The 72,089-nt window shown below is 41.2% G+C and overlaps 1 long non-coding RNA gene across 3 annotated transcripts; it reads left to right on the plus strand.

The window, feature by feature from the left end:
* The first annotated feature begins 740 nt into the window (after nt 1-740).
* LOC110488457 lies at nt 741-41,923 on the plus strand. 3 transcript variants are annotated; one of them, XR_005041374.1, is made up of 7 exons: nt 741-877; nt 1,814-1,911; nt 2,193-2,296; nt 2,564-2,659; nt 14,639-14,696; nt 36,913-37,001; nt 41,864-41,923. It is a non-coding gene; the product is annotated as an uncharacterized LOC110488457 (long non-coding RNA). The 3 variants fall into 3 exon arrangements; XR_005041373.1 differs by lacking the exon at nt 741-877 and having other exon boundaries at nt 903-1,911; XR_005041372.1 differs by lacking the exons at nt 741-877; nt 1,814-1,911; nt 2,193-2,296; nt 2,564-2,659 and adding an exon at nt 4,090-4,561.
* Nucleotides 41,924-72,089: the final 30,166 nt, after the last annotated feature.

Here is a 72,089-nt window from a genome sequence, read left to right on the forward strand (position 1 = left end):
ACCGGTACATACTGCTGTAATGATATGCTATGTGCTTCGTAAGGACAGCGTAGCTAACAAATTGTCAGCCAATATAACGCTAAGGTCATTTATTTGAAAACGTCATTACTTTATTTCATTGACTAGCAAGCTACCGCGAGAACACGCTCTGCGGCTTGAGCACGCTTTTGGTGCACTGTCGATAGCGCGCTGGACTTCGGGATAGAAGGTTGAGTGTTCGAAACCTGCTCCCTGCTTGTTTCATTTGAAGTCGTGCACAATTATCAGTTTCTTATTTGGTTTATATTGCCCATTCATTGTCAGTTAGAGACAGTAGTGCATAGGGACCCAAAAGCATAATCAGTGCTCTAACTACCACTTGGCCGTTAAGGTAAATCTGGTCTGTGGTAGGACGTTTTTTTTCTCACACCTAGCTCGGCTATAAGACTATTCTTTAGTAAAGGTTGAATAGTCTATTGTTCAGCTATTAGCCCCCCTCCCCAACTTTTAACAAATGGATGTCTTTTTGACGAGAGAAAAACTTTTTTTATTGTCAAGTCAAAAATCATTTTTCTGAAAGCAATTTTTTTTTTCTTTCAATCAAAAATAATTGTTCTGAAAGCAAATACGAGGCATTAAATTAAAACAAAAAATGTTTTGCAATCAAATATTTTGTAAGAGAGCGCAAAACATTTTATTCACCCAAAAATATTTCGAGAACAAAACATGTATTTGAAAACAGAACTTAATTTCGCTATCAACCACCCTCCATTTTGGCCATTTTTTGAGTGTCAGTTTGGCTACAACAAATACTGTTCAGCCTTTCTTTCCCACACAAAGGAAGTCATAGCGGACACCCACGAAGAAAGACTTGTTTGATGATGTAAGCAGCACACAGGTAAGCAGCACTGGGCGTTCTTCCGTCCAACTTTTACATAGCTAGTAGTTCGCTCCTACGATTCAGTGTCGGTTCATAACATTGTACTATATTACATAGATACATACATACCGTAGAGTGATAAATAATGCCATTATTATTACTATTATTATCATGCTAACCAAAAGCATTTAGCTACGAACGACTGTTCTCGCCATTTTCAGTTGAATTGATCTAACTTTCTTTCATGGCAACTCATAAGCAGACCATGTCGTATTTGTTTCATAGTCGATATATAATCATATTTCATGTCAGTGTAACGGTTAGCTTTGTTTACAGAAGGATGAAAGAACACTATGTCTGTCAGGGAATGCTAATCTGATATGTGAGATGAAGAGTTAGAACAGAAAGTCAGCGCCATTAAGGCAAGGATGCCCCCATGCGGGCTTTAGAATGGTCAAAGGACGTCTCAGAGTAACGGGTCATCGTGTAGGGAGTCTTTGCAGCGGGTATCATTGCCAGAATGATCCAGCTGTTCCTGCTCCCCTGTCTCTCGTCCACATGAATATACATTGATAAAGTACTAAGCTGTATAATGTCTCCATCAAATCTAAGAAGTTATTTTAACATTTTTAATTCTTATTCCTAGACACGTTTTCAATGATGTATGAAATTGGAGTTGTTCTTCATCAACTGGTAATACGTAAATAATGAAGCAGGTTAATAGGTTAAACATTTCACTTTTATTTCCAATGCTTTTTTCCAAGATACAACAGGTAAGTATATTATTTTGTATACAAACTGCATATTTCCCATCACCTAATGAACAACCACAATACCAGTCTGGTGTTAAGCTTTCTGTGCTGTATTGGCGTATCCTGAAAATGACATCTGCTTTAGATTGAACGGCCATATCTCAGTTATCTACAAAAAATAAGCTATTGTCTTTACTTTCAGAGTGCGGGCTGATCAAGGGGTGGAAAATGTAGATATTGCATTGTCCGAGGAACAGGCCGTGGAAGCTATATTGCTGGCAAAAGTGTCCATAACCAGAGGTAAACATTTTATTTCACCTTTATTTAGCCAGGTACTAGTTGAGAACAAGTTCTCATTTACAACTGCAAACCTGGCCAAGATAAAGCAAAGCAGTGCGACACAAACAACAACACAGAGTTACACATGGAATAAACAAACATACAGTCAATAACAATAGAAAAAGTCTATATACAGTGTGTGCAAATGAGGTAAGTTAAGGGAGGTAAGGCACTGTTCTGTGTTCTTTTTCTCTCTTCCTCTGCCTGTCTTGTTGTACATGGAACCTGTCTCACATGCACAGTTTTGGAGGAAGAAGGATACCTTGACCTGTCGAATTCTATCCACTTCTTCTGTGTGGGATATGTGTTCCTATCTCGTCTGCGGGCAGATCTGCAGCATTTCACAGTGAGTTGGAATAATCACCCTTTAAGTACAGAGGCGAACCTGACACCTCACCAGCTGTGGCATATCGGAATGCTCCAAACACCTGTGCACATTTTAGTTTTTGCCTTAGCACTACACAGCTGATTCAAATGATCAAGTCATCATCAAGCTTCAAGTGGTATTCATGTCTTTAGCCTCTTAGTGTGGACACCAGGTGAGACCACACACACTGCTATACCAGCAGAGGGCAGCCTTGTTCATTTTATGTCGACATGTTTCTTTCCCCAGCGACCATTCCTATACATGAAGTGTGGTGCAGTGGCCTCAGGGAGAAGATAGCCTACACCTACAGTAGATGGAGATGTTTACCGACCACCGACAAAGGTACCCTATATAAACAAACTGACCTTAGATCAATGCTTTCAGGCAACTTAGCTGGTGTAGTGACATTTTACATCACTAGATGAGAGATGGGGTTTGCATCCAAAATGGCACCCTATTCCCCATAAATGATATGATGTACTACTATTGATCAAAGCTATAGTTAAAAGTAGTGCACTATAGGAATAGGGTGCCATTTGGGATGCAAATAGGGAGTGAAAGGACTTGTGGTGCCAGATGTCGCTCAGACGCTGTGAGCCCACAAACATAAATTTGAAATGGAAAAGCCTCATGCTTTGTCAGTATGGCATAAACTGGTTTGGATTTTCTAGGTCATAGAAAAGGTTTTGCAATAGGACAATGCACATTGTTAAATGGGTAGCACATCATGAAGTGCTACTAATTTAGTAATAGTATGGTAACAAGTTATTCATAATACATTATTTTTCCCAGATACCCCTTCATTTCATTGTAATTATATTATTATTTCAGAGTAGTACACAATGCATGGTAAATATAATGCAGGAAAATTGCTCCAAAATAAAAGTTATTGTCACTGTCTGTGCTGTTAAGGGAACTCTTTAATATGTGTTCATGTTTATAGCGTTAAGATATTGCAGCTTTTCATGAAAAAGTCCTGAGGTCCCTGAAGTTTGCTGCTATGGTTTTTTATGTTTTTATGTTTTCCTCCATCATAATAGGATCATGTTTCTTCTTTATTTGCCATTGCCTCAGACTTACGAGTGTACCAAACATGAAATAGCATTTGAAGACCGAAAGCATTAAGTAACACATATGATAAGTCAGACACGCACACGCACGCACACACACACACACACACACACACACACACACACACACACATACATACACACACACAGCCACCCTCAGCTCTGAATCAGACCTTCTAAGCATCTTCCCTTCCCCCTCTCTACATCTCTCCCCTTTTTTGTCCCCCTCTCCTTTTCCCTCCCTCCCTCCCTCCCTCCCTCTCACTCGCTCGCTTTTAGCCTGCAAGCACTATTTCAATCCTCTGTCTAGGAGAGAGCGAGACAGGCAGAGACAGAGAGAGCAAGCACGAGAAAGAGAAAGAGGGAAAGGGGAGGGTATGGCGGGATTTAGGGTTCAAGTGCATGTGTAGAAAATGGCCTGAATAAAACAGAGAGAGAGCAGAAAGTAAGCAAGGAAAATGGAAGGCAAAAAGAGGCAGGACACAAAGCTGAAAGAAAATGTATTAACCCTGGAATGAGGGTAAAAATGCAAGTCCAAAAATCGAACACTGGGAGAGTGAGAAAGAAAATATTCCAGCAGCCCCCTCCCCTTCCCTCTCTCCCCAACGACACACTCCTCTTCCTCTATCCCTCCCTCCTGGATATTTAATGAACCCCCAGTCGTGCTAGCTTTCCCTTCTCTCCTCCCACCTTTTTACACATAGGCACACACATGCACACACACCCGGGCTGACTCCTTCCCTCACGCGCGTCTACTATCCACTTTCGCCTGAGACCGCAGCAAACCCAGGGCTTTGTTTTTTTTGTTCTTTTTTATTTGCTTGCTTTGGGTTTTTCCCTCATGTACAGAGAGACTAGACCCACTTCACCCTTACTCTGCAGAGAGAGTGCCCCTGAAAACATAGGCCCTGGATTGTTCATGCATCAGACTGCATGCTATCAATTGATTTGTGCATTTACGCCTCCCTATTATTTTTGCTCTTTCTAAAAAAAAATATTGCTCGCTAACTTTCATTTTGTATTCAGTCCACTTCGAACAAATTTCTTCACATACCCATTCTGGAAGAGGGGACGAAGAAAAGAAGAGAACGCTTGCGGAATGCACAGATGAAAGGGGACAGCAAAAATAAAGAGTGAGAAAATGGAGAGCATGTTCTGTGGGAGAGCAAGAGAGGTAGGAGAGAGAATACCGGCATTACCAAGAAACATTTTAGGGCGAGAACAGAAGGGGGACCCGTAGGGGGAGAGAAGAAGGGAGGGATGTCTGGATAGGACTCTTCAAAATTGCAGGAAAAGGAGGGAAAAAGAGAGAAAGAGACAGAACTGGATTTATCTCCTAAACCTGTGCTGGTAGTTCACTTTTATATTTTTGCGCTTTGACTTGTCCAAATGTTTTATAATTCCTTCCATCTCCCTCTTGCCTCTGTGTGTCTGTTCGTATCCTTTTCCTCTTCATACACTCATCCTTTATTGCTTTCTTTCTCCTAGATTCTCCTTTCTCCCGCCCTCCTCACGCCTTGCTCTATTTTTCAACTTTTTACTTTTTGCTTGAAAAATATGTTACCTAAGATCCTAATCCCCCATCCTATCCCCTCTCTCGCTCTCGCACTCCCTCTCTCTCTTACTCTCCCCCCTCTGCTGTTCTCTTATGTGGGTTCATATCTCATATGCTATCCTCGGTGCCTCTCCCTGTAGAATTACCCTTGGTCACATTTAGATTAGGATTTTGGAGGGGGCTGCATTCAGAGCATCCAGTTCTGAGGGCCCAGTCACTCTTATGTGACCCCCTGTGCATGCGTGGGGTTGGGCCAATCACGTTTCATGTTATATATCAATGTGTGTATCGAAAATATGTGTGTTATAATTCAACTTTAAGAGAGACATGAAGGGCATGGCAGCATGGCTGGTGAGAACCAGGTTGTATTATTTTAGCATTACAATATATGGCGATGGTATTGGAAGTTAGAAGTATAGGGTCGCCATTTCTCTCTTTCCGTTATACGCTCATCTTTTTCCCCTTTCCGGTCCCATCTTCCATCCATTCATCTGGGTACCCCTTGATCTGTCTGTCCTCCTGTAACTAAAGACAATATCCACAAATCATCATGTGGTCTGATGTCATCAATCTGAGTAAATGAACTGCTGGTTCCAAAACACTGAAAGTGATAGAAATGTTTTTTTTAAGTTTGTTCGATTATCTTTCCTGCATGTTTTGGGATGACTTGTTTGATGTGGGGATATTTACTGGTAAAGAGAGAGGCTTGGTATGTGCAGTGCTTCAGACCCATCCCTTTTTCCACATTTTGTTACGTTACAGCCTTATTCTAAAATTGTTTTTTTTATTTAAATCTCATCAATCTACACACAATACCCCATAATTTTTGCAAATGTATAAACCAAAATATTAAATTTACATAAGCATTCAGACATTTTACTCAGTACTTTGTGAAGCACCTTTGGCCTTTTGGCAAACTCCAAGCGGGTTGTCATGTGCCTTTTACTGAGGAGTGGCTTCAATCTGGCCACTTTACCATAAAGGCCTGATTCAATGACGAGTGCTGCAGATATGGTTGTCCTTCTGGAAGGTTCTCCCATCTTGGGGCGGCAGGGAGCCTAGTGGTTAGAGCGTTGGACTAGTAACCGAAAGGTTGCAAGATCGAATCCCCGAGCTGACAAGGTAAAAATCGGTCGTTCTGCCCCTGAACAAGGCAGTTAACCCACTGTTCCTAGGCCTTCATTGAAAATAAGAATTTGTTCTTAACTGACTTGCCTAGTTAAATAGAGGTAAAATAAAATACATCTCCACAGAGTAACTATGGAGCTCTGTCAGAGTGACCAAAGGGCCTTCTCCCACTATTGCTCAGTTTGGCCTGGCGGCCAGCTCTAGGAAGAGTCTTGGTGCTTCCAAACTTCTTCCATTTAAGAATGATGTGTTCTTGGGGACCATCAATGCTGCAAAACATGTTGGTACTAACAGATACTTCCCCAGATCTGTGACTCGACACAATCCTGTCTCGGAGCTCTACAGACAATTCCTTCGACCTCATGGCTTGATTTTTGCTCTGACATGCACTGACAACTGTGGGACCTTATATAGACAGGTGCGTGCCTTTCCAAATCATGTCCAATCAATTGAATTTACCACAGGTGGACTCCAATCAAGTTGTATCTCAAGGATGATCAATGGAAACAGGATGGACCTGAGCTCAATTTCGAGTCTCATAGCATAGGGTCTGAATACTTATGTAAATAAGGTATTTCTGTTTTTATTTCTAAGAAATTTGCTAAAATTTCTAAAAGCCTGTTTTCACTTTGTCATTATGGGGTATTATGTGTAGATGGCTCAGGATTTTGATTTATTTAATCCATTTTAGAATAAGGCTGTAACTTAACAAAATGTGGAAAAAGGAAAGAGGTCTGAATACTTTCCGAAGGCACTGAGCTTTTGTTTATTTCCTGAATATAGGACAGACACTTCAAAACCGTATTCCTTATGATTTATTTTTTTACTGTGTTTTTTTGCTATTTATTTATGCACTATTCAATTTGTTTCTATGGGCTATAGCAGTAAAGGCCAAATTCAATATTTTCTTCAATATTTTCTCAACGTCTTAGAGTCTCAAGAAATAAACGGTTTATCGCCCAAGCCTAAGCATTATGTTGTTTATATTAATGTAATGACTTGTGAGGCACTGGCGAATCACACTACGTATGTGATTGTTATGTTATTGTTGCTAGATAAAGGCCCAAATCTACGCTACCTCAGCTGCTAATCTGTCCATATGTACGGTATTGTGTGTCCAGTATTGTATGTCCAGTACCAGTATGTAAACCCACCATCTCTCCATCTCCATGATCAGCCACATATATTTCTCCCTCTTCCTTTCTCTCTTCCCTCCCCTGTGTTATCTGCCTCCCTACTCTGTGGTTGATTTATATAGGTACTAACTATCTCCCTGCTTTCTCTGTATCTCAATCCGTGCGTTTGTGCATGGTGTGCATCTATGGCTGAGATTGTGCTACGGTATCTATAGTTGCGACTGGTGTACATACATATTTGCAGGGGCCCCTGTGTGTGCGTGTGTGTGTGTCTATCTGTTGTGTTCGATTGCGAGTATGCCTGTACGTAGTGGCGGCTGTGGCGGTCATGAAATTCTGTTAGCCAGTGATTGTCAGGCAAATAACTGCTGGTCTCACGGTAATTTACCATTAATTAACATAAACACGTTTATCATCTCCTGCTTTCCACTCATAGCCTTCAAGCCACTGATGCAGGCCTTTGGAACATGTAGGTCTAATAAATCTATTTAATATGGCCTACAACATCACAATAAACCCATTATTTATTTTAGACAGTTCTAAAGAAACGTGATATGAAGAAAATGTAGTCTATTTCAGAAGAACAGAATAGCATACTGTGATGTTGATCCCTGATCTGGCTATGTCATATGGCTGTGGGCTACACTAGTTAATTTAGCAGACAACATTTGCTTAGAATTCCGTGGCATTATTTGATATTATTTTATTGTATGAATAATACAATTGAACATAGCTGAATAAAATAGAAATGACATTTTTTCCAAATGATTTCCGAGGACTATTCTGTGTTGAGTGGTTAACAAAGAAATAGGTCCTCCAATTTGCTTAATTTAGAGATATTTATGCAACTTTAGTTGTGATACAAACGTTGGGCTACAGTGCCTTGCGAAAGTATTCGGCCCCCTTGAACTTTGCGACCTTTTGCCACATTTCAGGCTTCAAACATAAAGATATAAAACTGTATTTTTTTGTGAAGAATCAACAACAAGTGGGACACAATCATGAAGTGGAACGACATTTATTGGATATTTCAAACTTTTTTAACAAATCAAAAACTGAAAAACTGGGCGTGCAAAATTATTCAGCCCCCTTAAGTTAATACTTTGTAGCGCCACCTTTTGCTGCGATTACAGCTGTAAGTCGATTGGGGTATGTCTCTATCAGTTTTGCACATCGAGAGACTGAAATTCTTTCCCATTCCTCCTTGCAAAACAGCTCGAGCTCAGTGAGGTTGGATGGAGAGCATTTGTGAACAGCAGTTTTCAGTTCTTTCCACAGATTCTCGATTGGATTCAGGTCTGGACTTTGACTTGGCCATTCTAACACCTGGATATGTTTATTTTTGAACCATTCCATTGTAGATTTTGCTTTATGTTTTGGATCATTGTCTTGTTGGAAGACAAATCTCCGTCCCAGTCTCAGGTCTTTTGCAGACTCCATCAGGTTTTCTTCCAGAATGGTCCTGTATTTGGCTCCATCCATCTTCCCATCAACTTTAACCATTTTCCCTGTCCCTGCTGAAGAAAATCAGGCCCAAACCATGATGCTGCCACCACCATGTTTGACAGTGGGGATGGTGTGTTCAGCTGTGTTGCTTTTACGCCAAACATAACGTTTTGCATTGTTGCCAAAAAGTTCAATTTTTGTTTCATCTGACCAGAGCACCTTCTTCCACATGTTTGGTGTGTCTCCCAGGTGGCTTGTGGCAAACTTTAACCGACACTTTTTATGGATATCTTTAAGAAATGGCTTTCTTGCCACTCTTCCATAAAGGCCAGATTTGTGCAATATACGACTGATTGTTGTCCTATGGACAGAGTCTCCCACCTCAGCTGTAGATCTCTGCAGTTCATCCAGAGTGATCATGGGCCTCTTGGCTGCATCTCTGATCAGTCTTCTCCTTGTATGAGCTGAAAGTTTAGAGGGACGGCCAGGTCTTGGTAGATTTGCAGTGGTCTGATACTCCTTCCATTTCAATATTATCGCTTGCACAGTGCTCCTTGGGATGTTTAAAGCTTGGGAAATCTTTCTGTATCCAAATCCGGCTTTAAACTTCTTCACAACAGTATCTCGGACCTGCCTGGTGTGTTCCTTGTTCTTCATGATGCTCTCTGCGCTTTTAACGGACCTCTGAGACTATCACAGTGCAGGTGCATTTATACGGAGACTTGATTACACACAGGTTGATTGTATTTATCATCATTAGTCATTTAGGTCAACATTGGATCATTCAGAGATCCTCACTGAACTTCTGGAGAGAGTTTGCTGCACTGAAAGTAAAGGGGCTGAATAATTTTGCACGCCCAATTTTTCAGTTATTGATTTGTTAAATAGGTTTGAAATATCCAATAAATGTCGTTCCACTTCATGATTGTGTCCCACTTGTTGTTGATTCTTCACAAAAAAATACAGTTTTATATCTTTATGTTTGAAGCCTGAAATGTGGCAAAAGGTCGCAAAGTTCAAGGGGGCCGAATACTTTCGCAAGGCACTGTATATGTTTAGATTTTTTATACTTTCTAAGGGTGCGTGATTCACTGTAATGATGTTTTGAAAACAGTTGCATGAAAGGCACGAGCTCTGCTTTGTTTCTTGTGCAGGCTGCACACACTTCATCAGTCTCTCATTCACAATTTGACAAGCACTTAATAATATTCTCACCAGGCCTCAAATTTCCTAGTTGCATCCACCTTGTGTGGCCATAATTCCCCCTAAAAAATCTATTGCCTTTTGCGACCAAAGTGGCCATTGTGTCCTTGGGCTGAATATAATAATTGTAATTCCCTTATCCCAGCAGCTTTGCTCTGAAGCAGCTCTCACTCACATGGCTCTAAGAAATCTCAATGCTTATTCATTATGGAATTCCGAGGCTCATATTGAAGATGTTAGAAATGTCCACATTTACTTTTCGTCAGCCAACAAGATGAGTAGGCCTAACAAACAGAAAACACACTAGCCTATGTCAATCTACTACACTTTATAGTACAAAAGTTGACCTATTCTATTGGTCAACTTGTCCTTCTGTGCGAGAAATAAATATTCCAAACATACTCTGGGACAGTTGTGGTATACAATAGATCCCAAATGAATACAACCACTCGCATCGAAAACACGTTTAAAAGCAATGAGGCTGATGCAACAGATCAGAACGTTTAGCTTAAGATGTTGATAAACTATTAGGCTATTTCTTCACATTATAAGCACAGCAATGCGCACACGGCAGTAGGCTATAAGCGCAAATGTTCCCAAATGCAATCAATTAGCGGGAAAACACTGTTCTCAAAAGTGACCACAAATGTGATTATGCATAAAGGTACATTTTTATGGTGAAAATGATCTTCCCCAAACTTGAAACTCACTCACCACCTATGTATGCCAGTTAGGCTCTACACCATTTGTAAAGCAGAATAATGTGCTTAATATTAAGAAGTTATTTGGCCACCTTATCAAAAAATATAGGCCTATGGGCTAGGCTACATGAGGTGTACGACTATGATTTGAAAAAGTTGCAAAAAAAGGGGTGTGCTGTTTATGCCTTTCTGCACACACTGGACATCATTCACACGTGATAGGCTAATATTGTCACCCATCTGACTGTTCTTAATTTAATCTTGTCTTTACATATAGCCTACTAAATAATATACTGTATGTGTGAAATTAGTTTTGATTTAGAATGTACCATTATCATGCACCTGTCTCGTAACAGGGGCATGGGAACAATTATACATGTCATCTACACACTTCATTTGTGAATGGAGGACGATTTCCCATGATTAAATTTCATGCCAGCCAAGTATGCTGTACTCCTGTTGTAAAGCGAAGCAATGAGCTTAATATTAGGAAAGTTGAGAAATAAATATAGGCCTAGCCTATAGAAAGCTGACGGGATCCTCTTCTTTTTAATAGAGGCCCTCAACTTTGTTTTCTCAAGCAATTGCATAGCCTAAAGAAATGTTGCGCAACATGAGCTCATGGGCTCTCATGGAATGTTTGATTTGATTTTCAATTACATTTTCATTGATGTCAGAGTGATTAGAGGGACACTAGAGTGCTGAGTACCTGGCAGTTAGCAAGTTTGGTTGGTTACAAATGACCATCCGCAGCATCAGAACAGCCCTACTGTAAATAAGCTCTCAAACGCCTTGGATTGAATTGAGCTGAACAGTGCGCTGAATGCTGGACTATATTCCCAACATTTTACGGTAGACCCCGTTTTCGAACATTGTTGCACAGTACTGTGTCATGAGCTGTGTGTATGGAGTGACCTTATTACAGGCAGTTTGAGAGTTTATTTACCAGTTTGACTGGCTTTGTTACTTTTGTTAAATAGTAATCAGCCGCTATGCGTCAAGGACACCTGTGCACCCTTTTTATACTCTGCCTTTACTTTATCTTTGTTATAGACTCAGTAGTAACTGTAAGTTCTCATTTATGTTTTTATACAAACTGCTTGAGGGATATCATGTAGTAAATGTGTGCTAGAGGTGTCACTACAGACCCAGGTTCGATCATGGGCTGTACCACAACTGGCAGTGATCGGGAGTCCCGTAGGGTGGCACACAATTAGCCCAGCGTCGTCCGTGTTTGGGGAAGGTTTGGCCGGGGTAGGCCATCATTGTAAAATAAGAGTTTGTTCTTAACAGACTTGCCTAGTTCATTAAAATCACACATCATCTTATTATGCTGAAATGGAGAATTTGAACAAATATAGTACACTGAATGAATATGGCACCCCCCCAGCAGTTCATGTGATATTTCCAACATGTTCTGGGAATACATACAAGCCCATAGCTAGGCTTAGTCTCAAATGGAACCCTATTATAGTGCACTACTTTTGACCAGATTTATATGGGGGCTCTGGTCAAAAGTAGTGCACTATATAGGGAATAAGTATCCCATCGATGTGTAACATTGTTTTAGCATCTAAAGGTTCCTCTCTTCAGGTTCAATTCTTCTGTCTGGGAGTCTGTTGTGTTGCTCATTCATAAAACATGATATTCAACCACATACATTAACTGGATCAATGCAGACCTCAGGACTTCGAAGGCAGGCAGGCTGTGTGTGTGGATGGGGTTGAATCATTGAGATATATAGGGGTTGAATGTTAATTTTCACCCACAGAAATCTGTTGATATATCATACACTGGTCATTGATGATATATACTGTACATACCCCAACCACAAGCCATCGATTACAAACAACATCCCCACTGAGCTAAAGGGTAGAGCTGCCGCTTTCAAGGAGCGGGACTGTAACCCGGAAGCTTACAAGAAATCCCGCTATGCCCTCCGATGAACCATCAAACAGGCAAAGCGTCAATACAGGACTAAGATTGAATCGTGTCTGAAGCTCGTCGGATGTGGCAGGGCTTGCAATATTACAGACTACAAAGGGAAGCACAGCCGCAAGCTGCCCAGTGACACGAGCCTACCAGACGAGCTAAATTACTTCTATGCTCGCGTCGAGGCAAGTAACACTGAAACAAACATGCAAATAATGTTCTTCCCCAAAAACATAGCAAAACAACAATCTAGGTGTCATCTAAAATAACCAATTTTTTATTTATTTTTTAATATATATATTTTTTAAATTATTTTTAATTGTTTTACCCTGTTTTCTCCCCAATTTCGTGGTATCCAATTGTTTAGTAGCTACTATCTTGTCTCATCGCTACAACCACTGTGCCACCCGGGAGGCCTCAATAACCCTATTTTTAAGACAGTTCTTATTTGATTAATGGTGGCCAGACCCATCTATGTGAAGCTAGCCACAATAAGGATTAGCCACAATAGTGGACTTTGCGGTTAGCCTTCAAAATAAAAATGGCATAATTCTACTATTTGTATTCATTTGCATTACTGTCAATGACATACTGTTATTTTGAAGGCAAACTGCAAATTCCACTATTGTGCCTAATGCTTATTGTGGCTAGCTTCACAACACAACCCGGGGCGATCGAGCCTCACTAGCCAGATGAAGCTAGCTGGCTGCTTATAACTTTAGCTTTGGGCAACAGGGTTAAGTAGCTGGCTAGCTATTTATTTTCATGAACTGAAGTTCAATTTCAATAGGCGACCAACAAGTGGCAACCTAGCTAATACCTACTCACATGGATTCCTAAATCATTGCTAAGAATAATGAAAATGACTGCAGGTTCTACTGGTCATTGTTTTCAGGCTGGTTGTATTGGTGCTAGCTAGGTACCAAGCTAAAGCTAGCTACCCCAGAAGTTGTGGTCTTACAAATTATGCTTTATTACCAACGCGGTATTGTAAACACATCGTTAGTGGCCGGTGTTTGCTTGTTTGCAGAATTCTTTTGTAAAGCTTTGACAGTGCTACTGTATCTTTTTTGACACGCAAAGACCCAAACGGCGTTCCATAGTATGTACAGTGGGGCAAAAAAGTATTTATTTTCCACCATCATTTGCAAATAAATTCATAAAAAATCCTACAATGTGATTTTCTTTCTCATTTTGTCTGTCATAGTTGAAGTATACCTATGATGAAAATTACAGGCCTCTCTCATCTTTTTAAGTGGGAGAACTTGAACAATTGGTGGCTGACTAAATACTTTTTTGCCCCACTGTATGTCGTGAAGCTAATAGCAGTGACACTATTATTGTGTAACTCCGGTAAGGCAACATCTGAAAAACAGCGCACTTGGTAGTGTGTACCGGTGCTCGACCAGTCGGCGAAAGCCAACATCACCCACGACAGAGAACGATTGATTGTCAAGGGTAATGAATTCCATTATCTTGCCTTTAATGGATTTCGCCTTTGAGTTGTCTCGCTGTTGTTACTCTTTCAAATTACATTGTGGGCTAGTTTAGGAATGCTGTGTTGCAGGTATAGCGCCAAATTTTACATGGCGTCATTACGTCATGTACCTACGTCATGTACCTTCTGTCATATAGGTTTTGCACATCGGGCGTTAAATTAGACATCGGCTGATACCGATGTTGGAATTTGTAGCTAATATCGGCGGATTCCGATATGTTCACAAATATATCGTGCATCCCTAGTTATTTTACTGCTGCAGTTTAATTATTTGTTACTTTATTTTCTATTTTTTACTTAACACTCTTTTTATTAACTTCTTAAAGCATTAAAGCATTGTTGGTTAAGGGCTTGTAAGTAAGCATTTCACTGTAAGGTTGTATTTGGCACGTGACAAATAACATTTGATTTGATTTGAAGTGGACATTCATATATAACATAGACATACTGGGAACAGACAGGTGGATGTACTGTAAAAGCAACAGGCAGCCTTACAGACAAGCAAAGACAAATATAGAGAAGACAGAGGCTACCTTTCTTCAGGTGTAAAAGCATACATCATTAGAACGGGACGTTTTTAAAATAAAAAAAAGACATTACAAAAAATGGTGAACCTTAACCTATAGTCAGGATGTTTGTTTCTCTTTTTCAGATCTGACCTACGCACCCAACATAGCCACTCCCATTCCATATAGCCCAAGACCTGAAAGGTAAGGAGATATTTTAATTTTCAATGAAAATTAACCAACACAAATCATCCATCATACTTCACTTATCCTTCAGGGAAGTCATGTGAATGTGAATAGAAGTGCCCTATCGGTCAAGTTTTTCCTCAAACATCCAGCAGTGAGGAAGATCACTTGGTCAGCCATTTTGAGTTCTGAACCGATCGACCCATTGATTTACCTTTAGAACAATTGAATTAAGGTTGTTCTCCCACAAAAGCTTAATAGCAAAATAATATGATCTACAGTGATTAGAGGTCGACCGATTATGATTTTTCAACACCGATACCTATTATTGGAGGACAAAAAAAGCTGATGCCGATTAATCGGACGATTTTTACAATGTATTTGTAATAATGACAATTACAACAATACTGAATGAACACTTATTTTAACTTAATATAATCCATCAATAAAATCAATTTAGCCTCAAATAAATAATGAAACATGTTCAATTTGGTTTAAATAATGCAAAAACAAAGTGTTGGAGAAGAAAGTAAAAGTGCAATATGTGCCATGTAAGAAAGCTAACGTTTAAGTTCCTTGCTCAGAACATGAGAACATATGAAAGCTGGTGGTTCCTTTTAACATGAGTCTTCAATATTCCCAGGTAGGAAGTTTTAGGTTGTAGTTATTATAGGAATTATAGGACTATTTCTCTCTATACCATTTGTATTTCATATACCTTTGACTATTGGACGTTCTTATAGGCACTTTAGTTTTGCCAGTGTAACAGTATAGCTTTCGTACCTCTCCTCGCTCCTACCTGGGCTCGAACCAGGAACACAACGACAACAGCCACCCTCGAAGCAGCGTTACCCATGCAGAGCAAGGGGAACAACTACTCCAAGTCTCAGAGCCAGTGACGTTTGAAACACTATTAGCGCGCACCCCGCTAACTAGCTAGCCATTTCACATCACATTGTTACACCAGCCTAATCTCGGGAGTTGATATTCTTGAAGTCATAAACAGCAGAGCTGCTGGCAAAACGCACAAAAGTGCTGTTTGAATGAATGCTTACGAGCCTGCTGGTGCCTACCATTGCTCAGTCAGACTGCTCTATCAAATCATAGACTTAATTATAACATAATAACACACAGAAATGCGAGCCTTAGGTCATTAATATGGTTGAATCTGGAAACTATCATCACTAAAACAAGACGTCTATTTTTTCAGTGAAATACGGAACCGTTCCGTATTTTATCTAATGGGTTGCATCCATCAGTCTAAATATTCATGTTACATTGCACAACCTTCAATGTTATGTCATCATAAAATTCTGGCAAATTAGTTTGCAATGAACCAAGCGGCCCAAACTGTTGCATATACCCTGACTCTGCGTGCAATGAACGCAAGAGAAGTGACACAATTTCACCTGGTTAATATTGCCTGCTAACCTGGATTTCTTTTAGCTAAATATGCAGGTTTAAAAATATATACTTCTGTGTATTGATTTTAAGAAAGGCATTGTCCTTTTTTGCGAATGCGCACTGCATCGATTATATGCAACGCAGGACACGCTAGATAAACTAGTAATATCATCAACCATGTGTAGTTATAACTAGTGATTATGATTGATTAAGTTTAATGCTAGCTAGCAACTTACCTTGGCTTCTTACTGCATTCGCGTAACAGGCGGGCTCCTCGTGAGGCATGTGGTTAGAGTGTTGGACTAGTTAACCGTAAGGTTGCAAGATTGAATCCCTAAACAAGGCAGTTAACCCACCGTTCCTAGACCGTCATTGAAAATAAGAATGTGTTCTTAACTGACTTGCCTAGTTAAATAAATATTAAATAAAGGTGTAAAAAAAAATATACAAAAATGACAGATTTCCGATTGTTATGAAAACTTGAAATCGTCCCTAATTAATCGGCCATTCCGAGTAATTGGTCAACCTCTAACAGTGATAGGTATTTCATGTCACATTTGAGCTTTGTACAATGGGGGTTGCCAGTTTGGTCTTTGACACAATGTATCTCTTACTGAGTTACAAGTGGTGAGTTTGCCAGTTGGTCATGTCCTGGTATTGTAAGTAGTTAATTACTAGGGAATCAGGGAGACACAGAGGGGTATAAAGAAGAGCTTGTGGCTTTGAGAAGCTTCACATTACATTTGTGTCTTTGTGTTGATGTAACCCCCCGTCCCCACCAGGAGAATAAGAGCTACATTCTGCCTCAGCGACACAATAGAGTCCTTCATATCCAGATGTTGTCACAATGTGTTTTTGTAGCGCCATACAGTGCCTTCGGAAATTATTCAGACCCCTTGACTTTGTCCACATTTTGTTACGTTACAGCCTTATTCTAAAATTGATTCAATATATAAAAATCCTCAGCAATCTACACACAATACCCCATAATGACAAAGTGAAAACAGGGTTTTAGAAATTTGTCCTAATTAAAAAAATAAATAGAAAAAAATACCTTGTTTACGTAAGTATTAAGACGTTTTGCTATGAGACACGAAATTAAGCTCTGGTGCATCCTGTTTCCATTGATCATCCTTGAGATGTTTTTATAACTTGATTTGAGTCCACCTGTGAATAATTAAATTGATTTGATATTATTTGGAAAGGCACACACTTGTTTATATAAGGTCCCGGTGTTGTCAGTGCATGTCAGAGCAAAAACCAAGCCATGAGGTCGAAAGAATTGCCCGAAGAGCTCCGAGACAGGATTGTGTCGAGGCACAGATCTGGGGAGGGGTACCAAAAAAATCTCTGCAGCATTGAAGGTCCCCAAGAGCACAGTGGTCTCCATTATTCTTAAATGGAAGAAGTTTGGAACCACCAAGACTCTTCCTAGAGCTGGCTGCCCAGCCAATCTGAGCAATATTTAACATCTGCTAAATATGTCTATGTGACCAATACAATTTGATTTGAAGTTCTACAGCAGCAAGGACTGGGAGACTAGTCAGGATAGAGGGAAAGATGAACGGAGCAAAGTACAGAGTGATCCTTGATGAAAACATGCTCCAGTGCGCTCAGAAGATTCACCTTCCAACAGGACAACGACCCTAAGCACACAACCAAGACAACACAGGAGTGGCTTTGGGACAAGCCTCTGAATGTCCTAGAGTGGCCCAGTCAGAGCTCAGACTTGAACCCAATCAAAGATCTCTGGAGAGACCTGAAAATATCTTTGCAGCGACGCTCCCCATCCAACCTGACAAAGCTTGAGAGGATCTGCAGAGAGGAATGGGAGAAACTTCCCAAATACAGGTGTGCCAAGCTTGTAGCGTCATACCCAAGATGATTCGAGGCTGTAATCACTGCCAAAGCGGCTTCAACAAAGTACTGAGGTAAGGGTCTAAATACTTATGTAAATGCGATACTACAAGTTTTTTATTTGTAATACATTTGGTAAAATTTCGAAAAACCTGTTTTTGCTTTGTCATTATGGGGTATTATGTGCAGGTTGATGAGGGAAAAAATATATTTAATCCATTTTAGAATAAGGCTTTAACAAAATGTGGAAAAAGTCAAGGGGTCTGAATACTTTCTGAATGCACTGGATCAACCTCTCACTCATTCTTCCTGCTTCGCTGTTTTACTTTCTGCTGAGAGTTAGAGAGGCCAGACTGACAGATCTTTGAAGTTCTATCACTGCATAACCCCAAACCGACTGCACGCGTGTATACATTTATTTTGTCCCCCCACACCAAACGCGATCACGACACGCATGTTAAAATATCAAAACAAACTCTCAACCAATTACATTAATTTGGGGACAGGTCGAAAAGCATTAAACATTTATGGCAATTAAGCTAGCTTGCTTGCACCTGCTAGCTAATTTGTCGTATTTAGCTAGCTTGCTGTTGCTAGCTAATTTGTCCTGGGATATAAACATTGAGTTGTTATTTTACCTGAAATGCACAAGGTCCTCTACTCCGTCAATTAATCCACACATGAAACGGTCAACCGAATCGTTTCTATTCATCTCTCCTCCTTCCAGGCCTTTTCTTCTCTGGACTTTATATTGCGATTGGCAACTTTCATGAATAAGGTGCATTATCGCCACCGACCTCGTTCATCTTTCAGTCACCCACGTGGCTATAACCAATGAGGAGATGGCACGTGGGTACCTGCTTCTATAAACCAATGACGAGATGGGAGAGGATGGATTTGCAGCGCTATCTGCGTCACAAATAGAACTGACTAATATTTTAGTGCCTGGCAATACAGACGCTCATTGGCGCAATAATTGAATAATACAGATTTCTACATTTATTTTGCAGTGCACAGTGGTGTAGTCAGGGTATAAGGTATGTGTCACACACACACACACACACACACACACACACACACACACACACACACACACACACACACACACACACACACACACACACAACTATACTTGTGTGGACTTTTTATCCTAAACCTAACCCTTACCTTAAACCTTATATCTAACCCTAAACCTAACGCCTAAGCCTAAAATAGCCCTTTTAGAAGTAAGAACCGGCAATCAAGGATCTCTCATTTTTGTGAGGACTCCACACACATACACACACACAGTCAGCCGGCCAAGTATCCCTTTCACCGGTCTAACAGAGAGAAATTGCCAAAGGTGGAAATTATAGTGTAGGCTCAAGGAGGTCGAATTAAGCAGTCCTGATGGTTACAGGACTGTTGAGCTCTTTGCTACAGACAGGTTTGTGTCAGTGGATGTGTCCCAAATGGCACCATAATCCCAATTTAATTCTTAGTACAAATTTAGACAAATTAAAAAGACCTAGCTAGCTAAAAGACAAAGTCAACCAGTTCCTTTCAAAATTGACATGTTCTTAGTGCATAGAAAGGGGTCTGGGAATATGGCTTAATATAAACAGTGTAGTTATTCCCTCCGCAAGGCAATCAAACAAGCAAAATGCCGGTACAGGGACAAGGTGGAGTCGTAATTCAACAGCTCAGACACGAGACGTATGTGGGTCTACAGGAAATCACGGACTACATAAACAGCCACGTCACGGATACCGACGTCACGCTTCCGGACAAACTAAACACATTCTTTGCCAGCTTTGAGGATAATACAGTGCCACCATTGCTGCTCGCTAACAAAGACTTCATCCCCCCCTCTTCTTCTTAGTGGCTGACGTGAGTAAAACATTTAAACTTGTTAACCATTGCAAGGCTGCTGGCCCAGATGGCATCCCTAGCCGCGTCCCCAGAGCATGCACAGACCAGCTGGCTGGTGTGTTTACGGACATATTTAATCGCTCCCTATCCCAGTCTGTTGTCCCATATGCTTAAAGATGGCTAACATTGTCCCTGTACCCAAGAAGGCAAAGATAACTGAACTAAATGACTACTGCCCCGTAGCACTCACTTCTTTCATCCTGAAGTGCTTTGAGAGGCTAGTCAAGGATCATATCACCGCCACCCTAGACCCACCCGTATGCATACCGCCCCAACAGGTACACAGATAACTCAATCGCCATCACACTGCACACTGCCCTATCCCATCTGGGCAAATAGAATACCTATGTAAGAAGGCTGTTCATTGACTACTGCTCAGCATTCAACACCATAGTGCCCTCCAAGCTCATCATCAAGCTGGTGGCCTTGGGTCTCAACCCCTCCCTGTGCAACTGGGTCCTGGACTTTCTGATGGGCCGCCCCCAGGTGGTGAAGGTAGGAAACAACATATGCACTTCACTGACTCTCAACACTGGGGCCCCACAAGGGTGTGTGCTCAGCCCCCAACTCAATCAAGTTTGCAGACGAAACAACATCAGTACCAACAACAGCGAGACAGCCTACAGAGAGGATGTGAGGGCACTCGGAGTGTGGTGTCAGGAAAACAACCTCTCACTCAACGTCAACAAAACAAAGGAGATGATTGTGGACTTCAGGAAACCGCAGAGGGAGCACCCCTCTATCCACATCGAAGGGATCAGATCACCGAGAAGGTGGAAAGTTTTAAGTTCCTAGGCGTACACTTCACAGACAAGCTGAAATGGTCCACCCACACAGACAGTGTGGTGAAGAAGGCATAACAGCGCCTCTTCAACCTCAGGAGGCTGAAGAAATTTGGCCTGTCACCCAAAACCCAGACAAACTTTTACAGATGCACAATCGAGAGCATCCTGTCGGGCTGTATCACAGCCTGGTACGGCAACTGCACAGCCCTCAACCGCAAGGCTGGTGCTGGGTGGTGCGGTCTGCACAACGCATCACCGGGGGGCCCGAGCCACTGCTTGTTCACACTGCTATCATTCAGAAGGCGAGGTCAGTACAGGTGCATCAAAGCTGGGACCGAGAGATTGTGAAACAGCTTCTATCTCAAGGTCATTAGACTGCTAAACAGCAATCACGAACTCAGAGAGGCTTGCTGCCTACATTGAGACCCAATCACTAGTCACTTTAAACAATGGCACTTTAAATAATGCCACTTTAATAATGTTTACATATCTTACATTACTCATATCACATGCATATACTCTATTGAGACCCAATCACTGGACACTTCAATAAATGGATCACTAGTCACTTTAAACAATGCCGCTTTAAATAATGCCACTTTAATAATGTTTACATTACTCATACCACATGTACAGTATATACTATATTTCATACCATCTACTGCACCTTACCTATGCCGCTTGGCCATAGCTCATCCATATACGTATATGTACATATTCTCATTCACCCCTTTAGATTTGTGTGTATTAGGTAGTTGTTTGGGGAATTGTTAGATTACTTGTTAGATATTACTGCACTGTTGGAACTAGAAGCACAAGCATTTCGCTACACTCACATTAACATCTGCTAACCATGTGTATGTGACCAATAAAATTTGACTTGAATTGAGATAAATTAAAAAGCCCTAGCTAGCTAAAATACAAAGTCAACCAGTTCCTCTAACAATTGCAGTTCATTTTCTGAAATCGTGTTTGGACCTGGTCAAAAGTTGTATTTTTCCACTGGCCAGCGCTATTGTAAAATGAACGCTCGTTGGTGATTTCGACCGCCGCTCTGCTATTTTCTAATACTTGCACCAGGGTTGGTAATTTACTTATATTACATGAGCTCACTTGCGCTAAAATGGGAACGGTGGTACAATATCTGGTGTGTGCTTAAAAACGTGTGCCAAAGTTCCAATTTCAGGCAGCGTTGGTGGGGATATTTAAGACCAACCAAAAGCTGATCTTATTGGTAACGCGGTAAGTTATGGCATTGATTTTGACAGTGGAAGCGCAGCCTATCCAACCGTGATGCATAGTGCCCATATGCGCATGGTACAAGAGAGATGTGCTTTTTGTGCCCCCAAACTTCATGTTTAGAAACACAAAAAACAAATGTTTGTTCCCATTTAATTTAATTTGATTAAAAACCAAGCATAGCCTCCCCTCCTCTCAATTATTTTATTTTGTCCTGCCCAATACATTCGCCAAGTAGTCAAAACTATCAATAAAAATCCCTTCCTATAGGCAGAAACTCAAACAGGAAGTACCCATGCTAAGGTCTATTCAACGCTGGTCTGACCAATCGGAATCCATGCTTCCAGATTGTTTTGATGAGGCGGACTAGGATATGTTCCAGGTTGCGTCTGATAATAACTTTGACGTATACACTGGCACGGTGACTGAATTCATCAGGAAGTGTATAAGGGATGTTGTTCCCACTGTGACTATTAAAATCTATCCAAACCAATAACCGTGGATAGATGGCAGCATTCACGCAAAACTGAAAGCGCGAACCACCGCATTTAACCATGGCAAGGTGACTGACAAAGTGAATTTGAAATTCAGCTGCTCAGACATGAGACGTATGTGGCAGGGACTCCAGATATTCACATATTACAAAGGGAAAACCAGCCACATCGCGGACACCAACGTCTTGCTCCCGGACAAGCTAAACACCTTCTTCGGCCACTTTGATGATTACATAGTACCACCAACGCCGGCTGGTCCCGAGGACTATGGGCTCTCCTTCTCCATCGTTGAAGTGAGTAAGGCATTTAAGCGTGTTAACCCTCGCAGGGCTGCCGGCACAGATGGCATCCCTAGCCTCGTCCTCAGAGCATGCGCAGACCAGCTGGCTCGAGTATTTACAGACATATTCAATCTTTCCCTTTCCCAGTCTGCTGTCCCCACTTACTTCAAGATGTCCACCATTGTTCCTGTACGCCAGAAAGCAAAAGTAACTGAACTAAATGACTATCAACCCATAGCGCTCACTTCTGTCAGCATGAAGTGCTTTGAGAGGCTAGTTAAGGATCATATCACCTCCACCTTGCCTGACACCCTAGACCTACTGTAATTTGCATACTGCCCCAATATATCCATAGACGATGCAATCGCCATCACACTGCACACTGCCCTATCCCATCTGGACAAGAGGAATACCTATGTAAGAATGCTGTTCACTGACTACAGCTCAGCCTTCAACATCATAGTACCCTCCAAGCTCATCAATAAGCTTGGGGCCCTGGGTCTGAACCCCACCCTGTGCAACTTGGTCCTGGACTTCCTGACGGGCCTCCTCCAGGTGACGAAGGTAGGAAACATCACCTCCACTACTCTGATCCTCAACACAGGGGCCCCAAGAGTTTAATCAGGGACTACAGGAGACAGCAGAGGCAGCACGTCCAATCCATATCAACAGGGCCACAGTGGAAAAGGTGAAAAGCTTCAAGTTCCTCTGCGTAAACATCACTGGCAATCTGAAATGGTCCACCCACACAGACAGCGTGGTGAAGAAGGTAAAACAGCGCATCTTCAACCTCAGGAGGCTGAAGAAATTTGGCTTGGCCCCTTAGACACTCACAAACTTGTACAAATGCACCATTGAGAGCATCCTGTCGGGCTGTATCACCACCTGGTACGGAAACTGCACCGGCCGCAACTGCAGGGCTCTCCAGAGTGTGGTGAGGTCTGACCAACGCATCACCGGGGTCACACTGCCTGCCCTCCAGGACCTACAGCACCCAAAAAGATAATCAAGGACATCAACCACCTTGTTCACCTCGCTATCATCCAGAAGGTGAGGTCAGTACAGGTGCGTCAAAGCTGGGACTAAAGAGACTGGAAAACAGCTTCTATCTCAAGGCCATCAGACTGTTAAATAGCCATCACTAGCCGGCATCCACCCAGGACCCTGCCCTGAACTTAGTCACTGTCACTAGCCGGCTACATCCGGTTTCTCAAACCTGCACCTTAGATGCTGCTACCCTATGTACAGTGCCTTGCGAAAGTATTCGGCCCCCTTGAACTTTGCGACCTTTTGCCACATTTCAGGCTTCAAACATAAAGATATAAAACTGTATTTTTTTGTGAAGAATCAACAACAAGTGGGACACAATCATGAAGTGGAACGACATTTATTGGATATTTCAAACTTTTTTAACAAATCAAAAACTGAAAAATTGGGCGTGCAAAATTATTCAGCCCCTTTACTTTCAGTGCAGCAAACTCTCTCCAGAAGTTCAGTGAGGATCTCTGAATGATCCAATGTTGACCTAAATGACTAATGATGATAAATACAATCCACCTGTGTGTAATCAAGTCTCCGTATAAATGCACCTGCACTGTGATAGTCTCAGAGGTCCGTTAAAAGCGCAGAGAGCATCATGAAGAACAAGGAACACACCAGGCAGGTCCGAGATACTGTTGTGAAGAAGTTTAAAGCCGGATTTGGATACAAAAAGATTTCCCAAGCTTTAAACATCCCAAGGAGCACTGTGCAAGCGATAATATTGAAATGGAAGGAGTATCAGACCACTGCAAATCTACCAAGACCTGGCCGTCCCTCTAAACTTTCAGCTCATACAAGGAGAAGACTGATCAGAGATGCAGCCAAGAGGCCCATGATCACTCTGGATGAACTGCAGAGATCTACAGCTGAGGTGGGAGACTCTGTCCATAGGACAACAATCAGTCAGTCGTATATTGCACAAATCTGGCCTTTATGGAAGAGTAGCAAGAAGATAGCCATTTCTTAAAGATATCCATAAAAAGTGTCGGTTAAAGTTTGCCACAAGCCACCTGGGAGACACACCAAACATGTGGAAGAAGGTGCTCTGGTCAGATGAAACCAAAATTGAACTTTTTGGCAACAATGCAAAACGTTATGTTTGGCGTAAAAGCAACACAGCTGAACACACCATCCCCACTGTCAAACATGGTGGTGGCAGCATCATGGTTTGGGCCTGCTTTTCTTCAGCAGGGACAGGGAAGATGGTTAAAATTCATGGGAAGATGGATGGAGCCAAATACAGGACCATTCTGGAAGAAAACCTGATGGAGTCTGCAAAAGACCTGAGACTGGGACGGAGATTTGTCTTCCAACAAGACAATGATCCAAAACATAAAGCAAAATCTACAATGGAATGGTTCAAAAATAAACATATCCAGGTGTTAGAATGGCCAAGTCAAAGTCCAGACCTGAATCCAATCGAGAATCTGTAGAAAGAACTGAAAACTGCTGTTCACAAATGCTCTCCATCCAACCTCACTGAGCTCGAGCTGTTTTGCAAGGAGGAATGGGAAAAAATGTCAGTCTCTCGATGTGCAAAACTGATAGAGACATACCCCAAGCGACTTGCAGCTGTAATCGCAGCAAAAGGTGGCGCTACAAAGTATTAACTTAAGGGGGCTGAATAATTTTGCACGCCCAATTTTTCAGTTTTTGATTTGTTAAAAAAGTTTGAAATATCCAATAAATGTCGTTCCACTTCATGATTGTGTCCCACTTGTTGTTGATTCTTCACAAAAAAATACAGTTTTATATCTTTATGTTTGAAGCCTGAAATGTGGCAAAAGGTCGCAAAGTTCAAGGGGGCCGAATACTTTCGCAAGGCACTGTATATAGACATGGAATCATAGTAACTTTATAAATGGAACACTTGTCATTTTAATAATGTTTACGACTGTTTTATTAATTTCATATGTTTATACTGTATTCTAGTCAATGCCATCCTATTCAACTATTGCTGTATATATAATATGCTATCCTACGTATCCTACAGATATACTAAATATTCTATCCACATACTGTACTGTCCATAATGTCTATAATGTCTATACATCCCATCACACTATTTGTATTTGTATTTAATATGGATCCTCATTAGCTGCTGCCAAAGCGGCTGCAACTCTTCCTGGGGTCCAGCAAAATTAAGGCAGTTTATACAATTTTAAAAACATTACAATACGTTCACAGATTTCACAACACACTGTGTGCCCTCAGGCCCCTACTCCACCACTACCACATATCTACAGTCCTAAATCTGTGTGTATGTAATTAGGGTTGTGTGTGTGTATGTGCCAATGTTTGTGTTGCTTCAAAGTCCCCACTGTTCCATAAGGTGTTTTTTAATCAGTTTTTAAAATCAAATTCTACTGCTTGCGTCAGTTACTTGATGTGGAATAGAGTTCCATGTAGTCATGGCTCTATGTAGTACTGTGCCTCCCATAGTTTGTTCTGGACTTGGGGACTGTGAAGAGACCTCTTGTGGCATGTCTTGTGGGGTATGCATGGGTGTCCGAGCTATGTGCCAGTAGTTTAGACAGACAGCTCGGTGCATTCAACATGTCAATACCTCTCATAAATAAAAGTAATGATGAAGACAATCTCTCCTCCACTTTCAATCAGGGGAGATGGACATCTCTGTGTACATCCAAGGGCCAGCCGTGCGTCCCTGTTCTGAGCCAATTGCAATTTTCCTAAGTCCTTTTTTGTGATGCGACAAAACTAGGACCTGTGGGACCTGCCTTGTTGATAGTGTTGTTAAGAAGGCAGAGTATTGCTTTATTATGAACAGACTTCTCCCCATCTTAGCTACTACTGCATCAATATGTTTTGACCATGACAGTTACTCTAAGCAGTTTAGTCACCTCAAATTGCTCAATTTACACATTATGTATTACAAGATTTAGTTGAGGTTTAGTGAGTGTTTTGTTCGAAATACAATGCTTTTAGTTTTAGAAATATTTAGGAAATATTTATTCCTTGACACCTACTCTGAAACTAACTGCAGCTCTTTGTTGAGTGTTGCAGTCATTTCAGTCGTTGTAGTAGTTCATGCGTATAGTGTTGATTCATCCGCATACACAGACACTCTGGCTTTATTCAAAGTCAGTGGTGTGTCATTAGTACAAATTTAAGAAAGCAAGGGGCCTAAACAGCTACTCTGGGGAATTCCTGATTCTAACGGAATTATACTTGATAGGCTTACATTAAAGAACACCCTCTGTGTTATGTTAGACAAGTAACTCTTTATCCACATAAAAGCAGGGGGTTTAAAGCCATAACACATACGTTTTTCCAGCAGTAGACTATTATTGATAATGTCAAAAGCTGCACTGAAGTCAAACAAGACAGCCCCCACAATGATTTTATTATCAATTTCTCTCAGCCAATCATCAGTCATTTGTGTAAGATGTGGCAAATAGGAGTGGCAATATCGTCTGCTATTATCCTCAGTAAACTTCTATCCAGATTGCCAGACTCTGGTGGCTTGTTATTGTTGATAGACAACAACAACAAAAAATTCACCTCTTCCACACGGACTTTACAGAATTCAGAAGTACAATTCTTGTTTTTCATAATTTGGTTCGATATACTTGGATGTGTAGTGTCAGCGTTTGTTGCTGGCATGTCATATACATTACCAGTCAAAAGTTTGGACACACCTACTCATTCAAGGGTTTTTCTTTATTTTTTACTATTTTCTACATTGTAGAATAATAGTGAAGACATCAACACTATGAAATAGCACATATGGAATCATGTAGTAACCAAAAAGTGTTAAACAAATCAAAATATATTTTAGATTTAAGATTCTTCAAAGTAGCCACCTTTTGCCTTGATGACAGCGTTGCACACTCTTGGCATTCTCTCAACCAGCTTCACCTGGAATGCTTTTCCAACAGTCTTGAAGGAGTTCCCACGTATGCTGAGCACTTGTTTACTGCTTTTCCTTCACTCTGCGGTCCAACTCATCCCAAACTATCTCAGTTGGGTTGAGGTCAGGTGATTGTGGAGGCCAGGTCATCTGATGCAGCACTCCATCACTCTTTTTCTTGGTCAAATAGCCCTTTCACAGTCTGGAGATGTGTTGGGTCATTGTCATGTAGAAAAACAAATGATAGTCCCACTAAGCGCAAATCAGATGGGATTGCGAATCGCTGCAGAATGCTGTGGTAGCCATGCTGGTTAAGTGTGATTTGAATTCTAAATAAATCACAGACCGTGTCACCAGCAAAGCACCCCCACACCATCACACCTCCTCCATGATTAGTTATGTCCAAACATTTGACTGGTGCTGTATGTTTATACTGCGGACTCCAACTTTGCTTGTCCTAATATTTATATATTTCTTAATTCTTTTACTTTTAGATCTTTGTGTATGGTTGTGAATTGTTAGATATTATTGCACTGCTGGAGCTAGGAACACAAGCATTTTGCTACACCCGCAATAACATCTGCTAAACATGTGTATGCAACAAATACAATTGGATTTGATATGATTTTAAAAGGTTTGGCTCTTAAGACCGCTTTGAAATAAATCATAATCACCAAAGCTACCTTGCAAGATCAAGTTTGGGAGCAGCAAAAATGTAAATTTCTGTATATTATTTTAGCCAGCTCCTGTTATTATTTTGGGTGTGTGTAAAACCCCCTCCATGTAGGCTACATGTCAATATACCTGTCATGGAATGTGAGATGAGCTGATGGAGGTGACCCTAATTAGAAATATGTTATTTTCCTGTAACATTTGCTTGTTATCCTTTTCATGTGATTAAAAAACAAGCCCTCAGTAAGCTACCCTCACCCTAGGCCTGCTAAACTCAGCAAAAAAATAAAGTCCCCTTTTCAGAACCCTGTCTTTAAAATACAATTTGTTAAAATCCAAATAACTTCACAGATCTTCATTGTAAAGGGTTTTAACACTGTTTCCCATGCTTCCCAGGTTTAATGAACCATAAACAGTTAATGAACATGCACCTGTGGAACAGTCGCTAAGAAACTAACAGCTTACAGACGGTAGGCAATTAAGGTCACAGTTATGAAAACGTAGGACACTAAAGAGGCCTTTCTACTGACTCTGAAAAACACAGAAAGAAAGATGCCCAGGGTCCCATCTGTGTGAATGTACCTTAGGCATGCTCAGACTGTCCACAATAGGCTGAGAGAGGCTGGACTGAGGGCCTACGCCTGTTGTAAGGCAGGTCCTCACCAGACATCACCGGCAACAACCCTACAGCATGACAATGCCACCAGCCATACTGCTTGTTCTGTGCATGATTTCCTGCAAGACAGGAATGTCAGTGTTCTGCCATGGCCAGCGAAGAGCCCGGATCTCAATCCCATTGAGCACGTCTGGGACCTGTTTGGATTGGAGGGTCAGGGCTAGGGCCATTCCCCCCAGACATGTCAGGGAACTTGCAGGTGCCTTGGTGGAAGAGTGGGGTAACATCTCACAGCAAGACCCACCCCTTTGTTCAGGGACACATTATTCAATTTCTGTTAGTCACATGTCTGTGGAACTTGTTCAGTTTATGTCTCAGTTGTTGAATCTTGTTATGTTCATACAAATATTTACACGTTAAGTTTGCTGAAAATAAACGCGGTTGACATTGAGAGGACGTTTCTTTTTTTTGCTGAGTTTATAACGAAAGCTGTTTCAACAGCAATGCGTTGGTTGTGTTTCTTATGGCCATTTATTATCCAAGCAGCCTATCCATAAACTGTTTCTAAATGGTCTACTCTTGAGGCATCTGCTGTCATGCGTTTGCATTTTTTACAATTCACATATGCCTACCTGCAATGCAAACTCCATTCAGCTTGTATCCCTCCCATTTTCAAATTATACCTCGTCTGGTTACCAAACATATTCAAATTATTCAGTCCTATAGGCCTTGGCTATGTCTTGCTAATTGATAATTTACATCACACATAAAAATACTTGGCTCCAGTAAATTGTATTGTATTTGAGGAGAAGTGCGATTCGTACAGACATGTAGGCCTATACTCATTGAACCCAATTAGATTTTTTTTTAAATTGAATATCCGAAACATACAATATACTTGCAGTGAAGCCGCTCAACAGCTACACCATACCAGTCATCCAACAGCCTCCCATTCAAAGCGACACACAGAAGCATCCAGGGTCAATGCCCTGCTCAAGGGCACATTGACAGATCTCCCACCAGGCCAAAAAACATGAACCCAATCCTCCAAGATCCCTCGCACAGTTCCCAAATAGTTGTCCCTCAAACATTCGAGACCCCTCCCACAGTCTCCCTCAAGAAGAAAAATAAATATTTCAATCAATTCCATTCCCCACCCCCAAGAACCCCCCCCACTGCACCAACAACCAGGAAAATTTCAACAATGTTGACTGTGAACACTCCAAACATATTGAGCAAACTGTAGTATCAATCCACAGTGGAGTAGGATGAGAATATTGTGTCCCCAACCGAATTGGAGATGACACCGCAAAGATTGTCAATAACCTACAAAACTTGAGACAACAGCATGCTGTATTAAGCCACAAAACGTGTTGATTGACCAGCGAGGGGCCAAGCCCTCGTCACACCTCCCATTGATTTATTTATCAAAACACAGGCCTTTTGCGCCACCGCCAGCTACTGCGTCCATAATTGTGGTTGTGAAAATAGAAAAAAATATTTGACACATCCCCAAACCTATAGCTCTACCTCCAGTACTAAGATTTACCATTGCATTAGGTTTGTTAAAATAGAGCCGTAAGTACACTCCATGGCCAAGAGTATGTGGACTCGCATTCAAATTTGTGGATTCTGCTATTTCAGCCACACCCATTGCTAACAGGTCTACAAAATAGAGCACACAGCCATGCAATCTCCATAGACAAACATTGGCAGTAGAATGGTGTGTACTGAAGAGCTCAGTGACTTTCAGCGTGCCATCGACATGCCACCTTTCCAACAAGTCAGTTCATCAAATTTCTGCCCTGCTAGACCTGCCCAGTCAACTGTAAGTGCTGTTATTGGGAAGTGGAAACGTTGGTTCGGCCGCGAAGTGGTAAACCACACAGAACGGGAGCGCCGAGTAGTGAAGCACGTAGCGCTTAAAAATCACCTGTCCTCGGCTGCAACACTTACTACCAAGTTCCAAACTGCCTCTGGAAGCAACGTCAGCACAATAATTGTTCGTAGGGAGCTTCATGAAATGGGTTTTCATGGCCAAACTGCCGCACACAAGCCTAAGATCTGGGGCCGTTTTTCATGGTTCGAGCTAGGCCCCTTAGTTCCAGTGAAGGGAAATCTTAACGCTACAGCATACAATGACATTCTAGACGATTCTGTGCTTTCAGCTTTGTGGCAATAGTTTGGGTAAGACCCTGCACAGAGCCCTGACCTTAACCCCATCGGGATGAATTGGAACGCCGACTGCGAGCCAGGCCTAATCGCCCAACAGTGCCCGACCTCACTAATGCTCTTGGGGCTAAATGTAAGCAAGTCCCCGCAGAAATGTTCCAACATCTAGTGGAAAGCCTTCCCAGAAGGAGTGGAGGCTGTTATAGCAGCAAAGGAGGTTCAACTATCAGGTATGAAGGTAAGACCCAGATGCAGACCATGTTGAATAAACAATAGTTTAATGTTCCAACAGGGACAGGCAACACACAGGTCAAGGCAGGCAGGGATCAGAAATCCAGAGGTGGGGCAACAGTATCAGGTGGCAAGCAGCCTCAGTGTCAGGGTAAGGTAGAGGTCGGTAAATCCAGAGGGGGGCAAAGGTACAGGTCGGCAGGCGGGCGGGCTCAGAGTCAGGACAGACAAGGGTCAAAACCAGGAGGGAGATTTGTATGCGGAAGCTTTTCTAATTCAAATGTGTCTCAAGTGCTGAGGAACCTTGAGTGAGATGGAGAGCAGGTACAATACCACTCAGTAGCCAGGTGTTTGTTTTCCCCACTTCTTTCACATCAAAGAAGTCTCATCTAGTCTAGACTCCTAAATGTCCCTCGAAACTTTGATCTCGCCACTGAGCGATGAGGCGTTGAAGAAACCCCAAGTAATCCTATTTTCACTTTTGTGATGTGTGAAGACATTGGCTGAAAAATTTTAATATTTGTCACGATAGAAAGAAAATCCCAGTCTGAAAAGAAAATTGATAGTATGAATATATATATATAATGTAGATACATATGATTTACTATATATGCTTATTTTTTTTAAAGACACATGTGCTTTAGGCTGTGGGGTGACAGGTTGAGGGTCAGAGTTCACTTGGCCCTCAGCTGCAGCATGTCTGCCTCTATCAGACAGCCAGATGTCAATGACTGGGGTTCAGCAGTCAAGGGTAGGTGACACACAGTCATACCCTGCTCCCCCTCCAGACCATGGCTTCACCCCAGTTGGCACCATATTCCCTTTATAGTGCACTACTCATACAGCTCTGGTCAAAAGTAGTGCAATATGTAGGGAATAGAGTCCCTTTTGGGATGTTGCCCGTCTCTTAATTGCTAGAATGCCACTTGGTGCTTGGTCAGTTTGCAAAGTAATGCTTTCATGATGGTAGAACTATAACAACAAGAAAGAGGAGAAACAATAAGGAAGAGAAGAGAAGGAGATGCATGTCCAATTCCCTCTCATATCTCAGTCCTGGGATCTCAAGTCTGAGTCACTGCTTTAACAGAATATCAATAACAATGTAGGAAGGTTGAGTTAGTCTCCAGTATCTCTCTACTCTCCTCTCTCTAATCTCCTTGGCCCTCTTTCTTCACTGTCATTGACTTCTAGAGTCTAAGCACTCATGTTGTGCTGTAGAGATGACTGGTTTCTACCTAGTGTACAGTTAGCCAGTGCACTAGTACTAACAGGCAATCCCCTGTCCAACCCACCACCTCCATCTTCGTCCCCCTCCTCCCTTTTCTCTCTCTCACCTTCTCCTTCCTTCACTCTCTCTCACTTGGCTTCATATTGATCTGAATTCATTTGTTTCTTATTGATCCGACACTACCCTCTGGCGCATTAAACAAGCACACACACACCCACTCACATAGGACATACGTGAACTTCATATATGCATACATGTTGTGAAGACAGGTCTCAATTGGAATTGTATTGAAAGGCAATACCACTTTCCGTGCATAAACAGGCACTCTGCACTATTCCAGTAAATATGTGTGTATCTTTCTCTCTCTGTCACACATGCATGCAGGTAGGGATGCACACACACACAACCTCGTTTTCTGCAGTCACACTCACAGGTTTTAGAGGTTGAAGACATTGAGGCTTAGAGAGGTCTCTCCTCAACAATCAGACAAGCTAATGACACAGAATGGAGCCTAGATTCCATATTGATCCAACACTTAAGAGCTGAATTGAAAACAGAGTCAGGCCTTGCAGGTAACACAATTTTTCAGTGTTGCTGTTTTTGAAGGGTCTTTTTAATGGGGCTTTACGTTGTTTAGTGTTGCATTGTCATTGGTGTTGTTTTTTTCAACATTGTGTGGTGCACACACATACCATTTATTCATAGAAGGATGTCTAGTATGCATGGAAATGTATGAAGAACACAAGTGAAAACTCACTGTGCATCCAGACAGATATAAACACAACATGCAACTATTTTAAAGATTTTACTGAGTTACATTTCATCCAGTATAAGGGAATCAATATTCACATGACTGGGAATACAGTTAGTCACAGATACCTTTACAAAAAAGGTAGGAGCGTGGATCAGAAAACCAGTCAGTGTCTGGTGTGACCACCATTTACCTCATGTAGTGCGACTTGATCAGGCTGTTGATTGTGGCCTGTGGAATGTTGTCCCACGCTGTTCGAAGTTGCTGGATATTGGCGGGAACTGGAACATGCTGTCGTACACGTCGATCCAGAGCATCCCTAACAGGCTCAATCAAATCAAAATCTAATTTTATTTGTCACGTGCCGAATGCAACAGGTGTAGGTGTAGGTAGACCTTACAATGAAGTGCTTACTTACAAGCCCTCAACAAACAATGCCGTTTTTAATGAAAAGTAAGAGATAAGAATAACAAATAATTAAAGAGCAGCAGTATAAAACAATAGCGGGGCTATATACAAGGGTCCCGTTACAGAGTCAATGTCAATGTGCGGGGGCACCGGTGTCGAGGTAATTGAGGTAATATGTACATGTAGGTAGAGTTATTAATGTGACTATGCATAGATAATAACAGAGGGTAGCAGCAGCGTTCCAGGGAGGGGGGGGGGGGGCAATGCAAATAGTCTGGGTAGCCATTTGATTAGCCGTTTAGGAGTCTTATGGCTTGGGGGTAGAAGCTATATATAGGAACCTCTTGGACCTAGACTTGGCACTGCGGCTCGCTTGCCGTGCGGTAGCAGAGAGAACCGTCTATGACTAGGGTGGCTGAAGTCTTCAACCATTTTTAGGGCCTTCCTCTGACACCGCCTGGTATAGAGGTCCTGGATGGCAGGAGGCTTGACCCCGGTGTTGTACTGGGCCGTACGCGCTATCCTCTGTTGTTCCTTGCGGTCTAGTAATATCATCAACCATGTGTAGTTAATTAACTAGTGATTATGATTGATTGTTATTTATAAGATAAGTTTAATGCTAGCTAGCAACTTACCTTGGCTTACTGCATTCACGTAACAGGCAGTCTCCTTGTAGAGTGCAACGAGAGAGAGGCAGGTCGTTATTGTGTTGGACTAGTTAACTGTAAGGTTGCAAGATTGAATCCCCCGAGCTGACAAGGTGAAAATCTGTCGTTCTGGCCCTGAACGAGGCAGTTAACCCACCGTTCCTAGGCCGTTATTGAAAATAAGAATGTGTTCTTAACTGACTTGCCTAGGTATAAAAATATATATATAATAAAAAAAAAATGTTTTTATCGGTGCCCAAAAATACAGATTTCCGATTGTTATGAAAACTTGATTAATCGGTCGACCTCTAGCTTGGGCCATGTTAGTTTGTTGGTGATGTGGACACCAAGGAACTTGAAGCTCTCAACCTGCTCCACTACAGCCCTGTCATTGAGAATGGGGGCGTGCTCGGTCCTCCTTTTCCTGTTGTCCACAATCATCTCCTTTGTCTTGATCACGTTAATGTATAGGTTTTTGTCCTGGCACCACACGGTCAGGTCTCTGACCTCCTCCCTATAGGCTGTCTCGTCGTTGTGTCATCAGCAAACTTGATGATGGTGTTGGAGTCGTGCCTGGCCATGCAGTCATGAGTGAACAGGGAGTACAGGAGGGGACTGAGCACGCACCCCTGAGGGGTCCCCGTGTTGAGGATCAGCGTGGCGGATGTGTTGTTACCTACCTTTACCACCTGGGGGCTGCCCATCAGGATGTCCAGGATCCAGTTGCAGAGAGAGGTGTTTAGTCCCAGGGTCCTTAGCTTAGTGATGAGCTTTGAGGGCACTATGGTGTTGAACACTGAGCTGTAGTCAATGAATAGCATTCTCACATAGGTGTTCCTTTTGTCCAGGTGGGAAGGGCTGTGGAGTGCAATAGAGATTGCATCACCTGTGGATCTGTTGGTGCGGTATACAAATTGGAGTGGGTCTAGGGTTCCTGGGATGATGGTGTTGATGTGAGCCATGACCAGCCTTTCAAAGCATTTCATGGATACAGACGGGTCAGTAGTCATTTAGGTAGGTTACCTTAGTGTTCTTGGCCACAGAAACTATTGTGGTCTGCTTGAAACATGTTGGTATTACAGACTCAGACAGGGAGAGGTTGAAAATGCTCGGAGTACACGTCCTAGCAATCCGTCTGGCCCTGCGACCTTGTGAATGTTGACCTGTTTGATGGTCTTACTCACATTGGCTGCGGAGAGCGTGATCACACGGTTGTCCGGAACAGCTGATGCTTTAATGCATGTTTCAGTGTTACTTGCCTCGAAGCGGGCATAGCAATGGGTGACATTTCTGGTGAATATCCAGACCATGGACGAAGTCGGACATTTTCAGCTTCCAGGAATTGTACACAGATCCTTGCAACATGGGACCATGCATTATCGCGCTGAAACATGAGGTGATGGCGGCGGATGAATGGTACGACAACTGGCCTCAGGAATCTTCAGGAGGCAGCTTGTGGTATAGAAATTAACATTAAATTATCTGGCAACAGCTCTGGTGGACATTCCTGTAGTCGCCAGCATGCGAATTGCACACGTCCTCAAAACATGAGACATCTGTGGAATTTTGTTGTGTGACAAAACTTCACAGTTTAGAGTGGTCTTTTATTGTCCCCAGCACAAGGTGCACCTCTGGAATTATCATGCTGCTCACTAACAAGGATGTAAACAAATGTTTGCAATTTTTTTGAATTTGTTTTGAGAAATAAGGTTTTTGTGCATCTGGAAAATTTCTGGGATCTTTTATTTCAGCTCATGAAACGTGTTTACATGTTGCGTTTATATTTTTGTTCAGTGTACATTTTAAGAAGCATCAATATTTTAAGCTCAACTTCCTTATTGCTGATTCAGAGCCAGAATGATGTGTCTCTGATAATGACCCCCTGACAGGTGGTCTGACCTCCCCGGGCATCCCCCCTTGCAATCTCTGGTTGATGGCATCAAGTTGCCATGACACCAGACTGTTTAGCCTGGCCTTTGGCCTCCTTTAAGGGCATGCTGTGCTCAATCAGAAATCTCCAGCCATGGTTTTAATTCAAAGGGATGGGGGGGGGGGGGGGGGGGTGAACTTCCTCTGGGGATGCACTGCAGGCAACACTTGCTCTATCTCATACTAAGTGCATGCATACACTTAGATACACCCAGTGTGTGTGTGCACAACTCCATCGCACAACTCCATCTATGTGAGTGTTATTGTGTTGAGATATCATAATTATTGCATTTGTTTGGCTCACTACTATTTAATTTATGATGTTGAATGATGTTGTTCATCATTATTAATTTATTATTCATCACGGTTGTCTTTAAACATATATTCATGGCTTTGTATATCATGTTCTATTCAATCTTTGTCAATAGCACAAAGCATTGTAATAATTTCACTCTTCCACTTTCCCTTTCATTATCTTCACAGATAATAGTGTGGATACACTCTGTTTCCCGACTTAAGGCTATGAGTTACTGTGTTTTTGGTTCAATTACTCTGCTCTTGTTTTTTCTACCACTATTTCAGTCATTTTGGCTTTTTCCATGATTTATTCACAAATGTTTATCTTAAATTATGCAATGCTCTATGTTTCCATCAGAAATAGCACTGGACAAGGTCAGCCTATGTTTTGTTGTTTCAGGAATGCTGTGGTCTACTCTTGTCTTGAGTCTGTGGGAACTCCCCACTAAGGAGGAACTATGGGAAGAATTTCAGTTCAGCCTCAGTGAGGTAAATCTGCCTCAAATCTCTCTGTCTCTCTTTCTCCCTCTCTCGCTCTCGCTCTCACCCTTTGTTTCTTTCCCTTTCTCACTCCCAAATACTGCTTATTTCTGTATCTATCCTCTATCTCTCGCTCTCTCTCTCAGACACACACACACACACACACACACACACACACACACACACACACACACACACACACACACACACACACACACAGAAACAAGCACATATACATATACACTGGGGGGGAAAAACTAATTCTGATTGTCTGAGCCTGGCCCAGTGGGGTGGAAGCTGCCAGTTGAGGACTTGTGAGGTGTCTGTTTCTCAAACTTTTTGCGCTGTTCTGTGAAGGGAGTAGTACAGAGCGTTGTACCAGATCTTCAGTTTCTTGGACATTTCTCTCATGGAATAGCCTTCATTTCTCAGAACAAGAATAGACTGACAAGTTTCAGAAGCAACTTTGTTTCTGGCCATTTTGATCCTATAATCGAACCCACAAATGCTGATGCTCCAGATACTCAACTAGTCTAAAGAAGGCCAGTTTTATTGCTTCTTTAATCACAACAACAGTTTTCAGCTGTGCTAACATAGTTGCAAAAGTTTTTTTTAATGATCAATTAGTCTTTTAAAATTATAAACTTGGACTAGCTAACACAACGTGCCATTGGAACACAGGAGTGATGGTTGTTGATAAAGGGCCTCTGTACGTCTATGTAGATATTCCATAAAAAATCTGCCGTTTCCAGCTACAATAGTCATTTACAACATTAACAATATCTACCCTGTATTTCTGATCAATTTAATGTTATTTTATTGGACAAAACATTTGATTTTCTTTCAAAAACAAGGACATTTCTAAGTGACCCCAAACTTTTGAACGGTAGTGTGTGTATATGTATGTATATATATATATATATATATATATATATATATATATATACATACATACATACATACATACATACATACATACATACATACATACATACATACATACATACATACATACATATATATATATATATATATATATATATATATATATATATATATATATATATATATATATATATATATATATATATATATATATATACACACACACAGTACCAGTCAAAGGTTTGGACACACCTACTCATTCAAGAGTTTTTCTTAATTTTTACTATTTTCTAAATTGTAGAATAATAGTGAAGATATCAAAACTATTAAATAACACATATGGAATCATGTAGCAACCATAAAAGTAAAAAAAAAAAAACGTTTTAAACAAATTAAAATATATTTTAGATTCTTCAAAGTAGCCACCCTTTGCCTTGATGCCAGTTTTGCACACTCTTGGCATTCTCTCAACCAGCTTCATGAGGTGGTCACCTGGAATGCATTTCAATTAACCGATGTGCCTTGTTAAAATTTAATTTATGGAATTTCTTTCCTTTTTAATGTGTTTGAGCCAATCAGTTGTGTTGTGACAAGGTAGGTGTGGTATAAAGAAGATAGCCCTATTTGATAAAAGCTCAAATAAGCAAATAGAAACGACAGTCCATCATTACTTTAAGACATGAAAGTCAATCAATCCGGAAAATGTCAAGAACTTTAAAAGTTTCTTCAAGTCGCAAGAACCATAAAGCACTATGATGTAGCTGGCTCTGATGAGGACTGCCACAGGACAGGAAGACCCAGTATTATTCTACAATGTAGAAAATAGTAAAAATAAAGGAAAACCCCAGAATGAGTAGGTGTGTCCAAACCTTTGACTGCTACTGTATATACAGTGGTTTCGGAAAGTATTCAGACCCCTTGACTTGTTCCATATTTTGTTACGTTACAGCTTTATTCTAAAGTTGATTAAGTCTTTTCAAAAGGCACCTAAAGACTCTCTGACCATGAGAAACAAGATTCTCTTTTGGCCTGAATGCCAAATCAAATCAAATGTTATTATTCACATGCACCGACTACAACAGGTGTAGACCTTGCACCAACAGTGCAGTTTCAAAAAATACGGTGAAGAATAAGAGATAAAAGTAACAAGTAATTAAATAGCAGCAGTAAAAAATAACAATATATACAGGGGGTTGCCGGTACAGAGTCAATGTGCGGGGGCACCGGTTAGTTGAGGTAGTATGTACATGTATGTAGAGTTATTAAAGTGACTATGCATAGATGACAACAGAGAGTGGCAGTGGTGTGGGGAGGGGGGGGGGGGGCAATGTGAATAGTCTGGGTAGCCATTTGACTAGATGTTCAGGAGTCTTATGGCTTGGGGGTAGAAGCTGTTTTGAAGCCTCTTGGACCTTGATTTGGCGCTCCAGTACCGCTTGCCATGCGGTAGCAGAGAGAACAGTCTATGACTAGGGTGGCTGGACAATTTTTAGGACCTTCCTCTGACACCGCCTGGTATAGAGGTCCTGGATGGCAGGAAGCTTGGCCCCAGTGATGTACTGGGCCATTCTCACTACCCTCTGTTGTGCCTTGCGGTCGGAGGCTGAGCAGTTGCCATACCAGGCAGTGATGCAACCCGTCAGGATGCTCTCGATGGTGCAGCTATAGAACCTTTTGCCAAATCATTTCATTCTCCTGAGGGGGAATAGGTTTTGTCGTGCCCGCTTCACGACTGTCTTGGTGTGCTTGGACCATGTTAGTTTGTTGTTAATGTGAACACCAAGGAACTTGAAGCTCTCAACCTGCTCCACTGCAGCCCCGTCGATGAGAATGGATCATCTGTGGATCTGTTTGGGCGGTATGCAAATTGGAGTGGGTCTAGGGTTTCTGGGATGATGGTGTTGATGTGAGCCATGACCAGCCTTTCAAAGCACTTCATGGCTACAGACGTGAGTGCTACGGGTCGGCGGTCATTTAGGCAGTTTACCTTAGTGTTCTTGGGCACAGGGACTATGGTGGTCTGCTTGAAACATGTTGGTATTACAGACTCGGACAGGGAGAGGTTGAAAATGTAATTGAAGACACTTGCTAGTTGGTCAGCGCATGCTCACAGTACATGTCCTGGTAATCCATCTGGCCCCGCGGCCTTGTGAATATTGACTTGTCTTTAAGGTCTTACTCACATCGGCTGCGGAGAGCGTGATCACACTGTCTTCCGGTACACCTGGTGCTCTCATGCATGTTCCACTGTTATTTGCCTCAACGCAAGCATAGAAGTAGTTTAGCTCGTCTGGTAGTGCTTCTCTTTGTAGTTCATCATGGTTTGCAAGACCTGCCACATCTGATGAGCGTCCGAGTCGGTGTAGTACGACTCGATCTTTGCTGGTTTGATGGTTCGTCGGAGGGCATAGGAGGATTTCTTATAAGCTTCCAGGTCCCGCTCCTTGAAAGCAGAAGCTCTAGCCTTTAGCTCAGTGCGGATGCTGCCTGTAATCCATGGCTTCCGGTTGGGGTACGTACGGTCACTGTGGGGACAACGTCATCAATGCACTTATTGATGAAGCCAATGACAGATGTGGTGTACTCCTCAATACCATTGGAGGAATCCTGGAACTTATTCCAGTCTGTGCTTGCAAAACCATCCTGTAGCTTAGCATCTGCTTCATCTGACCACTTTTTTTATTGATCTGGTCCTTCCTGCTTAAATGTTTGCTTGTAAGCAGGAATCAGGAGGATAGAATTATGGTCAGATTTGCTAAATGGGGGGTGAGGGAAATCTTTGTATGCATCTTTGTGTGTGGAGTATAGGTGGTCCAGAGTTCTTTTCCCTTTGGTTGCACATTTAACAGGCTGATAGAAATTTGGTAAAACTGATTTAAGTTTCCCTGCAATGAATTCACCGGCTACTAGGAGCGCCACCTCTGGGTGAGCGTTTTCTTGTTTTCTTATGGCGGAATACAGCTTATTCAATTCTATCTTAGTGCCAGCCTCTGACTGTGGTGGTATGTAAACAGCTACAAAGAATACAGATGAAAACTCTCTCGGTAGGTAGTGTGGTCTACAGCTTATGATGAGAAACTCTACTTCAGGCGAGCAATAGCTTGAGACTTTCTTAGATATTGTGCACCAGCTGTTGTTTACAAAGATACATGTACCGCCGCCCCATGTCTTACCAGACGCCGCGGTTCTATCCTGCCAGTACATCGTATAACCAGCCAGCTGTAGGTTGATGTTGTCATCGTTCAGCCACGACTCCGTGAAGCCTAAGATGTTACAGTTTTTAATGTCCCGTTGGTAGTTTATTCTTAAGCTTAACTTGTCGATTTTATTGTCCAAAGATTTCACATTTGCTACATAATTGAGAGAAGTTTATTCGATCGCTTTTAACTTATCAGTAGGCAGCCGGCTCTCCGACCTCTCTTTCTCCGCCTCCTCTTCACGCAGATCACGGGGCTCGGGGCCTGTTCCCGAGGGAGCCGTATATCCTCAGAGTCGTGAAAGAAGAAAAAGGATTCTGCTAATCACAGTCCTGATGTCTAGAAGTTTTTTTCGGTCCTAAGAGACGCTAGCGTCAACATTATGTACAAAATGAGTAAAAAAAATAAGTTACAAACAACGCAGAAAAACGAACAAAAAAAACACAATGTTTTGGGGGTGCGTAAAACGTCTGCCTTTTTATTTCAAGCGTCACTTCAGGAGGAAAGCTGGCACCATCACTACGGTGAAGCATGGTGGTGGCAGCATCATTCTGTGGGGATGTTTTTCAGCGACAGGGACTGAGAGACTAGTCGGGATCAAGGGAAAGATGATCGGAGCAAAGTACAGAGAGATTATTTGTTACTTTTAGTATCTATTTTTTACTTATCTATTTTTATCTATTTTTATATATTTAAAGCATTATTGGTTAAGGGCTTGTAAGTAAGCATTTCACTGTAAGGTTGTATATGGAGCATGTGACAAATACAATTTGACTTGATTTGATTTAGATGAAAACCTGCTCCAGAACGCTCAGGACCTCAGATCTTCCAACAGGACAACGACCCTAAGCACACAGCCAAGACAACGTAGGAGTGGCTTCGGGACAAGTCTCTGAATGTCCTTGAGTGGCCCATCCAGAGCCTGTACTTGAACCTGATCGAACATCTCTGGAGAGACCTGAAAATAGAGGTACAGCGACACTCCCCATCCAACCTGACGGAGTTTGAGAGGATCTGCAGAGAAGAATTGGAGAAACTCCCCAAATACAGGTGTGCCAAGCTTGTAGCATCATACCTAAGAAGACTTGAGGCTGTAATTTGTGCCAAAGGTGCTTCAACAAAGTACTGAGGAAAGGGTCTAAATACTTATGCAAATGTGATTTTTTTTGTTATTAATACATTTGCCCAAATTTCTACAACCTGTTTTTGCTTGATCATTACGGGGTATTGTGTGTAGATTAATGATTAAAAAACTAAATGTAATCAATTTTAGAACTATATATATACAGTGCCTTGCGAAAGTATTCGGCCCCCTTGAACTTTGCGACCTTTTGCCACATTTCAGGCTTCAAACATAAAGATATAAAACTGTATTTTTTTGTGAAGAATCAACAACAAGTGGGACACAATCATGAAGTGGAACGACATTTATTGGATATTTCAAACTTTTTTAACAAATCAAAAACTGAAAAATTGGGCGTGCAAAATTATTCAGCCCCCTTAAGCTAATACTTTGTAGCGCCACCTTTTGCTGCGATTACAGCTGTAAGTCGCTTGGGGTATGTCTCTATCAGTTTTGCACATCGAGAGACGGAATTTTTTTCCCATACATCCTTGCAAAACAGCTCGAGCTCAGTGAGGTTGGATGGAGAGCATTTGTGAACAGCAGTTTTCAGTTCTTTCCACAGATTCTCGATTGGATTCAGGTCTGGACTTTGACTTGGCCATTCTAACACCTGGATATGTTTATTTTTGAACCATTCCATTGTAGATTTTGCTTTATGTTTTGGATCATTGTCTTGTTGGAAGACAAATCTCCGTCCCAGTCTCAGGTCTTTTGCAGACTCCATCAGGTTTTCTTCCAGAATGGTCCTGTATTTGGCTCCATCCATCTTCCCATACATTTTAACCATCTTCCCTGTCCCTGCTGAAGAAAAGCAGGCCCAAACCATGATGCTGCCACCACCATGTTTGACAGTGGGGATGGTGTGTTCAGCTGTGTTGCTTTTACGCCAAACATAACGTTTTGCATTGTTGCCAAAAAGTTCAATTTTGGTTTCATCTGACCAGAGCACCTTCTTCCACATGTTTGGTGTGTCTCCCAGGTGGCTTGTGGCAAACTTTAAACGACAATTTTTATGGATATCTTTAAGAAATGGCTTTCTTCTTGCCACTCTTCCATAAAGGCCAGATTTGTGCAATATATGACTGATTGTTGTCCTATGGACAGAGTCTCCCACCTCAGCTGTAGATCTCTGCAGTTCATCCAGAGTGATCATGGGCCTCTTGGCTGCATCTCTGATCAGTCTTCTCCTTGTATGAGCTGAAAGTTTAGAGGGACGGCCAGGTCTTGGTAGATTTGCAGTGGTCTGATACTCCTTCCATTTCAATATTATCGCTTGCACAGTGCTCCTTGGGATGTTTAAAGCTTGGGAAATCTTTTTGTATCCAAATCCGGCTTTAAACTTCTTCACAACAGTATCTCGGACCTGCCTGGTGTGTTCCTTGTTCTTCATGATGCTCTCTGCGCTTTTAACGGACCTCTGAGACTCAGAGATCCTCACTGAACTTCTGGAGAGAGTTTGCTGCACTGAAAGTAAAGGGGCTGAATAATTTTGCACGCCCAATTTTTCAGTTTTTGATTTGTTAAAAAAGTTTGAAATATCCAATAAATGTCGTTCCACTTCATGATTGTGTCCCACTTGTTGTTGATTCTTCACAAAAAAATACAGTTTTATATCTTTATGTTTGAAGCCTGAAATGTGGCAAAAGGTCGCAAAGTTCAAGGGGGCCGAATACTTTCGCAAGGCACTGTATATATATATATATATATACTGAGTGTACAAAACATTAGAAACACCTGGTCTTTCCATGACATAGAATGACCAGGTGAATCCAGATGAAAGCTTTGATCCCTTATGATCCCGTACACTCAACATAGATTTTTCTATTGTGTTATTGACTGTACGTTTGTTTATGTGTAACTCTGTGTTTTTGTTTCACTGCTTTGCTTTATCTTGGCCAGGTCGCAGTTGTAAATGAGAACTTGTTCTCAACTGGTCTACATGGTTAAATAAAGGTGAAATTTAAAAAAAATATATAGATGTCACATTTTAAATCCACTTAAATCAGTGTAGATGAAGGGGAAGAGGTAGGTTAAATACGGATTTTTAAGCCTTGAGATAATTGAGACATGGATTGTGTATGTGTGCCTTTTAGAGGATGAATGGGCAAGACACAACTTTTAAGTGCCTTTGAATGAGGTATGGTAGGTGCCAGGCACACCGGTTTGAGTGTGTCAAAAAAACAAGAAACTGTGGTTGCAGTGGGCTAAAGAAAGAAAACACTGGACACTGGAGAACTGGAAAAACATTTCCTGGGCTGATGAATCCCTGTTCCTGCTGTTTCACTCTGATGGGACTAGGGTATGGAGAAAACCACGTGAATACATGTAACCGTCCATGCCGATGGGTATCAACATTGCAGGCTGGTGGTGGTGTGATGGTGTTGGGTGTGTTTTCATTGCACACATTGGGTCCCTTGATAAAAGTGGAGCAATGTTTGAATGCCAACAGGATAGCTGACCATCATTGCCAATCTGGTGCATCCCTTCATGGCAGCAGTGTATCCATCTGTGAATTGATTTTTTTTGCAGGATAATGCCACAAGGCTACGATTTTCCAGGAATGGTTCCACAAACATGACAGTGAATACAGCTTACTTCAGTGGCCTGCCCAGTCACCAGATCTCAATCCAACTGAGCATCTGTGGGATGAGATGGAACTAGCTATTCGGAGTAGAGATCCACTACCAACCAACTTGACACAACTGTAGGAAGCATTGGCGTTAATAATGGGCCAGTATCCCTGTGGAACGCTTTCAACACCATGTCCATGCCGATGAATTGAGGCTGTTCTGGGGGCAAAGGGGGGTGCAACTCAATATTAGGAAGGTGTTCCTAATGTTTTGTGCACTCAGAGTAGCGCATATGTGAATGTTCTAGCAACTTCAAATCTCATTCCACTCACGAACACTTCAACTAGTAGCTATTTCATATAGATGGTGGACAGTATGAAATACAGTAGAGAAGATCTGCTTTACATAAAACATGAAATAATGGGCTATATCAACTTTTTCCATGGGCTTCATTAGAATGGGGTACAAATACATTGACTTGCATAGGCTACACAAACGTTGCATACACACGCGCGTGCACGCACTCTCAGGATTGGCACACTACCCATAGCAACTGACAACGGTGCCCTAGCAACCATTGGGCATCTTGCCAAGCAATTGAGGTTGCCAGGCAATCTCAGTGTTCCCATGGTAACATTTTATTTGCTGCATTTGTAAATAAGGTATGGGGAGAGATAAAAGGGGGTTTGGGAAGGATAGCTACTACAGCATCTCATATCATCTTGAGAAAGCTAATAATTTATGGTCTGGGAGTGGCAGATACTTACCCTGGCATTAAATTAAGTTGTTATCTGGCTGAAAAGGGAATGTTTGTCTGTGGGGTGGTCTGAGCCTTGCTCTCCCATACAGGTCACCAGACCCAAGGTCTGAATGTGACTCCGGAGAGGAGTATAACACACTCCCCAACGTCTAACAGTCACATAACCACACTCTTATAAAAATTATCAAAATAAAAGGGAAAATAATTACCACATATCTACACAGTACACACAGTTTATACTCCTACCTGCCTAAGCTCTGGTGATGTAATGCCTGTCACGTCGACTTGCCGTCCAACTTAATCCGGTTTTCCAGTTAGGGGAGGAGACAATGACAATGATAATAGTGGGAGATCGAGCCACACACAGTAGCTTAGCTGTCTGTCACTCATATCACAGAGGAGACCGTCTTAAGACGTTTCACTTTTGAAGTGTGTCAAAGGTGTATCTGTCACCTGAGCTCATTATTTTTAGCTTTGTATCCAGAGAAAATAATATCAGTAATTGGCAAAGATGTCTGTGAAGACGGTGACAGACAGGCACATTTGATACCAATGCAGCTGTCATATCGATCTAGTGTCTCTCTCCAGTCAATCTAGTCAGAAGCATATCAATGTAAAAGCTTTTGTTTTTGCGTTCTTTCCCTGGTTACGTTAAAGTTTATTCTCTTCATTCCTAAAAGCTGCATCTAATTTAAGACTTTGTCAATCTCTCAACTTTTGAGTACAGAAACAGATGTTAAGCTTATTCTTTCAACAAACAAGCTTTTGTTACTTTTGTTTCTCATTTTTTCCCTTATATCCTTAATGGATAAAAAAAAAAAATTAACTACCAGAAGTCAGCAATGGGCTAATGTCCTTCTATCTTCCGTGAATATCCAGTGGGACACCTGTGTGTCCCAAATGGCACCCTATTCCCTGCATAGTGCACTACAATGGGCCCTGGTCAAAAGTTGTGCCCTATATACAGTAGGAAATGAGGTGCAATTTGGGACGTAGACACGGCCAGTTATAGAGATGGACTGGGAGGGAGCCACCCACTGTAAAACAGCTGAAAAGTGTGACCATCCATCAGTCAACTGTGCAGTACCAAATTTGTCTTCCGTCGACGGATGTGCTTCCCTCTCTCACCTTAACAAGCCCAACTCTGAAGTTTGGTGTAAAGTCACAGATTTCCAGATAGCTTGATAAGTGCATGTATTGTCACTTCCTGAATAAACTGAGGAATTTCTAATTCATTTTTTATAAATATTCTGTATCACTTTTTTTCTTGACAGTGGATCTCTATGCTCCGAGCCTCTGACCCTCTCAGTGATTTTTGGGTCAATCAAGTGGTTTGAATGGTAACCTACAATAGCTTTACCCGACCCCAAACCAACTGGGGTTCATAGACTCTGCCATCCAACATGAGGGCTTTCCATCAGGCTTATGTTGGCACACAAACACACACAAGCAGACGGGCAGAGAGCTGGCATTGGCACAGCCATGCCGCATACACGCGTGATTCGACTGCGAATTAGACAGTGAGAGAGATTGAAAGGGGAGGAGTGGAATCAAGGGGGATGAAAAAGGGAGACCTGTATGAAAAGAGAGATTGTCCCTAAAAAAGAAAGAGTTGAATTGATTTCTCAGACAGAAATGGACTAACAAGAGGCACTTAAGCCGGCCAATGAAAGTGAATGAAGGGTAGACATGAGGGTGGGGTAGAGCGAAGGAGAAAGAAAGCGAAAGAGAAGTGGCAAATGGGGTTTGCAGTTGGATGCCATTCAACATGAGTTTAAAAAAAATATGTTTATGATCTGTCATGTCTCCACTGCTCACACTTGAAATTCGCACTAAATCTATTGAGGGAAATAATAGTTGGTCTTTCCCACCTGATATACATAACCAGTCAAAAGTTTGGACACACCTACTCATTCAAGGGTTTTTCTTTATTTTTACTGTTTTCTACACTGTAGAATAATAGTGAAGACATCAAAACTATGAAATAACACATGGATTTAACACAAAAAGTGTTACAACATCCTTGGGATGTTTAAAGCTTGGGAAATCTTTTTGTATCCAAATCCGGCTTTAAACTTCTTCACAACAGTATCTCGGACCTGCCTGGTGTGTTCCTTGTTCTTCATGATGCTCTCTGCGCTTTTAACGGACCTCTGAGACTATCACAGTGCAGGTGCATTTATACGGAGACTTGATTACACACAGGTGGATTGTATTTATCATCATTAGTCATTTAGGTCAACATTGGATCATTCAGAGATCCTCACTGAACTTCTGGAGAGAGTTTGCTGCACTGAAAGTAAAGGGGCTGAATAATTTTGCACGCCCAATTTTTCAGTTATTGATTTGTTAAATAGGTTTGAAATATCCAATAAATGTCGTTCCACTTCATGATTGTGTCCCACTTGTTGTTGATTCTTCACAAAAAAATACAGTTTTATATCTTTATGTTTGAAGCCTGAAATGTGGCAAAAGGTCGCAAAGTTCAAGGGGGCCGAATACTTTCGCAAGGCACTGTATATATAAATACAAATATTACATATATTAGAACATTTGGAAAATTCTCGAAAATGATGTTGTGGCTTTAGAAGCTTCTGTCTCTTTTTTTTCTTCTGACTTTTTCAGTTCTGCCCACAAATTTTCGATGGGATTGAGGTCAGGGCTTTGTGATGGCCACTCCAATGCCTTGACTTTGCTGTCCTTAAGCCATTTTCCCACAACTTTGGAAGTATGCTTGGGGTCATTGTCTATTTGGAAGACCCATTTGCGACCAAGCTTTAAATGATGTCTTGAGATGTTGCTTCAATATATCCACATAATTTTCCTCCTCATGAAGCCATCTATTTTGTGAAGTGCACCAGTCCCTCCTGCAGGAAAGCACCCCCACAACATGATGCTGCCACCTGCTTGCTTCACAGTTTGGATGGTGTTCTTTGGCTTGCAAGCCTCCCCCTTTTTCCTCCCAACATAACGATGGTCATTATGGCCAAACAGTTCTATTTTTGTTTCATCAGACCAGAGGACATTTCTCCAAAAAGTACGATCTTTGTCCCCATGTGCAGTTGCAAACTAGTCGGGCTTTTTTAATGGCGGTTTTGGAGCAGTGGCTTCTTCCTTGCTGATCGATATTGGACTTGTTTTACTGTGGATATAGATACTTTTGTATCTGTTTCCTCCAGCATCTTCACAAGGTCCATTCCTGTTGTTCTGGGATTGATTTACACTTTTCGCACCAAAGTATGCTCATCTCGAGACAGAACGCGTCTCCTTCCTGAGCGGTATGACGGCTGCGTGGTCCCATGGTGTTTATACTTGTGTACTATTGTTTGTACGGATGAACGTGGTACCTTCAGGCATTTGGGATTTGCTCCCAAGGATGAACCAGACTTGTGGAGGTCTACATTTTTTTTTCTGAGGTCTTGGCTGATTTCTTTTGATTTTCCCATGATGTCAAGCAAAGAGCCACTGAGTTTGAAGGTAGGCCTTGAAATACATCCACAGGTACACCTCCAATTGACTCAAATTATGTCAATTAGCCATCATTTTCTGGAATTTTCCAAGCTGTTTAAAGGCACTGTCAACTTAGTGTATGTAAACTTCTGACCCACTGTAATTGTGACCCAGTGAATTATAAGTGAAATAATCTGTCTGTAAACAATTGTTGGAAAAATTACTTGTGTCATGCACAAAGTAGATATGGTTGAAGTGGTTGAAAAACAAGTTTTATGTAAACTTCCGACTTCAACTGTGTATATATATATATTATATCACATTTGCAAAAAGTTCTAAACTTGTTTTTTCTTTGTCATGTAGAAACATCTCAAGGATGCTCAATGGAAACAGGATACACCTGAGCTCATTTTCGATTCGCATAGCAAGTGGTCTGAATAGCTATTTAAATAAGGTTTTCTGTTTATTTTTGTTATACATTTGTGCACAAATTTCTAAAAACCTGTTTTCGCTTTGTCATTATGGGGTTTTGTCTGTAGATTGCTAAGGAATTTTTGTTTTTATTCAATCCATTTTAGAATAAGGTTGTAACCAGGGTTGGGTAGGTTACTTTCTGAATAACAGTAACAGTTACTAGTTACCTATCCAAAATTGTAGTCAGTAACGTAACTTTTTGGATTAATTTTGGTACTCAGTAACATAATCTGATTACATTCAGTTACTTTAGATTACTTTGCCCTTAAGAGGCATTAGAAGAAGACAAAAATGTGTTTCAGCAATAGAATGACATTTATTGTAGGATAAATCAATGTTAAATATTACTTCATGGGTTGGTTGTGTATGCTTCTTCTAACCCATCGCTTTCTACTACATGTATTAATGATTAAATTATATATTTACATTAATATATATAATTTATAAGTCCAAAAATGGATGTAGCAACTACAGATTGACCCTTTAAGTCTATCAAAAGGATGCGAGTTTGAGCGTGTGTCCATTAGGCCTATGGATTAATTTTTTTTAGCAGCATGAATTAGATTGAGCAATAAAATACCCACTTTTATTCCATAGGCTGGGATCCACACTATGCAGCTTTTGCAAGAGCGCATTTTTCACTGACTGTCCATTGGTTTCAAAAACAATGATTGATAGGCAGCTTAAACTTCTTGAATTCAACCATTATTGGTTTTAAATACACATTTGGATTGCTCAACAGCCATCCACAACAACCACAATCCATTAGGCGCGAATAGCTAAATGAAAGAGCAGCAGTGTGACTCACATCATCGCCGTAGACTACACCCACGGTCTCATCTTTACCTCCAAGCGTTTATTCAAGTTGGGTAATCTTTGGATGCCGATATCAGTCGCACTATTGGAAGACATAGCTTGGACTATAGCCTACAAAAGCCTATTCCTGCTCTTTTCCCACAATCCATCTAACACATTTGGTGTGTCATCATAGTGGTCTCTGACTTGTGGTCAGACACGCTCAGGTGGAACAAATTTAAACTTGCGCCTTTTTTCAATGCTGATTTGAATGTCATTGAGAAAACAGAGAAGTGTCAAAGATATTTTTTTTTGCAAACATCCTTTCCCGTATGTAAACGTAATCCTCAAAGTAAATCATCTAGTTTTTCAAAAGTTTCTGTAATCTGATTACAATATTATTCTGGTAATGTAACAGATTACAGTTACTGTCTTTTTGTAATCCCTTAACAAAATGCAGAAAAAATACTTTACGAAGGCACTGTATGTTGTGGAGTGAGATAGATTGATTAATGGCGCTCATAAATGTCATCAATATTGAGGTGTAGTTCTGTATCTGTAACCCAAGATTACTCATATATTTTAGGAATTAAAAGAAAACCCGGATAAATACAGGATCTACCATCAGAGCAAGTGCTGCATCATTGAAAGGATTGAGAAAAGGGAATATAATATATTAGTACATATTAGTATAGTATATATATTATGTACTCCCTGTTTTAGGTTCTCCCATGTGATTATTTACAAGTGATTATTAAGACATCATTTCCACTGATACAATAATTATTCATGTTGTGGTGATTGAAAGTGTGCTAAAAGTAGGTACTGTATCTACCATAATAATTTCCAAATCATAAAACCTAATTTCCAAATCACTACACTCTATATTGGATGTTGTTTTATCACACTCTTATTTCCACCAATTGATATTCTAGTGAATACAGACCCTTTTGCCTGAGTAAAGTGATGATTAACAATTCAAAGAGCGACAATACTTCCGTTCCAATGTACTTTTTGTGGTTGACGAAAGAGAAAGTGAGAGAAAAATTATGAGACTGAACCCAGTCTTTCTAGGCTGCTTCAGAATAATGACGTTTTCTCCGTATTCATGGGGGTGAAGATTTCAGATGCACCACATTATTGTTTATGTAGGTCAGACAGACTGCAGATAGAGTGCCTGGCTGTGAGACAGTGAATGTGCGTACCAAATCGGATCCTATTCCCTAAAGAGCCATAAATAGTGCCAGATCTGGTCAAAAGTAGTGTGCTATAAAGGCAATAAAGTGCCATTTGGGACTTACCCAAGGTATTACCGTGAGTGAGGGAGAGGGAATATCTTGAAGGTTCAGTCATTTACCACAAGAGGGAGACAATACCACAGAAATGCATTGGGTGGATACATTGCTTAACCCAAACGCATTGTTGATCACTTTGAGTCTGTGAGTTCTATCATGCCACACTGTACAATGTTAGGATATAAGTTAACAAACCTGTTTAGAAAATGCACAAATAAACATTTTATTCAGGCTGACTTTTGAACAAGTATTGAATTTGATGATCAATCAGGTGAAAGACATACTGTATTCAGTGGTGTAAAGTACTGAATTAAAATACTTTAAAGTACTACTTAAGTAGTTTTTGGGGGGTATCTCTACTTTACTTTACTATTTATATTTTTGACAACTTCTACTTTTACTACATTCCTAAAGAAAATAATGTACTTTTTACTCCATACATTTTCATTTCCATTTTGACAGGAAAATGGTCCAATTCACGTACTTATCAAGAGAACATCCATGTTCATCCCTACTGCCTCTGATCTGGCGGACTCACTAAACACAAATGCTTTGTTTGTAAATTAATGTTAGCCATGGGCTCACTACAACACTATCTGTAGATTTTTTTAAATTAAGAAATTGTGCTGACAGGTTTGTATAATATAAGGAATTTGAAATGATTAATACTTTTACTTTTGATACTTAAGTACATTTTAGCAATTCCATTTACGTTTGATACTTAAGTATATTTAAAACTTACTGGGTGACTTTTACTTGAGTCATTTTCTATTAAGGTATCTTTATTTTTACTCAAGTATGAATTTTGAGTACTTTTTCCACCACTGACTGTATTTAGAGTGAAAATACTCAAAGGGACATGGTCAGAGAAACAGATAGGCCATTAAAGACAGACATCAGCGATGACCCTGCTCTAAGAGGGCTCTGCAGTGTGAGGTAGTTGGTTGTATGGTTTCGCATAATAAACAGTCCGGAGATAACTGTACAACCTTCTAGCTTTCCCTGCGGTGTCACCAATACATCAGTCAAAGATGGACCACTTCTCTCAACTCCCTTGTGGTAAGTATGAACAGTTGACTAAAGAACCCATGACAGTTCTTAGACAGAGTGGGGCATTTAGAAAGTGTCAGGTCTATGCTATAATGCTCTATTGCTCTAAGGGGGGAACCCACAATGTCAATTAGATTGAAATAGACATTTAAAACATAAACATTTTTGGACCTTCCACCTGCACCGCCTGGTATAGAGGTCCTGAATGGCAGGGAGCTTGGCTCCAGTGATGTACTGGGCCGTACGCACTACCCTCAGTAGTGCCTTGCGGTCCGAGGCCGAGCAGTTGCCATACCAGGCGGTGATGCAACCAGTCAGGATGCTCTCGATGGTGCAGCTGTAGAACATTTTGAGGATCCAAGGACCCATGCCAAATCTTTTCAGTCTCCTGAGGGAATAGTCATTGCCGTGCCCTCTTCACGACTGTCTTGGTGTGTTTGGACCATGATCATTTGTTTGTGGTGTGAACACCAAGGAACTTGACACTCAACCTGCTCCACTACAGCCTCGTCAATGAGAATGTGGACATGCTCGGCTGTCCTTTTCCTGTTGTCCACTATCATCTCCTTTGTCTTGATCACATTGAGCGAGAGGTTGTTGTCCTGACACCACACTGCCAGGTCTCTGACCTTCTCCCTGTAGGCTGTCTCATTGTTGTCGGTGATCAGGCCTACCACCGTTGTGTCATCTGCAAACTTAATGTTGGTGTTAGAGTCGTGCTAGGCCATGCAGTCAGGGGGTGAACAGGGAGTACAGAAGGGACTAAGCACGCACCCTCGACGAGCGTCGGAGACAGTATTGTAGGATACAATCTCAGTCCTGATGCTTTGCCTGTTTGATGGTTCGTCTGAGGGCATAGAGGGATTTCTTATAAACGTCCGGATTAGAGTCCCGCTCCTTAACAGCGGCATCTCTACTCTTTAGCTCAGTGCGGATGTTGCTTGTAATCCATTGGTCTCTGGTTGGTGTATATACACGTATGGTCACTGTGGGGACCACGTCATTGATACACTTATTGATGAAGCCAGTGACTGATGTGGTATACTCAATGCCATCAGATGAGTTCCAGAACATATTCCAGTCTGTGTTAACAAAACCGTCCTGTAGGTCATCATCTGTGTTATCTGACCACTTCTGTATTGAGCGAGTCACTGGTATTTCCTGCTTTAGCATGTAAGCAGGAATCAGGAGGATAGAATTATGGTCAGATTTGCCAAATGGAGGGTGAGAGTGTCACGTCTAATCAAGGTGGGTGGAATCAGGCGCAGAGAGCAGATAGCGATATAAAGTTTTATTCTCCGGTGAACAAAACAAACACGGTCAACCCAAACACACACAGGGTGAAATTATCCAACACAGGATAACAGACTAACCGGAGAATAAGAAACACAAAAACACTGATAGACGAAATGAATGACAACATAAACAATCCCGCACAAAACAAGGGTGGGACAACCTACATTATATACAGACACTAATTAACTAAACAACACACAGGTGCAACCAATCAGACAAAACCAACAGATACACGAAAAGGGATCGGTAGTGGCTAGTAGGACGGTGACGACGACCGCCGAGCACCGCCCGAACGGGCAGGAGAGCCAACCTCGGCGGAAGTCGTGACAGAGAGAGCTTTGTACACGTTTCTGTGTGTGGAGTAAAAGTGGTCTAGAGTTTTTTCCCTCTGGTTGCACATGTAACATGCTGGTAGAAATGAGGTAAAACAGATTTAAGTTTCCCTGCATTAAAGTCCTCAGCCACTAGGAGCGCTGCCTCTGGATGAGCATTTTCATGTTTGCTTATGGCTTTATACAGCTCGTTGAGTGCGGTGTTAGTGCCAGCATCGGTTTGTGGTGGTAAATAAACAGCTATGAAAAATATAGATAAACTCTCTTGGTAAATAGTGTGATCTACAGCTTACCATGAGATATTCTACCTCAGGCAAGCAAAACCTCCAATGATTGCACGTTGGCCAATAGGACGGATGGTAGAGGCGGGGTTACACACTCGCCGACGAATTCTAACAAGGCACCCGGCCTGGTATCTGGAGTAAACCCTTTGCGTCTGTCTTGTTAAAACTTCTTATGGCTGCAGGGGCAGTATTGAGTAGCTTGGATGAATAAGGTGCCCAGAGTAAACGGCCTGCTCCTCAGTCCCAGTTGCTAATATATGCATATTATTAGTACATTTGGATAGAAAACACTGAAGTTTCTAAAAACTGTTTGAATGATGTCTGTGAGTATAACATAACTCATGTGGCAGGCAAAAACCTGAGAAAAAAATACAAACAGGAAGTGGGAAATCTGAGGTTTGTAGTTTTTGAACTCAGCCCTATCGTATACACAGTGGGATATGGTTAAAGTTGCACTCCCTAGGGCTTCCACTAATGTCAACCGTCTTTAGAAACTTGAATGAGGCTTTTACTGATGTGTGGCCGGATGAGAACTCTTTGAGTCAGTGGTCTGGCAGAGAGCCAGGTCCTGGTCATGCGCATTTCACATGAGAGCGACCTGCGTTCCATGGCTTTTTTTTTATTTTACAGACAATGGAATTCTCCGGGTGGAACGTTATTGAAGATTTATGATAAAAACATCCTAGAGATTGATTCTATACTTAGTTTGAAATGTTTCTAATATAACTTTTTAAACTTTTCGGCCGACGTTTGGCTGGAACTGCACGAACGTTTGGATTTGTGTACTAAATACCCTAACAAAAGTAGCTACTTGGACATAAATGGACATTAAACAAATCAAAACATTTATTGTGGAATTAGGATTCCTGTGAGTGCATTCTGATGAAGAGCAAAGGTAAAGGAATATTTGTTATTTCTGTTGACTCCAACATGGCGGATAAATAAGATTATTGCATGGTTTGCTTTTTCCGTAAAGCTTTTTTGAAATCTGACACAGCGGTTGCATTAAGGAGAGGTATAGCTATAATTCCATGTGTAACACTTGTATTTTCATCAACATTTATGATGAGCATTTCTGTAAAATTGATGTGGCTATGCAAAAAAAATTAAAAAAATTAAATCACTGGATGTTTTTGGAACTTCTGAACGTTGCGTTACGCGCCAATGTAAACTTTTTATTTTTATAAATGAACTTTATCAAACAAAACATACATGTGTGTAACATGAAGTCCTAACAATCATTTGTGGTGCTTTCGCTGTAAAGCCTATTTGAAATCGGACACTGGTGGGATTAAACAAGATTACCTTTAAAACAGTATAATATACATGTCTGTTTGAGGAATTTTAATTATGAGATTTGTTTTGAATTTGGCGCCCTGCACTTTCACTGGCTGTTGTCATATCAATCCCGTTAACTGGATTGCAGCCCTAAGAAGTTAAGGAGTTCCTACATTTGAATGTAAAAATGAATTTTAACAAACAAAACTATACTACATTTTATCTCTGGGACCCTCAGGATGACAAATCGGAGCAAGATCATAGAATGTAACTAGATTATTTACCTTCAGAGGTGGTATCAAACCAGTTGCCGTGATAAAAGTTATTGCTGTGCACGCTCCTCAAACAATAGCATGGTATTTTTTCCACTGTAATAGCTTCTGTAAATTGGACAGAAGTGAAGCTTTCTGCCCATAAGACATGTCTATGTCCTGGAAAGTTGGCTGTTACTTACGTCATTCTAGTCACATTAGAAACAACTGTCCCGGTTTAGGGACACCGATCCAGAAGCTCTTTTCGGTCATAAGAGACAGTGGCAGAAACATTATGTACAAAATAAGTTAAACAAACATTGTGAAAAAAAATATACAAAAATAGCACAATTGGTTAGGAGCCCGTGAAACGGCAGCCATCTCCTCCCTTCGCCACTGATTGCTCAGTTTGGCCGGGCAGCCAGCTCTAGGAAGCGTCTCGGTGGTTCCAAACTTCTTCCATTATAAATGGAAGAGGTCATGGTGTTCTTGGTAAGACAGGGTTTACACTTACAAACACACACCACCAGTTCACGTGAAGGGTTAACACAGATTATTCTTTATTAGCTACCGGCAGTGTTCCTGATATACACAACTCAAACAATCAAAGTAAATTTGTCTTCACCAGTGGAAGGTCCTTTGGGGTTCACTCCGTGTTAAAATCTTCAGTTAGGTTATTCCGGTAAACCTCCTTCTCCACCGTATGTTCAGTCTCTCCAATAGCCGCCGCCGCCTTCTTCACCTGCCGGGGTCAAAGGAAAGACGAAGAAAGCAAACCCAGGGCGCGGTTAAGTAGAGGCCCTGAGTGGTTTCACCTCTTTGCAGTTTAGTCTCTAATTATAACTGGAGACAGGTGTGGCTGTTCTGCTGCAGTCTGGAAGTTTCCCCTGATCTGTCCCTGGTCCTGCCTCTGGGGAATACTTGTCATTGCTGTCCATGGTCCTGGCAGCCAGAAAACACAGAAACCACGCAGGCACATACCATCCATCCACCACACAACCCCTGAAACCGCTACAGACTCTAATATTTGATGTGTTTAATGAGTTGCATTTTTTTGGATTGAATTAAGAGATTGTTGTGGTTGTAATGTTTTTTCTTTGTTAGAGTGCTAATTTTGTGCTAATTTTGTACTATCTGAAAGGTAGACCCTAGTCTCAATTGGTTTCCCCTAAGTAAATAAAAGTTGCATTTAAAAAAGGCACACAGACTGAATTATATGGCCACTACCTTTGAATAAAATGGACTGTGAGCATTGTTATACTGTAATCTCTTAAATCTGCCATCTTCACAAGAGTCTGCTGCTCTGTGTGGTTTCAGGAAGTGTGACAATATGTACGGTCATTAGTATCAAAATGTCCAAATGCATGGGAGCTTGTGTGGGAGCTCCCCCACCGTACCGCCTCTCCCTCTCTCCTCTTCCTCTCCTTATATCCCCCCTCCACTCCCCTTAGTCCCCCCAGTGTGTCTGGCTAGTGGCTCAGACAGTCAGTATCCGCATTGCGCAGTGCTCCAGTAAGGAGGGAAAAAGAGCATATATCAGCAATCTGTGCCTGCCACCGCTCTTTTCTTTACGCTGACAAAGAAAGACTGCCTTGTTCTCTCCTCCAGTAGAAGAAATATACCCAGCATGGCACTAGTGCCAACTATTGTCTGCTATTTTGGAACTGTGTGCCTGCCATTCATGGGCTTGTTGGGGCATTTTTATTATTTTCGACTTTTCTTCCGTCAGCCATTCTTGATAGGATAACCAATTGTCTCACATGGAATTATCTTGAACTTGTGTTGGTTAAAAGTGCTACTCAAGTGTAGTGCAGAACAAGTGAACAACGTAACATGAAAATCATTTCACAGTGAACCTGTTCATGTGTGCAGTTAAGATAAATGTGCCTCTGCCAAATAGAAATGATCTATGAAGAGATGGCAGATGTATGCATATTATAGTTGGGATTCTAACTGTAAAATATTTATATTAAGAGATATTTATAAGCGGTAGATTCTTAGGGACATATTTGCTGCAGAGGGACTAAGTGTTGTTCAGATGTAGAGATGATGATAGATGTACAGTACCAGTCATATGTTTGGATACACCTACATCATACGTTTGGATATTTTCTACATTTTAGAATAAAGACATCAAAACTATGAAGTAACACATATGGAATCATGTAGTAACCAAAAAAAGGTGTTGAACAAATCAAAATATATTTTATATTTGAGATTGAAGTGTGAAGCGCATGTGAAATAACTCAGTTTGCCTTGCACTCCTTTTAAACAGAGCCATTTTTTGTACAACTTTGCAAAGGGTAAAGTCTACAAAACTTAGTCCACTCTGTTCTTAACAGATTCTAGTTTTGGGAACAGAAAACTGTATTGAGATCAAATGTTAAATTGATGAGAACATTTGCAGAATGTCGTCCAAAATCTCGTTCCATCTTCTCCCACTGCCCGCCAGTGGGCTTCTTCTCACTGGTAGTGAGTGGAAACTCCAACCGGATGCTTCACATTTATACATCCAGTGAAATATGTGTCTCATTGTTCTATCTGTGCTACACTTGACTGTTCAGTAGTGGGGCAAGACTCTGCGAAGATGACGTACGGCAAAGTGAAATATGTCTGGATGTAAACAGGGCATTAGTGTCTATCTGCTCCCGCTAATGCCTCCGTCCTCCACTCTCCCTCCCTCCAGCTCTCACACACATTTGCTCTCTTTCCCAAATGCACGAGCACAGCAGCGTGCACACACACCACACATGTGCACGTGCACACGCGTACAGACACACATGCGCACACACTTAGACTTCAAGATGGGCGAGACAAGACGTCACGCCTGAAAAAAGGGTGAGAGTATGAGCAAGAAAGAGAGACAAAGAGAGGGGGGAGTAGGAAGAGGAAATAGATGGAGATGAGGGGAAATGGAGTGAGAGACAGAGATGGGGAGGCTGGGACAGAGTGGTGAGAGAGTCAGCAGGCGACAGAGTAAGAGAGGGACTGTAGGCTTGCATATGTGTGTTTGTGTGTGGGGGATGCATGTAGGTGACACAGATTTATCAAGGGAGTGGGTCAGAGATGGAGGCGCCGGCTGGTGTTTGTGGTATTGTGTTGGGAAATTATGGCTATAGGTGCAGCAGTAATGGAATCAATGTGATTGTCTTTGTGTACCTGTCTCACACCCTGGCTGCTTGGACTTTAATCGCCCAGAGAATTAGGGATCTGACTTAGCACAGGGAGACAGCCACAACAGGCAGGGACAGAGCCTGGGAGATGAAAAGAAGCAGGAGAGAGAGACAAATAAGAAAGAGAAAGCTGGGGGAGTAGAGCGACCACCTTTTTAATTTTACTGTCTAGGCTACAGCCCTGAAAAAAGGAAGACAGTGAAGATGGAGCAGTTTTAGGGTTTATTGTGCTTTATTTCCTTTACCGATTGAATAATTACATTTTTTCTCAGGGGGATAATGGATCAATAACTAATCAAGTGTGTGTGTGTGTGCAACTGTGCATGTTTGCGTGTGTGTGGCTCACTCTTGTGTATGTATGTACAGTATGTGCACACAGTCATGTGTGTGTTCATGTAAGCAACACACGTAAGTACCAGCTAGAGCCAAAATGGTGAGTGGACATAATCGAAAACTGCTCCATCTTCACTGTCTTCCTTTTTTCAGGGCTGTAAACCTATCTATCGAAAGCTATCTATCTGACCTCTTCGGCTAGCCTCCTTTATCCTCTTTACATTTTTCTCTCACAGTTTCTTTTTTCTTCTTTTTTTTCACAATTAGTTTTTGTTATACTCACCCTCTCTCTGGTTTTCTCCATCCACCTCCCTCTTGTGCTCTCATGCTTTGGCAAGAAAGGAGGAGCTCGTAAAACTGGGACAGGGGAAACCAAAGGGGAAAAGAGGAAAGAGGGGTCTAATTTCACAGACAGCGCAGTACATGCTCCATGCACTTTTGTTGTGTTGGGTTTATTTGTATTCCTTTGCACATGTATGTATGCATAGATTTTTTAAACATTTCTTGCTACAGCTGGCTTTTGATGTGCGCCATACAAGTACAAGTACGTCATGGCGGTGTAGCCAATACACTTAGGTTTTGTTTTACTGAGTTCAATGAGGACAGTCACACATTGAGTGGAGCCTGGTGACTGTATGTTCATCAGATGCTCCTCAAACACTAATTGTCTGGTTAGTTTAAACAATTAGCCTGCCAGTCTCTTTCAACAGTAACTGTTTGTCTGTCTGTCTACCACTAGGGGGTGACGTTAGGTACAGTGGGTAGAACAAGTATTTGATACACTGCCGATTTTGCAGGTTTTCCTACTTACAAAGCATGTAGAGGTCTGTCATTTTTATCATAGGTACACTTCAACTGTGAGAGACGGAATCTAAAACAAAAATCCAGAAAATCACATTGTATGATTTTTAAGTAATTAATTTTCATTTTATTGCATGACATAAGTATTTGATCACCTACCAACCAGTAAGAATTCCGGCTCTCACAGACCTGTTAGTTTTTATTTAAGAATCCCTCCTCTTCTCCACTCATTACCTGTATTAACTGCACCTGTTTGAACTCGTTACCTGTATAAAAGACACCTGTCCACACACTCAATCAAACAGACTCCAACCTCTCCACAATGGCCAAGGCCAGAGAACTATGTAAGGACATCAGGAAAAAAATTGTAGACCTGCACAAGGCTGGGATGGGCTACAGGACAATAGGCAAGCAGCTTGGTGAGAAGGCAACAACTGTTGGCACAATTATTAGAAAATGGAAGAGGATGACGGTCAATCACCCTCAGTCTGGGGCTCCATGCAAGGTCTCACCTCGTGGGGCATCAATGATCATGAGGAAGGTGAGGGATCAGCCCAAAACTACACGGCAGGACCGGGTCAATGACCTGAAGAGAGCTGGGACCACAGTCTCAAAGAAAACCATTAGTAACACACTACGCCGTCATGGATAAAAATCCTGCAGCACACGCAAGGTCCCCCTGCTCAAGCCAGCGCATGTCCAGGCCCGTCTGAAGTTTGCCAATGACCATCTGGATGATCCAGAGGAGGAATTGGAGAAGGTCATGTGGTCTGATGAGACACAAATAGAGATGTTTGGTCTAAACTCCACTCGCTGTGTTTGGAGGAATAAGAAGGATGAGTACAACACCAAGAACACCATCCTAACCATGAAGCATGGAGGTGGAAACATCATTCTTTGGGGATGCTTTTCTGCAAAGGGGACAGGACGACTGCACCTTATTGAGGGGAGGATGGATGGGGCCATGTATCGCGAGATCTTGGCCAACAACCTCCTTCCCTCAGTAAGAGCATTGAAGATGGGTCATGGCTGGGTCTTCCAGCATGACAACGACCCGAAACACACAGCCAGGGCAACTAAGGAGTGGCTCCGTAAGAAGCATCTCAAGGTCCTGGAGTGGCCTAGTCATTCTCCAGACCCGAACCCAATATAAAAATCTTTGGAGGGAGCTGAAAGTCTGTATTGCCCAGCGACAGCCCCGAAACCTGAAGGATTTGGAGAAGGTCTGTATGGAGGAGTGGGCCAAAATCCCTGCTGCAGTGTGTGCAAACCTGGTCAAGAACTAGAGGAAACGTATGATCTCTGTAATTGCAAACAAAGCTTTCTATACCAAATATTAAGTTCTGCTTTTCTGATGTATCAAATACTTATGTCATGCAATAAAATGCAAATTAATAACAAAAAAATCATACAATGTGATTTTCTGGATTTTTGTTTTAGATTCCGTCTCTCACAGTTAAATTACAGACCTCTACATGCTTTGTAAGTAGGAAAACTTGCAAAATCGGCAGTGTATCAAATACTTGTTCTTCCCACTGTATATAGACATTGGATGGACAGGAATGAAATGCATATACAAAATCTTCGTGTCCCGTATCCTGTGTCCCTGAATGATTCAAATGAAAACACTAGAATAGTTCTGTGTATCAGTACCTCCCAATTATTTCTTACCCCTGTCTTCTTTTCCTCTTTCAGGTAATATCTCCAGCAAGTTTGGAGTTTAAGAGATGAGCCATTATGAGGTGGAGCCGTCCACCAACCCAACAACACACTCAACACTATGGTATCCAAACTAGTGTCAGATTGACTCTTACTTTCAGGGGACGTCATAAGTAAGTTTACCATTAACTTTTGTTCGCCATTTTGTAACAAAAGCCTTTATACACCTCCCACCATCATTCAACCAATGCCTCTGATTGTGACGTGCTAATATTATATAAACTCTTGTTATCTTTGTTGTGTTGTATTTTAATCCTCTATTTAGAGACATATCTACGGGTGTTTCGTTGTCCCTGAGACCCTTAACCTGTGATTACTTTAAAGGTCACAGGTGAGGTCCTTGGGAACAAGGCTGCATGCATGTTCATCAGAATTTGGGTGAATAAAAAAAAAACTAGAAGAGGGGTTGAATGATATAATCGGGATCAAGAAGATGTCATCAGATGAACAAGCAAGAAAGCATGGAAGTATCATCACCAAAAGCATCAGTTATCCTACCAGAATTGTAACATGTTCCATTGCATGTGAAATGACTTGATAACCTGTGTCCAATGCATTTTCAATGTATTTAGAAACTAAAAAGGCACCACAAACAACCTTTAAGGTGTTTGTGAAAGCAAAGACGGGTGGAATGCTTTTTTAATGTGTTAAAATATGACTTGTGTTACAAGAAAATGTGTTATTGTGAAATGATAGTATATCAAACAAGTTTTGAGCATTTACATTTCCAGTAGGTTGCCCTCACAAAATTATTTAATAGAACAATCATATGGGTACTATTAGCAAATAATATCGCTAAAGTTCAATGTACTAGATAGAGGAAAGACCAATTTTCTTGGAAAATATGGATAAGGAAGGTATCATGTTCAATGAATGGCATTGTAAATCAGGATGGTAAAATGATGTCACACAAGCAATTAACAAAGGTATGTATGGCATATAACCAACTCATCACAGCTCTACAACAAAAATGAAAGACAATTTCTCAAAAGAGAAAGGAATTAATTGTTTTTTCTGCCTCCAATGAAAAACCAGGCATGGCCTGAAATGAATAGTATAAATCGTAAAATGTATCAGTTTCATTTAACTATTCTGCATAAAATTCAAGATAGTTGGGAACAGATTTTTGATGTCCCAATACCATGGGATCAGGTTTATGAACTGATATACAAAACAACAATTGACGCATTAATCCGTTCTTTTCAATGTAACCATTATATAAAAGTCCTTGTCCCATCGCGTTCTAGTGACTCCTGTGGCGGGTCGGGCGCATGCATGCTGACACGGTCGTCAGTTGTACAGTGTTTCCTACGACACATTAGTGCGCCAAGACTGTAACTACCAATTGGATATCATGAAATTGGGGAGAATTTTTTTTATTTATTTACATTCTCCCCACTAAAATAATGCTCAATATATGGGGCATTGAACAGTCGACTCTGTGCGGACTCTACCACGAGGATTATCAATAGATAATCTCTTTTGACATTGTCCTTCGGTGACTCACTTTTGGAGAGGTCCAGGAGTTGTTGAGTTGTTGAGATTTGAAAAACAAACATCAATCAATGGGAAATATGATTATACTCTTAGGTAAAAAATATTTATTTTTTAGGGCAATCTCGATAGAAATGCTACAAATAGAGAGGTTCAAGACCCTTGTAAAACAACACAGTAAAATAGAAGGATGTATTGCAAAGGGAAATAGTAAAATGGTAGTGTACTGGGAAAGATGGGTTAGTCTATGGACATCTGAGGGTTGGAATTAAGATTGGAGCGATTGGTTGATTGGCCATATAAATATATACAGTACCAGTCAAAAGTTTGGAAGCACCTACTCATTCCAGGGTTGTTTTTGTTTTTTTTACTATTTTCTACATTGTAGAATAATAGTGAAGACATCAAAACTATGAAATAACACATATGGAATCATGTAGTAACCAAAAACATGTTAAACAAATCAAAATAGATTTTCGATTCTTCAAAGTAGTCACCCTTTGCCTTGATGACAGCTTTTCACACTCTTGGCATTCTTTCAACCAGCTATTTGGTAAAAGACCAAGTCCATATTATGTCAAGAACAGCTCAAATAAGTTAGGAGAAATGACAGTCCATCATTACTTTAAGTTATAAAGGTAATTTAATCCGGAAAAGTTATATGATGAAATTGTCTCTCATGAGGACCGCCACAGGAAAGGAAGACCCAGAGTTACCTCTGTTGCAGAGGATTAATTAATCCTTAATTAGTTAACTGCACCTCAGATTGCAGCCAAAATACACTTTTTTTGGTTACTAAATTATTCCATATGTGTTATTTAATATTTTTGATGTCTTCACTATTAATCTGCAATGTAGAAAATAAGAAAAATAAAGAAAATCCCTTGAATGAGTTGGTGTGTCCAAACTTTTGACTGGTCCTTTATTGGCCAGTCCAAAATTACTTTAATTCTGTATTTCCTTTTACCAAGTAATTTACGGTGTCTATGCCTTCAGTTTTCCATGTGTACCAAGTTATCGTGGAATGCTGAAAGCAAAGGATTGGCCATAAGGTTGTGTTTTTAGGGAGTGATATTGGTTTTTGTACAACAATTTTCTTCCATATTGTTATCATTTTCTTAACTATGAAGTTTTTAATGTTCTTTGCTTTATCCTTTGAAAATAGACACTTAAAAAGATTCTGGGGATGAGTATGCACATCTTAAATATGTACCCATTGTTCCTCTTTGGTGCATTTAACTGCATGTCGCAAGTAAAAGCCTTGAGTAGCAAGTTGATACAATTCCAAGACTGGAAAGTTAAAACCACCCTCCGACTTAGGAAAATGTCAATATTTTACTAGACCATAGAAAGTCTGTTATGACCGAGAATACTTTTTTAGAGAATGTCTTCGGTGGGGTAATTTATATTGCTTAAATAAATACAAAAAACCTTAGGAGCCATGCCATTCTAAAGAGGTTTATTCTGCCTGTAAGATTTATGGAAAGATTATTGTTTTTAATTTGATCTGCTTTCATATTGTTGAGTAATAGAATAAAATTATCTTCATACACTGAACAAAACTATAAACGCAACATGTAAAGTGTCTGTCCCATGTTTCATGAGTTGAAATAAAAGATCACAGAAATGTTTTGTATGCACAAAAAGCGTATTTCTCTCATATTTTGTGCACAAATTTATTTACATCCCTGTTATTGAGCATTTCTCCTTTGCCAAGATAATCCATCCACTTGACGAGAGTCATATCAAGAAGCTGATTAAACAGCATGATCATTAAACAAGTGCACGTTGTGCTGGGGACAATAAAAGGCCACTAAAATGTGGAGTTTTGTCACATAAGTCACCTCCAACCTTGTTTTAGAGAGTTTGGCAGTACGTCCAACTGGCCTCACAACCCCAGACCATGTGTATGGAGTCGTGTGGTCTAGTGGTTTGCTGATGTCAACGTTGTGAACAGAGTGCCCCATGGTGGTGGTGGGGTTATGATATGGGCAGGCATAAGCTATGGACAACGAACACAATTGCATTTTATCTATGGCAATTTGAATGCACAGAGATACCGTGACAAGATCCTGAAGCCCATTGTCGTTCCTTTCATCCGCCGCCATCACCTCATGTTTCAGCATTGTAATGCACTGCCATGTCGCAAGGATCTGTACACAACTCCTGGAAGCTGAAAATGCCTGCATACTAGCCTTCCATGGCCTGCATGTTTGGGATGCTCTGGATCGACGTGTTCAACATCGTGTTCCAGTTCCCGCCGATATCCAGCAACTTCGCACAGCCATTGAAGAGAAGTGGGACAACATTCCACAGGCCACAATCAATCAACAGCCTGATCAACTCTATGAGAAGGAGATATGTCGCGCTGCATGAGGTAAATGGTGATCACACCAGATGCTGACTGGTTTTCTGATCCACGCCCCTACCTTTTTTAAAGGTATCTGTGAACATTATATAAGCTGTAACTCAGTAAAATATTTGAAATTGTTGCATGTTGCATTTATATTTTTGTTCAATATATATTTGTTGTCGGATGTCACTTATTAATTATCCTAATTATTTCATATTTTTGGTGGTCCACTGATTTCTGTAGATTTGAGTTTTTTTGTTTTTTTCTATTGCCATTATTTCGTTAATTTTCCACGTTCATTTTATATCATGAGATTTTTTAGTATTCTGAAAATGTTTGTAGCAAAAAGGAGGCATTGAGCTTTCAATATTGGTCAGGGATATCAGAAGATAATCTTCAAATAAAATGTGCTTATATTCATGGTTACCAATACTGATGATACCTGTTACGTTTAGGTCCTGTCTAATTCTTTCTGCAAGCGATTCAATTGCCAGTGCAAACAGGAGGGTGGAGAGGGGACATTGTGACCCTTTCCAAAGCAATTTAATGAGATAATGTATTATTTGTGTATATTTTTGCTTCAGGACATTTATATAATATTTATTTGAAATTTATTATTTTAGCTGGAAAGTTAAAAGCTTCCAAAGTTTTGAATAGAAAAAAGATGATCAAAAGCCTTTTCGGCATCAACAGCCATTATTGATGAATCTATATCTTGTGTGTATTGTATTAAACTGAAACATGTTCTTGTATTTGTTTGTAGGTGTCTATTTTTTAATAAACCCTGTTTTATTAATATGTATCAAGTTTGGTAAGACTTTTGCCATTCTATTGCATATAAGCTCTGTTATTATTTTATTGTCACAATTTATATAACGAATGGGTCTATAATCAGCAAGGGACTATCCAGATTTTCCTGGTTTCAATATAACTGAAGTAACTGTTTGATACATGGAACTAGGAAATACTGAATTGAGTAATATAATATATGCCATTTAGCAGACGCTTTTATCCAAAGCGACTTACAGCATGCTGCTTATGTTTTGGTGTGGGTTGTCCCGGGAATTGAACCCACTACCCTGGCCTTACAAGCACCATGCTCTACCAACTTGAGTGATGTATGCTGTCATTTGTGTAAATAGGGGGGCTACTTTGTCTCAAAATGTTGAGTAGAATTCTAGGTGCTTTTCTCCATGCAAATGTTTCTAATATTTCTTCTTAGGTGATCTCTGTTTTTAGTGATTATTTTTTGGTCTGCTGATAATTGCTTCAGAGTTGTTGAGTCTAAGAATGCTATAGGATCTGTCCAACTGTTGTTCAATTCTGATTTACATACATTTTCAGAGAATCTTTTAAAATCACGTTGTTTCTAATTAATTTTGTATCTTTATCTTTTAAAATTATAACTTATTTAGCATGTATTCGTTTTGTAAGAGCTGCGAGATATTTACTAGGTTGATTTGCCATTAAAGAGCAAGCTTTATTTGAGTTTAACCTGTAGTTGTTGGCTCTCTTCAAAGTAAAAGATCGTATTCCTGCTTAAGTTCCGTCCTTTTTTTTCTTCTTTACCCTGTAAAGATTTTTTATGGGCTTTTTCTAAAATAGTGATTTATTTGTCTTTAATTTTCATTTCTAAATCAGATGTAATTTTTTGCCGAGTATGAGATTATCATCCCCCTAATGTACGGCTGATTGGCAACCCAAATTATATTGGGGGTTGGCTTTTCTCTGTCCTCTATGTCTACATTTGTAATGATAAAGGTATTATTTATTTTTCGTTTACGTATTTAACACATTTCTGGCGCTCTGTTTATTCTCAAAACTCTGGGGGGTTGCTGGTTAAATTGTATTTGTTTTTTTAGACGCATGAGCAACCAATGGGATACCACTGGAGGGGCATTCCCTATTGGCCGGATTTGTGCTCTGACCACTAATATGGTCCAATAAGAAGAACGCTAAGGGTCATGACCAACGTTCCCTCTTGCAACGCATCTCCCCGGACTGCCGCGCACAACAAATACAGTATCAGCCCATGGAGGGAAGCATGAAATTGAAGTTCACCTAACTTTCTTTCTACAGTTTTCCCTGTTAGGTAACACCACCAATGTTTCCCTTTACTTTGGCAATTGTGATCGAATCAACGCAATATTAGCCACTTTCAATGCAAATCTAATTATCCAATAGATTTTGTTGTAGGCAGAACGCATAGGAGAAGGATTATATTGCATAGACACGTACGACTCAGCCCATACTCTACACAGACCAGTGCGGCGTAACCAATCAGAGCTGCAGTAGGCCTATATGCAAATAGATCACAGCCATTTATGGATCTGTGCCATTTACTTTGGACTGTTAACGGCATGAGCGGTTGTGAGTAGATGCGCTTCTTTTGAGATCAGAGCGAGAGAACATTTTGTTAATATCATTAGCTAGTTAGTGAGTTATTAGCCCAGTTATAGATCATGTGTAGTCAGCAATAGGGGAGTGACTGCTTCCTAAAAGAGCACAAAACGTGTACATTTCTAGACATCTTTGAAAAGGGAGTCAGTTGAAGAGCTTTTTTTTGTTTTTGAAGGGGCAGTGTTGTATTTTGAGACAGGCTTGAATGCTAAGTAGCCAATAAGCAGAGGGTAGCATAATTGGTTTGATTCTCTGTAATAAAGGCATGGGAATAATAATACATTTTATTTTGTAAAGTGGTTTCTTACAACATTTTCAGTCACCTCCTTGTCTGAAGGACAAATTAATAAACAGGTTAATGTCAAGCCCTGCAAGTATCATGGAATGTAGGCCTACATTGACTGTAGGCTGAATAATAGCTATTTCCATGTTCAAATGTAGGCTGAATGACAGCTATTTCCATGTTAAAATGTTATGGGATGTATTGTTTCTATTGTTTTGGATGGTAGGCAACTCTGGTTATGTTCAAATAGCCACAATAAATCAAATAAAATTGTATTTGTCACATGCGCCGAGTACAAAGCCCTAACCCCCCAAAAAAGTCATTTCAGAGACAAAAAATACATAAAATAAATAAGAATACTAAATAAAAGTAACAAATAATTAAAGAGCAGTGGTAAAATAACAATAGCGAGCCTATACACAGGGGGTACCGGTACAGAGTCAATGTGTGGAGGCACTGGTGTTGAGGTAATTGAGGTAATATGTACATGTAGGTAGAGTTATCAAAGTTACTATGAATAGATAATAACAGAGAGTAGCAGCAGTGTAAAGGGGTGGGGGGGGCAATGTAAATAGTCTGGGTGGCCATTTGATTAGATGTTCAGGAGTCTTATGGCTTGTGGGTAGAAGCTGTTTATAGAAGCCTCTTGGACCTAGACTTGGTGCTCTGGTACCGCTTGCCATGCAGTAGCAGAGAGAACTTTCTATGACTAGGGTGGCTGGAGTCTATGACAATTTTTGGGGTCTTTCTCTGACACCGCCTGGTATTGAGGTCCTGGATGGCAGGAAGCTTGGCACCGGTGATGTACTGTGCCTTACGCACTACCCTTTCTGGTGCCTTGCGGTCGGAGGCCACGCAGTTGCCGTACCAGGCAGTGATGCAACCAGTCATTATGCTCTTGATGGTGCAGCTGTAGAACCTTTTGAGGATCTGAGGACCCAAATATTTTCAGTCTCCTGAGGGGGAATAAGTTTTGTCGTGGCCTCTTCACAACTGCCTTGGTGTGCTTGGACCATGTTTGTTTGTTGGTGATGTGGACACCAAGGAACTTGAAGCTCTCAACCTGCTCCACTACAGCCCCGTCGATGAGAATGGGCGTGTGTTCGGTCCTCCTTTTCCTGTAGTCCACAATCATCTCCTTTGTCTTGATCACGTTGAGGGAGAGGTTGTTGTCCTGGCACCACACGGCCAGGTCTCTGACCTCCCCATAGGCTGTCTCATCGTTGTTGGTACAGGAGTACAGGAGGCGACTGAGCACCCACCCCTGAGGGTCCCCCGTGATGAGGATCAGGGTGACAGATGTGTTGTTAACTACCCTTACCACCTGGGGGAGGCCCGTCAGGTGCTTCCCTTTGCAGTCTGTAATAGTTTGCAAGCCCTGCCACATCCGACGAGCGTCGGAGCCGGTGTAGTACGATTCGATCTTAGTCCTGTATTGACGCTTTGCCTGTTTGATGGTTTGTCGGAGGGCATAGCGGGATTTCTTATAAGCTTCCGGGTTACAGTCCACTCCTTGAAAGCGGCAGCTCTACCCATTAGCTCAGTGCAGATGTTGCCTGTAATCCATGAGTTCTGGTTGGGGTATGTACGTACAGTCACTGTGGGGACGACATCATCGATGCACTTATTGATGAAGCCAGTGTGGTGTACTCCTCAATGCCATTGGAAGAATCCCGTAACACATTCCAGTCTGTGCTAGCAAAACAGTCCTTTAGCTTAGCATCTGCTTCATCTGACCACTTTTTTATTGACTGAGTCACTGGTGCTTCCTGCTTTAATGTTTGCATGTAAGCAAGAATCAGTAGGATAGAATTATGGTCATATTTGCCAAATGGAGGGAGAGGGAGAGCTTTGTACATGTCTCTGTGTGTGGAGTAAAGGTGGTCTAGAGTTTTTTCCCTCTGGATGCACATTTAACATGCCGGTGGAAATTTGGTATGACGGATTTAAGTTTCCCTGCATTAAAGTCTCCGGCCACTAGGAGCGCCGCATCTGGATGAGCGTTTTCCTGTTTGCTTATGGCGGTATACAGCTCATTGAGTGCAGTCTTAGTGCCAGCATCGGTCTGCGGGGGTGTGTAGACAGCTACGGAAAATACAGATGAAAACTATCTAGGTAGATAGTGTGGTCTACAGCTTATCATGAGATACTCTACCTCAGGCGAGCAAAACCTTTGAGACTTCCTTAGATATTGTGCACCAGCTGTTGTTGACAAATACACATAGACCGCCACCACTTGTCTTACCAGAGGCTGCTGTTCTATCCTGCCTATACAGTGTAAAACCCGACAGCTGTATGCTGTTCATGTCGTCGTTCAGCCACAACTCGTTGAAACATAAGATATTACAGTTTTGAATGTCCCGTTGGTAGGTTATTCTTGCTCATAGGTCATTGATTTTATTTTCCAATGATTGCACGTTGGCCAATAGAACGGATGGCAGTAAGGGGGTTTACTCGCTCGCCTATGAATTCTCAGAAGGCAGCCTGATCTCCGCCCCTCTTTTCTCATTTTTCTCTTCACGCAAGTGAGGGGGATTTGGGCCTGTTCCCAAGAAAGCAGTATATTCTTCATGGCGGACTTGTTGGACTCTTTAAAGCAAAAAGCTTCAGCAGTTCGTGGTGAGTAATCGCTGTACTGATGTCCAGAAGTTATTTTCGGTCATAAGAGACAGTAGCATCAACATTATGTACAAAATAAGTTTTAAAGAATAAGTTACAAACAATGCAAAAAAACTAACAAAATAACACAGTTGGTTAGGAGCACGTAAAACTTCAACCATCCTCTTGGCAACTGTTAAAACTGTAACTTAAAAGCGGGTACAGCCTCAGTGTTCACAGTAAACGTGCGCAGGAAGTTGCACTGAATTTTTACAACGTTCTAGTTTGCGCTCTGCAGACCTGAAATTTGCTTAGTGATTGAAATGAATTTGAGGGAACATTGGTCATGACCCCCATATACAGTGGGGCAAAAAAAATATTTAGTCAGCCACCAATTGTGCAAGTTCTCCCACTTAAAAAGATGAGAGAGGCCTGTAATTTTCATCATAGGTACACTTCAACTATGACAGACAAAATGAGAAAAAACATCCAGAAAATCACATTGTAGGATTTTTAATGAATTTATTTGCAAATTATGGTGGAAAATAAGTATTTGGTCAATAACAAAAGTTTATCTCAATACTTTGTTATATACCCTTTGTTGGCAATGACAGAGTGTAGCCGGTGCTATACTGCACCGCTGTAACTCTGCGTTGTGTGTGGTTGATAGAGACTATAAACGTGGACTTTGGAGATCAGGTAGTTTTAATCAAGCAGAACTGACTCTCTGCATCCTGCATCTGCATCCAAAAGGAAATAAAACATTTGTAGAGCACATATGTTCGGAGAATCGTCGCCTCTTTCTCTCTCAGTGCATCAAAATGATTTTCGAATAGAAAAATTAATACACTCTCTCCTTATTATACATAACATATTTTACATAGATAAAACCACATACCT

This window comes from Oncorhynchus mykiss, chromosome 32 (assembly GCF_013265735.2).
Source record: "Oncorhynchus mykiss isolate Arlee chromosome 32, USDA_OmykA_1.1, whole genome shotgun sequence".
NCBI classification, from domain to species: Eukaryota; Metazoa; Chordata; class Actinopteri; order Salmoniformes; family Salmonidae; genus Oncorhynchus; species Oncorhynchus mykiss.